This window comes from Cucumis melo, chromosome 8 (genome assembly GCF_025177605.1).
Source record: "Cucumis melo cultivar AY chromosome 8, USDA_Cmelo_AY_1.0, whole genome shotgun sequence".
Classification (NCBI taxonomy): Eukaryota; Viridiplantae; Streptophyta; class Magnoliopsida; order Cucurbitales; family Cucurbitaceae; genus Cucumis; species Cucumis melo.
In genome coordinates this window covers 28147605-28219693 of record NC_066864.1, presented here as the reverse complement: position 1 = coordinate 28219693, position 72089 = coordinate 28147605, and the positions used below count along the sequence as shown (strand labels likewise).

Below are 72089 nucleotides of genomic sequence, written 5' to 3'. Positions count from 1 at the left end.
ATCGCAGTTGGAGTCCTCTTTTGTTGAGATTTTTCAAGGCCAAATTTTCTAACTATATTCTTGGCATATTTCTCCTAAGTGATAAAGATGCCCTCTTTTCTTTGCTTGATCTGAAGACCCAGAAAACATGACAGTTCACCAACCATACCCGTCTCAAATTCTGATTGCATGATATTAATGAAATTTTCAACAAGTTCTTTAGGAAAACCTCCAAATATAATATCATCTACATAAATTTGTGCAACAATTAGATCATTTTCAGATCTGTTTACAAATAATGTTTTGTCAGCATCTCCTTTAAAATATCCCTTATGGCCAAGATAAACAGTTAGTCATTCATAACAAGCTCTCGGTGCTTGCTTTAACCCATATAGAGCTTTCGTGAGCTTATAAACATGTTGCGGATACTCCAAAGCCCTTTGGTTGGACAACATAAACTTCTTCGTTCAAGTACCCATTTAAAAAGGTACTCTTAACATCCATTTGATATAATTTAAACTTACGAATGCATGATATGCTAAGTAAGAGGCGTATAGCTTCGAATATAGCAATAGGTGCAACGGTTTCATCAAAATTAACTTCTTTTACCTATGTGTAACCCTAAGCCACCAATTGTGCCTTGTTTCTTGTTACATGTCCTTTCTCATCAGTTTTATTTTTAAAGACCCACTTGGTACCTATAATATTTGCTCCATCAAGTTTAGGAACTAAGCTCCACACATTGTTTCATTTAAACTGAAGTAATTTTTCCTGTATTGCGTTTATCCAGAATTTATCTTTAAGAGCTCCATTCACATATGTAGGTTCAATAGATGAAGTATAACACAGATCAACAATCATTTTTGTAAAATCCACCTTGTCCTTCTTCCTGGTGGTAACCCCCGCTGAAGGATCTCCAATTATATAACTTGAAGGATGATTCTTTCTGACATGTGAAGATGGAATAAGTTCAGTCTCCTCAATTGTTACTTCCTTCGGAGTTGACTTTGAGCCATCTTCAAAGTTATTTATACTTGTATCGGCTATAGGAATGTCAGCAATAGTAGCTTTGGGAACCATAGTAACTTTAGGTGCTAGTTTATCATCATCATCATCATCAGTTCGTTTATATGTGTGCTCATGATCATTCACAACCACATTAATCGTTTTCATAACCATTTTAGTTCTATAATTGAAGACTCTGTATGCTCTGTTATTTTGTGAATAACCAAGAAATATTCTCTGTTCTGATTTAGCATTCCACTTTCGTGATACTCACTGTCAGCCAGGATGTAGCAAGTACTACCAAAAACATAGAAGTATTTGACATTAGGTTTCCTACCCTTCCATAACTCATATAAAGTGACAGTTGTTTCAGAACGAGTAGTAATTCTGTTGTGAATATGACATGTTGTATTAATGGCTTCTGCCCAAAAATGCAACGGCAAAGATTCGAGATGAATCATGACTTAAGCCATCTCTTGTATGGTTCTATTTTTTCTTTCTACTACTCCATTTTTTTGTGGAGTTACGAAGTTGAGTATTCATCATGTATCCCTTCCATCTCACAGAAATTATTTAGTTCTTCATTTTCAAATTTCTTTCCATGATCACTCCTGATTAGAACAATATTCTTCCCCTTTTTTACGCTGCAAACTCAAGCATAAATTGATGCAGACTTTTGCAGTATCAGATTTTCCTTTGGAAAACCTTACCCAAGTGAACCGATAAAAATCATCTACAGCTAAAAACACATACTTCTTCCCTCCAAGGCTCTCAATTTGCATAGGACCCATAAGATTCATCTGTAACAATTCTAAAACTCTGTTTGTGCAACACTCCTTCATACTTTTGTGAGAAACTTTGATTTGCTTCCTAACTTGACAGTTGCCACAAAAGAATTTGCTTTTTAAGTCAATGTTTGGAATTCCTATAACATACTCATTTTTTACAGTATTATCAATAGTCCTTAAACTGACATGTCCCAGTTTTCTGTGCCATAACCAAGTTTGATCTTCTCTGATTGAGTGACAAACATCAGAATTGTTGGATATCTAATGGTAGCAATTATCAGCCTATCTACAGCCATGCATAAGGGCTCTTTTGTTTTCTTCAGTCACTACACAATTTTCTTTGCTGAAATTTACTTGGTCACATAGTTGACTGACACTGATTAGATTTGCCTTGAGTCCTTCAACATATCTAACATCATTTAGATATGGTAAATTGTTTTTCACAATACTACCTTTTGCTATGATTCTTCCTTTCACACCATCTCCAAAAGTAACATGTCCATATGCACACTCTTTTAATTCAGAAAATAATGATCTATTTCCAGTCATGTGCCTAGAACATCCACTATCAAAGTTCCACGCATCAATTGATGTTTGAATTGTTGTAAAATCAATACTACAATTTTTTGATTGCTTTACTCTCCAAACCTTATAGCTCTTCCTTCCATTTTGATTGGGATAATTAGATTTAAGCCTCGAAGGACGATAACTAATCTTTCGATGATAAAGTCTCTCTATAATGAATAGCAAAAAGGTCTAATATGACCTCTCTTACCATAGTAATGACAAATCCAGCTAGTAACTTTTGATGAAAAGCTAACAGCTTTTGTTGCAACTGGTAGTTCAGCCTTGATGTTTACTGAAGTAGGACCAAGTTTTATTCCAGTTGTTTGATCAGGGTTCTTTACTAAAGAATTAAAACAAAGACCATATCGGTTAGAACTAGACTATCCTGAGCTAAGTATTTGATCTAAATTTTCAAACCCCGAAGTTAACATTTTTACAGATTCATAGTCTGATCATATTCATTCTGGACCTCCCTCAATTTTAGCTTCAGTGAAGACATAATAGACAGTAATCTTTCATTTTCTTCCATAAGATCTTGAATCTTTTCTTTCTGTGTAGCTATGGCTTCGAAATCTTCTTTCCACAAAATTTTCAACTCCTAAAGAGACAACTCATTATCACTATCTTCTTCAAAATTTTCACTTTCATCTTCAAAATTAGTTTCGGTGATATTTACTATAAAAGCATTTGTGCCACTATCATCAGTATCCTTATACGATAAAGTAGAACGAAAATTTTTCTTTTGCTTTCTTAGAAACATGAGACATTCAGCCTGATAATGACCAACTCCCCCACATTCTCTACATCTAAAAATTTTGCCTTCACCATCTCTTTTTCAACCATAGTCAACATCCCTTCTATTTGAGCTTTCATTAAACCTTCTGTTATTATTTTCACCATCTCTTCTTCGATAATTTGTCAAATTTTTAGAGTTGGAGCCTATAGCATTCAAATTTTTTAACTTCTTGACTACCTTACAAAATTGTTTTGTCAGAAGGGCTATAGAGTCGTTCATATTTGTTTCACTTTCAAACTAATTGATTGTTGTCTCTTCTTCATATATTGATTTAGAAGCAATGCCCTTGCCTTTCTTATTCTCTCTATGTGATATAGCCATCTCAAATGTAACCAGAGACCAAACAACTCATTCAGTTTTAATTTAGTTATATCATATGCTTCCTCTATAGTAGTAACCTTCATGTCAAATTTTTCAAGTAACGATCGTAGCACCTTACACACTATCTTGGATTCAGGGATCTTTTCTCCAAGAAGTAACAATTCATTTGCTATTTCCAGAACTCTCTCATTGTAGCATGATACAGACTCATCTTTTGACATTTTTAAGGCTTCAAACTTTGATGTTACCAACTGAATCTAGATATTTTAACTTTTGTAGTGTCTTCATAAGCAACTTCCAATATTTTCCAGGCCTCTTTGGCTAAACTACAAGAACTTATCAGTTTGAACACATTCAAATCAACACCATTAAATATGGCATTGAGAGCTCTAGCATTACCAACTGATGCTTATTCTTCAGCATCAGTCCAATCAACTTTCGATTTTGGAACAGATACACCATCAACAATAACTATCGTGGTGCATATCCAGCCACAAGAGCTCTCCACACTCTCCCATCTAATGTTTTAATAAACTAAATCATACGAGGTTTTCGGTACGAATAATTTTTACCATCAAGGATAAAAGGGTGTGAAACTAAAGGTCCTTCCCTGATTATCTCCATGGATTGTCATCTGTTCTAATACCAATTGAAAAACCATGTGAGATAATCAAATAAATCTCTAGTTAATTCTAAAGTATTTAACAATTGTAATAGCTAAAGAGGTAGCAGAAGAAAATAACACAAGAAACTTTGGTAAACCAGTTCAGCAAATGTAGCCTACGTTTGGGGTCTACGGATAGCCCTAATGAGTAATATTATTACGATTCACATTAGTCAATATACATCAATACAACAAGTGATCTCTATTCAATTATATGACTATTTTAACATGCTTATTAGCTTAAGACTCTAGGCTCCCCCTGAATATATGAGTGAATCTTCTTGACACTGTCTACTCCCCCTGAGTTTAAGGTGACCACTTTGATCACAACTTCGTCTTTCATATTACTCATCATCATAGATCAACATGTTAATACCATAGATAAAAGGTCACACTACCTTCTTTACGCTCGTAGCTTCTGCAACAATATACTCGGCTAAACTTCTACAAGAGCTTATTGTTTCATCGGTCATACCATAACCCACAAGTTCCGTTGTAAATATATATATACTTCAGATATAATCACAAAAACATATTGATACCAAATTCCTAGAATAAAGGAAGATCTTTTATCTTTTTTGAATTTTAAAAAAATTATTAATAAAAGATAATCTCATAAAATCTTTTTGACAAAATCCCAACAGGTTAAATTAATAGGGAACGTGGGTGGTTTTTCCACGTTCCCCATTTTACTCTCTCAACTTTCGAAGATACCGATACGTAAAAGATTTAGTAGAACAGTTCAGGGTTGTGTACTGCAATTCTCTCAAGAAGAAGAAAAACATTTTCACTCTCTTAGAATTCTCCCTAAATCTCAACCTAGATAATAGAAAGGTTTCCGAGTGGTGGTGCCCCAATTAGGCATTTGGTAGATTCAGAGTCGTCAACGTGGATATGTATTCCTCTTCTTTGTAATGTACGTGGGTATGTTTTCTCTATAGTTCTCTGCAATATAATTTTTAGCATGCTTAACCATAATAGAAATTAGTTTCTGTATTTTTTTTTTTTCCAACAAATTGAATAATGGTTAGAGGAAGTTCTAAAACAAGCGTCAATCCAAGTATTGTGAGTGACACCTTGATTTAAAACCTATTGTTTAAAACATGTTCTCAAAAGTATAATAAGTTTACTTTTTTTTAAGGTATTGTAATAAACACACGAGTGCCAAGTATAATAAGGTTCCTTTCTTTAAGGTATTGTAATAAACGTAGGGGTGGGGGAGTTTTAAACCCAAGACCTCTTATCCATGGGTACATACAGGTGCCAGTTAAGCTAAACTCATGTCGGAAATTTTAAGTTTATTTCCAAAGTCTATGTTATGTTGAAAGGTATATCTATGACTACGAGATTTGAAAGCAAAAGTATGTTTAAAAGTTTTCAAATATGTTTTATTCTAGGCCCAAATATTCCATGCTATAAGACCTATTATGCATATGTGATTAACACTGTGCTGATGGAAGGGCTGACGAGCCTATTTAACTATGGTCCATCAAGAAGGGTATACTTTGTTATGCCTTAAAGGAGGAAGATAATAGTAAAAGTTGTATCCTATCAACAGTTCGTCTTATGGCGAAGCAATTTAATACTGTCCGAGGTTACTACTACTACTACAGGGCAAATATAGTCCGAAGTCTTAGTTCGTAGAATATTTAAAACAAACCTAATTACCATATAAAAAAATTTAGAATTATATTTTACTAGGGTGTAATCGATACAAATATCGATAAAATGTGAACGTCGATAGATTCTCAAATAAGTTTAAATTTAGTATCATTATAATATTTGGTTATATTTCATCGATTTTTCTATAGATTAGTAGAATTGAAAAACTGATTACACAAGATGTCTAGAAGTTGAAAAGCTGGAGCAGAAAAAGGAGGCTCATTAACTAAGACCAATTCATTACATGTTTGTGATGATATTTTTACAAACATTACATAACAACAGATTACACTCATTCATACTGAACATACTAAAAAGATAAGCTAATTAAGTACAAAAATTTTAATACACAAGTTGAGGCTCAAATTCTGCAAAATCAACAGATCCCGACTCAATTGGAGGCATCAAATATGCAGCCAAAATCTCAGATACCAATGCTGCAGCAAGTGGAATCCTCTTCAAGTTCTTCACCAATGGAAGATCATTGGTTTCTCCCACAGCAATCAGCTTCTCATTGATCTCAACCATCCTGTCCAGTTTCCTTTTGAACTCGGGATTCTCGACGTCTGGTACGGCTGGGAAGATTCTTGCCGTTGTTCGGTTAGTCTGCATTAATAGAAGTAAAATAAATTGGTTGGATGTTTAGTCATTTAAACAGTTCAGTTGTTTTGTTCTTCTAACTAGGCAGACACCAGACAGATAGGTTTGATGATTAGAATATGGTTTAAAATTGACCTAAATTCGGAGGGACAATTTCATTGAATTTTTTGTTTCAAAATCAGAACATTGTTTGAAACAACCCTAAAATAAAGCAGGTGAGCAATGAATGAAATGCGTCGATAACAAACTTAACAAACTTACCTCAATGATTACATGCATGTCAAATTCTTTAGTGTTAAGTCCAATTCCTTCATAGAATGCTGTTCTTTGGCAGTCATTGAGATACATTGTCACATACACCTGCAAAATATTTCATCGAGAGGCAAATACAAACATTTAGGTCAAGTTCAACACAAAAGATTCATATTTCATTTTGTTTTTGGATTCGTGTTTTACAAAGCTACACTTCTAAGAACTACTTGTGCATGAACTTTCTTTGCCTAGTTTTTGACTTTCTAAGAATAGCTTAAACTTTGGAGACAATAGATTTCTTTTGAAAAAACTTTGACTGTGAGCAGAAAACATTTTCACAAAGAAAAATGTTAGAAAATAAGCATGGTATTAAAAAACAGATTACCAAAATACAGATGTAAACCTCTGCTTGAATTTCAGTAAGAACGAGTATCCGGGAATTACCGATAAGCAGAAGAATCGAGACCACAACTTAGCCTTCCAGTCATTGAGGAACTGAGGCTGTGCCTTGAGCAATGCAGAGAAGAAATCACCGTGCCTGTTCTCATCCTGACACCAATTTTCAAAGTACTTGAAAATGGGATAGCATTGGAACTCAGGGTTGGCTTTGAGATGTCTGTAAATGGTTATGTATCGCCAGTATCCAATTTTTTCAGATAAGTATGTAGCATAGAAGATGAACTTTGGCTTGAAAAATGTGTATTTTCTAGCCTTTGTCAGGAATCCCAAGTCCAATGCCAAGTTGAAATCTGATAGGCCCTTGTTCAAAAACCTGTAGTTAATGGTACATTAGTATAAGAAAATATACGACAGAAACAAATTTAAAGGCATTTTTGTTCCTTGTTCTAAATCTGTGACTAAGCTTCCAAATCATTTCGAATTGTGCATTCACTTAATATATTACTTTGAACTTATTTCAGATGGTAAACTTTCACGTTTGTTAGAATTTGGTGCATTAATCTTAAGCACTTTGTGTCTTGCTAACTCTACATAAGAACAAACCATTTTGTTACTCTACGTTTAACGGGGAGAATGTTCTCCCTGCCTTTATGCTTCCTAACTATTTGACTTTTGGTTTTTCTCAATTAAACTAATAGACTAACAATAATTCTATTTGTAGTCTTGTCATTGTTAAAAATGTTTTTTTAGTAAAGATGAAAATTATAATAAACGAGCAAAAATGTAAAAAACTAGTAATATGATGGTCATAGGACGGACCTACGTATTTGAAATTTTGAATGTCAAGTGTCCGTATTTGAAATTTTGAATGTCAAGTGTTTCTTGAAATATTAGAATTAGAGGCTAAAATAAGTATTTATACAAAGTTGAAAATAAATATGAATGTTCAAGTGTCATATCACATTCAGTAGCATACGTTAATATCAATAAAGGAAGCTTATTTGATGCTTTTGAGGCTATAAAAAAAGTACATACCCAGCATGCCTGGCTTCATCCCTGGACATCAGAGAGAAAATCTCAGCCACCACTGGATTGGTTTTCTGATAGACATCAAACAATCGGCAAAATGAGATAATATATATATACATTATTCTTCGGAGAATAAATCGCATTTTCTCCCTTATATTCTCTTTGAGCAATATGGATGATTCATCCATAATGCTCAAAGAGAATATAAGAGAGAAAATGCGATTTCAAAGTGAACTTCAGAAACCATTCTGCAGTATAATAAGAATAATAGAACAGAGGACAAGCTATGCATTCGAATAGCATACCACTTTTACATGAAAACCAAAAATCAGTTACCATAGAACAAAGTTGGTCTAACTAGAAGTTTGACTTAATTCTGTCTCTAGATTCATAGTAGTTTTATTTTAAATGGGTAAGTGTCCAAGAATTATGCATTCCTCAACTAATCTCACTAGGCAATTTATGATTTAAAAAAAGATTATGAAAGTATTTTAGAAAACCAGAAACAAAATCATTATCCAATTGGAATCAAGGAAATGTTTGAAAACTATTCTAATCAATAGCTCTCTAGTCTTCTCATTTGTTTTCAAAACTATTCCAAAGAAATGTTGACGAATTTTCAATTCAGAATCACAAACGATGTCAAAATAACAGTACAGCTATGAGCAGGATTTACAAACATTCAATTTGAAAATGATAGAAACAATTCATTCTGAAGTTCATAATGAATACCTTAAGCCTCCTTCCCAGCTCTTTATAGAGAAGAAACCCAGAGAACTCAGCAGTACAAGACCTCTCAAGAAACTCAACAAAAATATCTCTAAGAGCTCCTTGCATTTTATCAGCAGCTTCCTTAAACTCCTTATTCCTCACAAAATGAGTCTGATTATAATCAGTTTTGAACTCCTGGAGCAAAGCCTCAAACTCAGCTTGGTTCAAATTCTTGTTGATTTCAGTATTGAAAAGCGTCTCCATCTCATCAAAATCAGTGGTGTAGAACCTAGGAGTGAGAAGCGTCTCCTTAATCGCAGCCTTGTTGGCGTTCTTAGAAGGCTTGGGAGGCGATTGAGAGGAAGTTGCAGACATTTTAATGGCGGTGAATTTGGAGTAAGAGAATGGAATTGCTCTTGTTCTAGGGATTCCGAATTCGAGAGTTCTACAGCAGAACTTTGAAATGGGCTTGACGAGAGCCATCTCGGCGGAGGCAGCCATGGATGGAGAAAGCTTTGTTTGGAGGAGCTGCAATGGCGGATGAGGAAAACACAAATAAAGAGCTTCAAAAGCACTGATTTTATAAATATGAAGATAGTGATGTAATATAATCTATCCAATGAAATTGAAGATTTTTGCTAAATGATATTGAAACGTGGCGTGTATTTATTGGTTTTCCTGATTACTCGATGGGGCTGATAATGCCATGTCATCACATAAATATGCGGTTCCTATTTTTCTTTTTTCTTTTTAGAAAATTAAATTAAAAGGCGTGTGGTTGCCATTTAACAGACGTGGGATTCTTTCCGGTGGTGGTATATTTACCGGGAATTCGTGAAAATGGCAAATATAATAATATAAATTTTAAAAATACCAAACTCTTATTTAAAAATAACTGTCTTAAATAGTTTTCCATTTTTTGGTTCGAAATTGCCTTCGACCGATGAGAACTATCCAATCACAAATACAGTATATTTAACGAGGTCGAAAAATTAAATAAAATATCACGTATTCGATTACAATATATTTGTAAACACACCCACTTATGATAATTATTAACTAAATCAAAAAAAAAATTTATATTCTTTCATAGATCCCTAAACATATTCAATTGGTTTCAATATCCTCTAATTATTTCGATTTTTAACTTCAAATTAATGAACCATAACCCCAATTATTTAATTTTTTTAATGCAATAATTATATATTCGAACTATTATAGATCCAAAACTATATAATGCAATAATAGTTTATTATCATAAAAAATAAGAAATTAATGAAAAAATGATTCAAATCTTCATTGTTGAAATTTTGGAATGTATCATTCAAAAGTGAATACGTCCTAAAATAATGGCAAAAATAATGCAATAATTAACTATTAACAAAAACAATTTAAAAAGTAACCCAAAATATTTAAAGGATTCAAATTTCAAATACCAACCATTCTCTAAAATCATGGCAAATATAATGCAAACAGTTAAGTTTAGATTCAAATCTCAACCCTCCCTAAAATCATGCCTAATATAATGTGGTCTATCTTTAATTTTGCCAATCAACCGTAATTAAGGAAAAATAAAAGAGAAGATTCATCGGAAGACAATCAACCAGAACGTTCATGACCGTAAAAACGTAAACGTAAACTTCAACGAAGAACAGAGCAAAGGATACTCTTTTTGAAATTTTAACATCTTTATTGTCTAAATTACTTTAGAAAAATAACTAATCTTGCCTTCCTAACATTAGATTAATAAGATTATACATTCATTCAATATTATACCTTCTGTTCATTAACTGATATTCATAATGATAAATATCTCACAGCAACCCATTCAATTATATTCATAACGATTGTCTCACAGCAACCCATTCAATGATATTCATAATGACAATTACCCAGAATAACACTGTAATCAACATATACTATGTAATTACCATAATTCATTACAGAAAACAATAGCAACTTGTAGATAACTCAAAAAAACTTTCATATCATCGATTGTCACACACTTCCTAATATGGTGAGTCTACTACTACAGTTAAAGGTACAAATTCAATATAGTTTATATTATAGTCATTAAACTAATAGTCACTTAGTATAATAAACATACACACATCCACAACTATATCGTTCTTCTCATGTGTTCTTTCTTCTTGATCTCGTTATATATAACACTTTCATCGATTGATCGTATCAGCCTGTTTATCTTCTCATTTGTTTCCTCCGTGGCCTATTACAAGTATATAAATATATTAGTCTATAATATGTATTATACACATCTTCAACAGTTTCATTTTTTTCTTTGCCTTATACGGCGAAGAATCTTTATCTCCGGCTGTTGGTGGTGTCTCTGATTTTGCCACTTTAGATTGACCATCATCTTGCCCTCTCGAACTTTCTGCTCGACTTTCATCCGTAAGCCATTTTTCGTCTTTGTCTTCATCGTCATCCCTTTTTCCAAGCACTGTTGGATTGCTTGAATCCAAGTTCAAATCTTCAACATCATCTTCTTCTTGGTCCTCCTCCACCTTCTCAAGGTGCTTTTCAAACGCCATTGCTCCCTACGCAACAAATACAAACCAGATACACTGTATTTGTTAAGATTTAGATTCATGCACACAGACTATTAAAGTCTACACAATATGCTTACCATAAATTTATGGGTGTATTGGCCACCCGAAGAACTACGTTGTTGGCTTCTTATTGCTTCTATTATTCCATTCATCTTCTGTCCTAGTTCTTCAAACCGGTTATTCATTCTCAATTCTACAGATTTAAGAAACTCAAGAATACTTTCCACACTTGTCTCCATCCTTTTTTTGGCTATTCTCAATCTTCTCTACCATTTTCGTCAGGACATCAATCCCACTTGTAGAGGGCATGCCTCTATTCAGTGAAACATGGGCTATGTGGTCAGAATTCTTGGTCTTTCAAAGCTCATCTTCTGCTTCTTTGAGTATATCTTTTTCTGTCTCGATGAATGGTGCAAAGTATGACATTCCCACTTCAGTTGGGATTGCGAGCATGAGGGACACTTCAAACTGTTTCAAAAAGGAACAAAATACTTTATAAACAAAATACTTCTAAACTGTTTCAAGATCGTTTAGAATAAGAATTACGCGAACCATTTTTTCCATCTTTAAAAAGAACTATACAATCATGCATAAATTTTCTACGCGATTGTGTATCATTTCCTACAAAAATCGATTATCATGATCATATTGAAGAAGAATTACACGAACATTTTTTTTTCATTATTAAAAAGAACTACATGATTGCGATCATGATCATTTAAAAGAAGAATTACACGAAACATTTTTCCCATCGTTTAAAGAACTACACGATCGTGTATCATTTCCTACACGATCACGTATCATAATTGTTTAGAAGAAGAATTACACATGCGCGTTTGGCCAATTAATGGCTTGTTGACTAGGTTATTTTTTATATTTTTCATTGTAGACACGTAGCATTTTTCTGTTTTCAAAATTGCTAGTATAAATATTTTATCCGTTTGTTTTATATTTTAAAAAAACCCATTTTAAGTGTAATATTTAATTTTAAAAAAAATCTAAAAACTAAGTTTAAAGAAATTAGAAAAGGAAATGCGACTTACTTGAGCAAAATTCACAATTCATTTACGTGGACCCAATAACGGACAAAGCTTCAATTTTGTTATAGGTACTAAGACATACCTTTCCAATCGTATAGCAATAATAAAGGTAAGAAATAGATTGTCTTATCAAATAAAATTCTTACAACAAATTTTACTTTCTATTTCACTTGTTCAATTGTTTAATCAAAATTTATCGCATTACATATTTTTCTTGATTGTTTTTTTAATATATGTATGTACATATTTTTATACTTGTGATTGCTGTGAGATGTATAATAATTACACTATGTTCATTTTTTTAATCCATATCAAAATATTGTTCTTGTGACTAAATGCACGTAGTTTAGAACATATATTTGTCTAAATTTATATTTAGATAACTATTTTACCTTGATTTCCTTATCTTATTTAAGACAAAATTTATTATTGTTTTTCTATTTTTGACAATTTCCCTATCACCTATTTCTTTGCTTTTTAATCAAATCAAACTATTTCCAAAATTCAAGAAAATTTTTTAAAAAAAAGGAAGGAAAAAAATACCATTCTTAAACTTCATATCTGATTTTTATAAATTATACTTTGATTTCTCATTTTCCATCTTTTCCAAGAGAACACTAGTATTCATATCTAAATTTCAAAGAGTTTTTAAAAAACTATTTGTTTTAGAATAATGAACTTGGGTTGGATTTTAAAAACACCCTAAAAAGTAGACAATGTTACTAAGAAAAACCCAAATTAAATTTCCAAAAACCAAATAGTCATCAATCAAACAAAATCTTATAGTTTCATTTTTGTCTTAAAATTTAACAAATGTTTCTTGAGAAAAATAAAACTAGAGTGAAAAAATGTAAGATGGCAGACATAAATTTCAAAAACTACAAATTAAAAAAAAAAAAAAAAAAAAAAACTAAGACCTTAAACTTTAGCATTTTCTCTCTAATTCTTAGTTGCCTTTTCAACTTTATTAAGTATTGATTTCCTGGCCAAATTTCAAAAGCAAGTTGTTAAAAATTTATTTTAAAAAGAAAAATTGTATAAAATACATCTTAGTCTTAATCACAGCAATATATTCAACAAAAAGGAAAATGGAGAACATAAATACTGACTCAGATTCTTCACAATCTAAACAAATCTATCAACCAAATGGAAAATAAGTTAAGAATAGAAGAGAAAGTGAATGTCATGCAAAAGGTACATGTTACACCACAATCAAAATATTTTCTTCAACATTAAGCTCAATTAACTATTATAAACAAGGTACAAGTTTCTTTTTTCTTCAAATTCTTTTGGCACTGAGTCAATTCATAATAGATTTAGGTGAACATAGATATGAAGAGGCAAATAGACTTTCTACACATTACTTACGATCACTTCCTCATTAAATCCACACCCAAATCCATTTAAGAGTTAATCCCTATTCAAAACAACTCGACATCAATGCTCAATCCGTCGTTTACTATCGCTTCGGAGGAAATATCTCCACGAGACCTGAGAATAACGCATGTGTGCATCAGGCAGCTTGAAATAAATTTGAATGTATAGACTATCCTACTAAATATTTCAATTTGGCACGCCTGGGAGAAATTTAACCGTGCTTCATCGAACCAAACTTTGCAGCAAAAGCAAGAAGCAATACCTTTGTCTCCAAGATTCTTGGAGGTGATGAGATTGAATTTTACGGCACTACTGAGTTCTCTTATCATTCATATCGTTTAACATCGAATTTTGCAAGGCCCGTTCTTGCATAGAAGGAAACGCGTATGCAATATTTCGGTCTACAACATCCTTTTTCTTCAAATCATCATCGATATCCGCATAATCCAAATTTTGCAACATATTAGGAAGTTTCATGTTACCATCCTTGGGAAACATCATGTCCATTTCCAAGTCAAATTTGTCCTTTGAGATGATGAAGCCCCTATTGGTTGAAGAAGCACTGTATTGTAGGCTGGCTTCTTCGTCTTCTGTCACCCATGCTCGAAAATCAATCATTGAAGGAGGGATCTTAGACCAGAAAACATCCTTCAGATTTCCAACAAGCCCTTTGGTAAAGGGGTTGACCTTCTTATCATAGCGATAACGAAAATTTTCATAAGTTGTCTGCAAAAAGATTAACGTTCAAAATGCAACCAAGAATAGTGCGTTATGTATGCAAATACTTTCAGAGTCATATTGAACAAAATAGAAAGCTTTTATCCATGACTAAAACCACATATTTATATTTGGTTTAGACACTTTCATGGATCACATATTCGGTAAGATAAATACAGGTGTTATATCTAAAAACATAAAGCTCTACCTGATTGGTACACATTAGATAGATGTGGAAAACTGTCAGCCCTCCGACAAACCAGACAGATACAAAGCAGTATACAACAAGGATAACTGACAAGATATCATTTGAGATGACACTCCATACGCTCCCAGTTTGTCGAACAATGGTAATCCACGAAAATGTGAAGACGTATATACACAAAATGGTAGATGTTGATATAAACATTATGAAAAATCGATAATTTCTCTGCAACAAAATGAAAATGAGAAATGGTTAATTTGTTGCAAGCAAACATATTTACTAGCACGTTCAAAGCTACTATTTGATGTGCTTTCACAAACAGTTGAAGAACTCCATGTTTAAGTAGCAGAAAGTAGTCAAGAGATATTGAAAAACGATATCAGAATCAAATGGCAAATAACTCAGCTTCAATCAGCAAGCCTTGTACAAAAGTGAACTGCTACCACAATCATTGCAAACAAACATGATATAAAATATTTAAAGAACAAGTCAAGTTCCAAGAAGAGTTCATTCACATAATGCTTGGTTAGTAGACGGTCGTTTATTCTTTTTATCATAAAAGGTTGAATCCCATACTTCAGGATGACTTACCAGCCCAATGCACTGACCTACCCACGGGCAGTGGTGATCAAACTTCTGAACGCAATTGTTGCAGATAGAGCAATGAGAAGCCCGTGGTGGACGATATAAAAGGCAAGTGTCACAAAACTTCACTTTCACCGAGTATCCGTTGATCGTTATATCCTTTATTCGGGGTATTTTCAGATTAGGCGTCTTGTGATTCACCCACTCCATAGAAGGGGTGGTCATGTCTATTTCTTCTGAGTCAGGTGGTATCGAGTTTCTTGGAATGATCCCGGGATCTCTACCAGAAGTCAAGAAGAGAAAAATAAAATCCTGCACAAAACAACTTACTGATCAGGTTTGGTCCATCAGTTGTTGAAGAGCTTAAATTAGACAAGAAAAAGTCAGCCTTTCACAAACCAAAACTGTAAGAACCATTCCTCCAATCAATGCAGGAAAGTGAAAAGGTTGATTAGCACTACGGATTGCCACTAGCATTCGTATGCAGAATGTTATTGCAGGACCACCGATTAAAAATGATGTTAAAAAGAGCGATGCACCGTCTTGACCAAAAACTAACCTCCCACCACACAAGAATTTCTAGCAGACAAAAGAGTATGCATCAGTACCAGAATCAGCACCGCCTTAAACAGCAAAAACTTATAAGATACTGGAATGAAGGATCCTTTCTATTCTCTAACAACCATACATTTACAATAATAACTTCTTCTGTGAACATTGAAAACTACCAAATTTAATAAATATTTAACAGAATCTTCATAAAGGATTTGCACTGAAAAATGGCTGCATTAGATTCTAAAGGAAAAGGAAAAACAGCACAAATTAAATGGGTGAAAAATAGATGCAGAGACAATTACTGCATATATGATATAGTATCTCACACAATTATAGTAAATAGATTATTTAGTATAAAATGGTTCAAACAGCAAAATCCATAGAATTGAGGATATCACATGATTACCAAGGGAGGCCCTTACAACAGACATCTTGGATTCAAAAACTAAAAAGATCAAGTAGCTTTTAAAAGAATTAAGGAACAAATGAAAAGGGTAGAAAGATAATGAATGCCTCTATTACCCTGAGCAAGGTAAATTACAGAGAACAAATTTTATAAATTAAAAAAAAGTTCAAACAATTGAATTCAATGAATTAAGGATAAATCACGATCATCATTCATCAAGAAAAATTTATAATAGATATACATAATAAAACCCAACGGCTTCATTAAATTCAGAAACTTGAAGGGCAACTCCTAACAACAAATTAAGAACAAAAAAATGAAAGAGAGATAATGGATGCAGCGATTACCTCACCATGTAACTAACTAGAGGGAATAAGATGATAACTACATCAAAAGATAAAGAAAAAGAAAAAGTTCGTCAAAGGGGATCCTTATAACAGGTATGCACTAATGATTAAAACCCAATGGCTGCATATGATTCAAAAACTAAAAGGGAAAATAATCTCACCCAGGTAGCTAACTACTAAGAAAAGTGCAAAAGATTTGAACAGTGATTAAGGGAGATCGAAATAACGCCATAGATTAAACCCAATGGGCTGCATTGGATTCAAAAACAAAATAACTAATAACATATTAACAAAGAAAGCAGAGAAGAGAGAAATTTACGTTGTTTCCTTTCCAGACATGGTAGAGCCTCCTTTGAGGTGGTTTATGAGAAGGAATATGAATGGCATTAGAGGGAGAACCATCCCAACCCGGTTCTTCGTTCATAATTTCTAAAAGAAATTTCTTTTGTCTGATGGAAAACACAAAATCTTAGGGTGTTCGTGATAGTGATTCACAGATACCCACATTAAACAAACAAAAAAAAACTCCCCTTTCAATTTCCCTCTTCAAATCTGTGAAAGAACGACATGGGTTTTCAATTTCAAACAATAATAGTTCAAAATCAATCAACCCCAGAAAAATATAATTTCAAACCCTTACAATATAAAAAACAAAAACAAAAACGCCCCCTTCTCGTGTCGTCTCCCTCCCTCCCTAGCTCTGAATTCTTTTTCCTTCCCTTTTCTCTCTCTCTAACCAACTCAGTGGCTGAGACTCTCTAACAATTTCCCTAGTTATTGCGAGGTTTCCGCCGCGAAACCTCTCGTGACAGGGAAAAAAAGAAAGGAAGAGAGAGAGAGAGAAGGGAAGAGAGAGAGAGAGAGAGAAGGGAAGAGAAGGAGAAAGAGAGAGGTGTAGAATGGTTTTGCAAAGGCCAAAGAAGCTTAGGGCAAATTCGTTTTGATGCTTCGCCGTGAAGCGCTTTTCCGTTGGGATGTCGTTGGATCTTGCTGCATTTGCATTACCCGCCAAAACCATTTCTGCTATATTATATATGTTTTTAAGTTACAACTTTATGTATTTCTTTTTTCTTTTTCTTTTTTTTTTTTCTTTTAATATTGCAAAAAATTGGTTATAATTTATAACCTCTCTGAAAAACGAATATGTAAGTTATATTCACCAATTAAATATGGAAACCTTTTAGTGCTATGGTGTGACTAGTCACAAAAGATGAATTTCGGAATTGTGTTAATGAAATGAATATGAATATTGCTTGATGCTAAATTATTTTTCCATGGAATACTTATTCGATGAATTATTTTTTGAATTGTTACATTTGAAAGTTAAGTTATATGTCCTTTTCGAAACAATTGAAGGAAGGAGAATTAGAATCGCACCTCTTTTGTTGAGTTATACCACACATTTTTTTAGTTCAACAATACATGAATTGAAAATTTAAACCTATAACTTTTATTTACTTTGTTGGTTGTATTTGGGTTATAGTCGCATAACTTTTTTAGTTCAATAATATAACGCAAACCTTTACAAATATGTGTGTTTTCTTAGATACTTTTTGTTTGTGTTAAAAGGCGAATTTTTTTTTAATATGTATTTTTAAAAAAATAATGTAAAAAAATGGTAGAAGGCAAACTATTGACAAGAATAAAATAATTTTGTGGAAGTCATGTACACGACTTTGCTTGGAAGTTGGGGTCTACGCTTTCTTCATTTTCAATTTAAAGATATTCAATATATATATATATATATTTATTTATTTATTTAATATTTAATATGTGGGCCCCACAAGTTATTTATTTTTAAATTTAAAGATATTAAATATATTTTAATATTTTATATATATATATATATATATATATAATATTTGTGCAGTGATTGAGGCGAGGAGGAAACCGAAAAGAGATTGGGCGGAGGACGGCGGCGAGCGACGGGGGTAGGAAAATAGAGAACTCTTGAAGTCGACCGTTCTTGAAGAAGATACAAACTTTCTTCTAAGACTTCAACTTCAAGAATATCACGTGCGTAAGCATATAACCGTGAGAGAATCAGAGAATCAAATATTATAGATCGAACTATATCGTACCGTGAGGTCTTCTGCATTTTGAGAAAATTCTCTCTAGACATTTTGGAGTAAAAATTTACAATCCTTATAAAGAAGAAAACTTCTCTATTTATAGACCTCTCCTAATGGGCTTATATGATCTTGGGCCTAGTTGGTCCATGAACCAAACCCATGGACTTAACCATATGGATTTGGGACACATTTAACCTTTGGTTTAAATTAAGTTTATGTCAAAGTAAATAATATTTAATTAAACCAAAATAATTAACTTGACCCAACGGTCCTAATAAAACTAAAACATGTGGCATTGGTTCCAAAAAATTTTATTCAACAAGTACATATTCATTCTTTTTCATTGTAAATATTTGGTTTATTCTTTCTTTCCCATATAAATTTCATTTATTTTCATTTCTTATTGTCATTGTTATATGGCTTTTTTACATGTATTTTTTTTATTTCCTATATTTTTATGTTGCTTGAGTTTTATACAAATGTATATATGTTTTTTTTTTCATTTTTTATTTTTTTATTCTACAAATTCTATAGGTTTTTAAAAATATATCATGATTTATTTTTTGTGTTGATAAAACATATTGAAAAATGAAAATATACATATCATATATTATTCGGTATAGAAAATGATATATTGTAAAACTGTTATATGCTATTAATTACTTATTTGGTTTAGTTATTAATTTTAAATATATACCATGTTTATATCAAATATAATTATAACATTTATAGATTTTTAGTAAGTTACATAATAGCAACATATATATTTTACGTACTTTCTCATAACGCATGTATATTTAATTATTTCGCTTATATATACCTCATATTATATGATAAATAACTATAATAATGTTCTATATAAAACCTGATATATTCTTAAGATCTAATTAATCCAATTATATAATATACTTGGTAATAAAATTAGTTGTTAATGATTATAATATATTCGTTTTATATACTGTATATATCGCATTTTTGTATGCTAACGTATATTGAATGTATAATTTTAGATTGACATTCAAGGAATAATATAAAAATATAATGTGTTAATTTAGAAACAAAACTTTAAATATAAGAATAACATTGTCCCATGAATATAATATATTCAACTGCAATTCTACGAAAATTATGAACAATATAAATGATTGATTTAGAAACTAGTTTTTATAAACTATTGGGCAACTCTTGAAATGCCATCTATTTATGAACTAAAATATTTTGTACACTATAACTAATATAATTATCTGAATCGTTGAAAAAATCATCATCATGTATTGAAACTTTGATCATACCTGATAAGAATATCTCTCTCTATATATAATCTACGTTTATAATATGCCTGGTATATAATAAACAAACATGTAAACCGACCTCAAGTTTATATATAGTGTAAGATTATAAAATGATAAAAAATATATGAATAACAATGAAAATAGGATGTAATATAATCTTTATGAATTGAAATACATCCCTTCCAAAATCAATGAAAATTATCATTTACTAAAATTCATAATAACAATCATTTCAAAAATAGATATTGAAAATTGAGCAAAATATTGAACATGAAAAAAATTATAAACTCATCGAGGAGATGAACAACAAAATAAGTAGGTTCTGACCGAAAGAAGAAAAAATAAGAAAATAAAATGAAAACAAGAAATGGACTCTATAACTGGGTGGGAAGAGATCGTAGATATATTCGTTAATTAAATTCAATTAACACCTTTTCTAATTTTATGGCATATATACCATAATTAGTTAAAGATCAATAATAAATACCAAAACATTTCTAATAAATAAATACATAGGTTCTTTTTAAAAATATAACAAAATGACAAAATATTTACAAGAACAATTTCAAAAACGAAAAAAATCCCAAAACCCCATGATGGAAAATACCAAAAATGTCCCGTCACTATTGTTTAGATTTGGGCTTAAATCTAAACGATCTTTTTTTTTCAAAATTTGATACACAATCGTTTAGATTTAGCTAAATGATTTTTTTAATTCTTTTGATACATGGTCATTTAAATTTGTCCACACGATGATTTATTTTTTTTACACAATTATTTACTTTTTTTTAGACAATTGTTTACATTTGCCTACTTCAAGATTTTTTTCAAGATTCTTTATACACGATCTTATACGATCGTTTATATGTGGTTACTCAAATCTAAAGACAAAAAAAAAAAAAAAAAAAGAGAAGAAAAATTCTTATACACAAGATATTTTATATTTTGCTATTTTCTGTGTATAGTTGTTTAAATTTGATTACCCAAATTTAAACGATGTAAAAAAGAAAAAGAAGAAAAGAAAAAAGACGTAGAAAGAAATCGTAACGAAAAAAATACGCAAAGAAAGACGAAAAAAAATCGCAGCATTGAGAAAAAGAAAGACAAATAAACAAATCTAAAATATTTAAAAAATGACCAACTTCATGCAAATGGTATTTAACTATATTTATAAAAATTACCCTAAATACAATAAATTTTGTATAAATCTTCCATTTTTAATTAATGAAAGTCAAAGTCATCCTAATCGAAAATTTAAGACAGTACTTGGATCAACTCATTCCTCTCAATTTTCAAATACATCAAATACATTTACCCGTGATTTTAAACCTCATTCTTACATGAATGGACCCTACACAATAGACGAAGCATTTTAAGATTTGAGCATTCATTTAATACTCCATCCCATCACACCAAATCAAATTGGTAAGCTAAAATAAATTCAAACCAAAAGATAGGCCAGTCAAATATCACATCAGTATAATTTTAAAATCTACACAATTGAACTGAAATTCTTCATAAGATCCACATATTGCTTTGTAAGGACGATCAGTTCTCATCCTCGTAGTTAGATACAACTTGGAAACTGTATATTCAATCCTTGAATCTTCTAACCTGCACAATTTATCCAACCCAAAACCATTACCAATACAAATATTTTTATCACAACACTTCTAGAGCAGTTTCCTTTCAGCTATTCATCAGGATGGCCAAGATATTCAAGTGGGGATTCTAGCACATTTTGTAAACATTTCAAATCCTCCAGAGATTTAAAATCACATCAAACTCATTTATAGAAGGGCATAGAAACATATCATCCAGTAAGATTGTGATGACCTAAAAGCCTAAAACTCATACCAAGTTGTGAGCCACAGTGATGGGTTAAATAAAAGGACGGAGAATCAGCCGAGCATTAAGGATGAAGAGATTAAAAAAAAAAAAAAAATAGCATCAGTTGCTGATAATGAATAGAAACCCTGTCATTTTCTTCCCACATCCAAGAAGAGCATCCATGGCAAGTGCTAATAAGCATATCATCTAACGCACATGGAGAAGAAGATGCCGCTAGATCATAGACAGAACTAATATCTAGCTAAACCAACAGGCAAAAGACCAGAAGCTACATCATTAAATATGTATTTTACAGCTTACAACAAAAGAGGAAAATTTGGACATTCGTGAGAACTTGGTCAATACTGCTGCGGAGACAACACAACAAACCGAATGCCCAGAGTTGTTACATGTTCTGAAGTGTCCCTGTCATTTCTTGACTTCATCTGGGCATCAAAGATGACAATAAGGCATGGTGATGAAAACAAAACAAACATGATTATCCATTTTATACACTGAATATAGCTGCTATATTCAACTACTTTAAATGTTCACTTCACACCACCACCACCACCTTTTTCTAATAATTCGGGGTCACGAACCCCACTCTTTCCCTACATTTTGCTCATGGCCCCCCAACCTACGAATCCTGGAAAGACTTCACCCAACAAAGACAAACTTAGGACCCAAACCTAGAAGAACCTTGAAGGGTCTAAACATCCAAGCAGTCACTACCAGGGTTGCCCTGAGTTGACCCCACAATTTAAAAATATGAAACTTATTCAATCCAAGCCAGATTAAATCCATAACACCGTATACTGCCAGAATGTGGAATGAGATTGATGCAAGCAAACTATTACACTGAGCTAAGATATCATTCCAGAACCCAAATACTACAAATCCTCTACAACATGCAAGTTTGCCCAAGCTAACTCAAAAACACCAACTAAAATACAGCTTTAGTTCCCTCTATTTAAAATGCCCGAAGAAATCTGTACCACTGTTTTACCTACAATCTAAAAGATCAAGATCAGAGTCATTAACATCAGATAAATATATTCTTAAGAGTGTAAGCTATCAAGCAGCCTCTTTTTTTTTTCTCTCCTCCTTTCTAACATTTGCACTAAGAACAAAGCAACATGAAACAGGCAAGAAATCAGTCTGCACCTCCACACACAAGTAGCAAAAAAGATGTTGAGATCTCTAACCTTATTTCGAAGAGCACAAATCAGGAGATTCATCCCTACTTAAATACACTGTTTCACAAAGCACTAACAAAAATAGCCTCTACATTTTAAAGACCCACATAGGCAATTGATCTTCCTTCCATCAGCGCTTTCAGGTGGGATTATTCCATAATCATACGTCAACTCCATCATGGGAGGTATATGCCTGATTGCATGAAAGGCAATATGGACATCATGCTCGCCTTTATTTTCACGTATAATTGGCTTCCAGTATACATTTGGACAGCAACTATGGTTCATAAAACGAGCAACATTGCCAGCATTTTTTGCACTAATTACTAAGGGAAATGGGAGTCTTGGAGGCCCATCAGAATCACCAGACATAACTTCAAGGTTTGGATAAGAACGTGTGGCATCAAAGATATAACCATCTTCATTGTCCCGCACAGAGTCCTTAGCCTTTGAACTATCAATGACTTCTCCTGCATATTGGCAGATAAAAGCTCCAGCACGAATGGGATCCCAAGACCTTAGCCCCCAGCCTTTACCTTTAGTTCTGAATACCTCCAGCCGAAATTTAAGTCCTCCTTGGGCCACACGATTCCTGCAATTGGGAGGGCATTGACATGAGGCTCCACATTCATATATCGTAGACTGTTGACTTGCAAGAACCCCATTTGAACTATAGGGGAGATATCCACCATTTTTCTGCATGCAAAGGCAATTGATATTGCCTGGAAGGCATCCACCAACACAGTTACAGCCAGCTGAAGGTTCCATCGAGTATACTGGTTTTAAATATTTGAGACCAGCATAGTATGTGAAATATGCAGGGCCCTTCTCGTCATCAACATCATTAACAAGTGAGACAGGTAGACTTTCTGCACCAGAAGCCAGATCTGGTATTATGACCCCAATTCGAGATACATTTCCATCCTTCCATTGTTGGACTAATTTCCAATTCAAAAATGCTTCCCGCTGTCCAGGTAATCGCACCAATTTGTATTTAAATACATTACAGCCAGATTTTCCTTTCTCTACCCAAGACTCTTGGATTTTATAAAGACCATCATAAACATAGATCTTCCCTGTTGGGTTACTAAAATCTCTCACCCCTCGAATAACTCTGACATCATTTCCACGATGCAAGCTCTTCTCTAGAGCAAGATTACCCCTTTCAAGCTTTTGATCTATTGACTCCTTATCCTTCCTGTTCACTCCACCCTGGCCACTGTAGATTAACACATCTGTATCATTTGTATCATCCTCATACCCACCAGACGAGACAATGCTAACCGCAACCGGTTCTTCATCTTGACTGACCTTTAAACCCATGTAGTCAATCCCAGCCATGGATGGAGCATGCAACCCAACCAGGCACAATTCCATCCTGAAAAAGAAGATATCACCAATTTCCACACCAGGAACAGTTCCAATCCTTTTATTGATATTTGTTCGAATCCCTTTGGTCATCAGAAATGCACCTGTTTTAAGATCTGGACGCCTTATACTTCCAGGCATCGGTTCCTTAGACTCTTCAACTTGTGAAATCTTTCGCCTCAACAGGTCAAATACCATGAGCACGCATGAAACTGCTTCAATGGTACCATGTGCTTGTCGGTTTGAATCTAACACTGAAAGGTTGTATGTTGAAACCATTTCATTTAGCATTGCATCAATATCAACATCTGATGTAAAATTAATGTCCTGACCATTCCTTGTCTTCTTCTTTGCCTTGTTCTTCCGACCCACTTTACTTGAATCTTCCCCATCATTTACACCCATGCCATAATACTGAGAATTATCATTTTGACCATCACTGTAGCCATCTTGTAACTGGGCACGACTTCTAGTATTTTTTCTAGAGCCAGTATTTTGTGTTGAAGTACCCTCAGTTGGTGTCCTGAACGAAGATATTGGAACTGCAGTTGATATAGGACTATTGAGGCCAAAAGATGCAGTAGTATTTGTTACTCCACCTGGTGTCTGTTGATTTTGTTCAGCTGGTGAAAAAAAGAAGGGATAGAATGGAGCAACCCCAGGTGGAAAAGGACCAGAAGGACCAGCACACACAAATGGGGCAGCACCTTGGGGAGTTGAAAAAGATGACACGTTTTGTGCTGATGGGAATACTGGAACTAGTTGGCGCAATGGTTTTACATTCAATACCTTAGATTTGTCTAATGACCCAGCAACAGGAATGGAATCCTGATCCAATTGTTGCTCCATAGAATCTCTCTCACGCTACAGAAATAAAATTTTACAAACGGATGCTTGCACAGTAAAACCCTCTGCACATCATTTCCAAAACTACAAACTAAAAGGAACAACTCCGGATAAAACTCTTTCTCGCTATCATTCTCCAAAAATACCCTTCCAGTAGTTGATGTACGAAATTATATAGCTTGAAGTCTGAAGAACACAATAAAACAATTACTATGATGCAAAGAAGACAGGGTGAGGGAGAGCACAGAGCCATTCGAGTAGTTAAAAAAAAAAAAAAAAGGACTAGTCACCAATAGTATAGCCGATTTATTTACCTACCAATGCAAGATAACAAATATAGAAGAAACCAAGTTTGAAGAAATGATCTCAATTCTCCAATGAGTGTAGATCAACTATAATGTGAAAAATCTTCCCCACAACATGCAAGTGAAAATCAGTGTTTTTAGGTTGACTTGATTCTGTCTAATCATTTAAGAAGAGCTTCCAAATCCCTCTTTGCAGCTTTCAACTTAGAAAACAAGGTCAAATCTTTAGATAAAACGAAACTAGAAAATTTCTCTTACCAAAAACTTCTGTAATTAAAATTATTCTTCAACCCCAAATGGTTAGAGTCATTTCGAAACCCCTTTACACCAGGATTTCCTCGTATATTTAATTCAACAACAAACAAGAAGAAAAACAAAGCGAAATTGAGAACCTTTTAGCTACTTAGGACTGACAAACAAAAGAAGAAAAGAAGAAGCATCTCAACTTCCTTCAATTACCTCAATTTATTCCTCAAACAAGCAAGTAGCAACCGAAAAACAGAATCCCAGAAAAGAAAACAATCAAACGATCTAGAAAGCCAGAAATGAAAAATGAAAGAAGAAGAGAGGGAAAACCCTACATTTGAAACAGGGAAAGCATTGAAATGCTGTCAGATCAAAGCCAAAAAAACGGGGAAGAAATCACAGATCAAAGAAAAAGAAGAAGAAATGAAAATCTAAAAGGCATACGTCGAAAGAAATCTGAGAAAATTCTTACCTAATTCTCGGCGAGTTTTACCCTCTGAAATCTCCCAAAACCCTCCGTTTGAACATGCGGGAGTTTCTCTGTTTGTCCTTTGGGGAAGTTTTTGAGCTTTGAGTGTCTTTTTTTTTTTCTTTCTATCAAAAAAGAGGCAATAACACTTTCGCTGATTGTTTTAATTCTTTTGGTGATTGCTCACCAGCCGTTCGATCGTTTAATGTTGAGAGATCATCTATCGGTTGATAGTTGTTACGGAAGCATATTTGGAGTTACTCTAGCGGGGCCCAGCCCCACTTAAACGACAAAAAGAATTAGTGAGATGTATGACGTGTCGTGATCTTGTAAGATCCGAAATGTGAGATTGACCGTACGTGATTGACACCTTGGTTCAGGGATCTAACTTGTAATCGGGCCGACACTGTTCGGCCCATTAAGTCCTACTCACGTGTACCATTGTATTCGTGGTCAAACCAACTCTACCGTGCATAAATTTCTAATCTAGGCGCTTTTAATTGGTATGGCCTAAATAAGAGTACCTTGTTCCAAGATAGACTTAAAAGTAATTAAATTTGGTGAAATGTTCTAATAGGCTTCTATTTTAGAGTCTAATTTGTAACATTCCAAAACTTTTAGGAACTTATTATGGTTGTTACATTAAATGGAATTGGAAGTTATGAAATTTATTTGGTGTTGGATTAATTAAAATTAGAAGTTAATGAATTTATTTGGTTTAATGTGTTAGGATTAATTAAATATATATACATGGGTATGTATATTTAATTAAAAATTTTATAATTTAATAGAAATTGTTATCGATGACACAAAAGTCTAGTATGTCAAGCTGTTCGAGAGCTTGAACTTTTGAGGACGAAAGTTTCTTAAAAGAGAGAAAATTGTAACGCCCAAAAAATTAAGATAATTTCATAATTAATTATCTTCATTTTTTAATTAAATTTAATTTATTGGACGCTGTTTTGAATTCATTTAATGAAAACTATTTTATTTTGTGGAAATTATAATTAAATAAATAATTATAAGTGTTGTTCACACGAGAATTTCAGAGAAATTTGATTCGTGGGTTGAACTTGTGTTGATGTTGTATTTATGTTGATTTGATGCGATGTAGTTCGATTTCTAGAATTTGATCCTCTGATTCTCTCTTGATTCGATGCTTACACTTGATTTGCAAAAACTTATATCTTCAAAAGAGCTTCAATCTTCGAGGACAGTCGATTTTCTCTCTAGGCCTTATATAATAAAAAATTTTCAACCCCCACAAATAAAGAGAACTCTTCTATTTATAGAGTTATCTGACAGACTTTTATGAACTTAAATCTAGTTGGTTTATGAACCAGACCCATGGACTCAATCACATGGATTTAGGTCATATTTAAAAACTAAGTTTATTTTTGGGCTCAATTAAATTTTAGGCCAAGTAAATAATATTTGATTGAGCCAAAATAATTAATTTGATACAATTGTTATAATAAAGACATATGACATTATTAAAATTAACCAATTTGTCTTTGAATTTAATTTGGGACAAATGACAATTTTTAGTTAATCCCAAATGCATTTATTTTAGTAAATGACGCAATTTATGATTTGTTTCAAAATTTCTTATTCAACAAATGTCCCTTTTCGAAATTTATGCACGTGTATGAGTGGATGAAATTTGAAGTCCAAATATGAACTTTTTCTTTTTGCTCAATTTGACATACCAAATTAATCAAAGTATAAATTTAGTACATGAGTTTGATTTAAATTTGAAATAAGGGTTGAAATATGGCTAATCCTTAATTTGAAAAAAGTTTAAGGTTTTATCCTCAGCTTACTTTGATTTGAGAATAAAAATTTAAATATGATGAATTTTTTTTGATAAAATTTGAAACCATATTTTAATTTGAGATAAGGATGAGGTTTCTACCATACCGTAATTTGTCTTGAGGATGCATAAGAATTTGGAATAACCAATTTTAATTTTGGGATAAAATGACCAAATTTAATTTTGAGATAAATACGAGACCTAAATCTTAGGATAAAGTTAGATTTATGACTCCAATTTAAATTTAAGATAAAAATGGAGGTAAAATCTAAATTTTAATTTTAATTTAGAGGTAAAATCTAAATTTTGAAATATTTAAATATGCTTAATTAGTGGAATTCGAGATTTTATTCAAAGATAAAATAACATAAGATAATTGAATTTAATTTTATTTAAAAAATTAAAAATTAAAAAAATGTTTAACTATCTCAAGAGTGAAATACAAGATTTTATTCCAAAATAAAATAACATAAGATAATTGAATTAAAAAAAATTAAAAAAAGTTAAAATATGTTTAAATAACTCAAAATTGAAATTCGAGATTTTATTCCAAAATAAATTAACATAAGATAATTGAATTTTAATTGAATTTTATTATTTAAAAAATTTAAAATCATTCCAAATTCTATTAGGAATTGTACTTGTTAGCCTTATAAATAGACCTATACCTTGATCATTCTTTCTTCATCAAGCAGAACAAATGTACGAGAGAAAAAACTTCTCTTCTCCTTCTTTTTCTTTTTTCTTTTTCCTTTTTTTCTAATTTTTTTAACTTTATGTCTTTTTTTTTTTCTTCTTTTTACATGAACTAAAGTTGTGCTTATATTTGCTTTCAAATGCATCTTCAAAAGGTGAGGATTTTTTTTTGCAATCGTTTGCAGAGGTGACTCCACCGTCAGCGATCCAACTTCTACTAGGGTACAATCGGGCATTTGCTGTCAGATCCATCGTTCTAAAGGAGCGATCAGACATCTTTATCGTACTTCCTTGAAGGTGATCCAACTTCTACTAGGGGACGATCAGACATTTGTTGTCAGATCCATCGCCTTGGTAGGAGCGATCAGACATATTCGTCGTGCTTCACCGTTAGCGATCCAACTTCTATTGGAGGACGATCGAGCATTTGTCGTCAGGTCCACCGTCTTGATAGAGCAATCAGACATCTACGTCGTGCTTCGTCGTCGGCGATTCAACATCTACTGGGGGACGATCAAGCATTTGCTATCAGATCTATCGTCCTATTAGAAGCGATCAGACATCTTAGTCGTGCTTTGCCGTTAACGATACAACTTCTATTGGGAGACGATGAACATTTGCTATCAGATCCACCGTCCTAGTAGGAGCGATCAGACATCTTTGTCGTGCTTTGCCGTCAGAGATCCAACTTCTACTAGAGGACGATCGGGTATTTGCCGTCAGATCCACCGTTCTAATAGGACGATCAGACATCTTCGTCGTGCTTCACCATCAGCGATTCAACTTCTACTTAGGAGACGATCGAACATTTGTCATTGGATCTAACTCCCTAGTAGAAACGATAAGACATCTTCGTCATGCTTCGCCGTCAGCTATCCAACTTCTACTGGGGGACGATTGGGCATTTGTTGTCAGATCCACTCTCTTAGTATGAGCGATCAAACATCTTTGTTGTGCTACGTTGTTAGCAATCCAACTTCTATTGGGGGACGATCAGACATTTGCCGTCAGATCTACCGCCCTAGTAAGAGCGATTAGACATCTTTGTCGAGACAAAGGCGAAGCTACATCGTCATCACCATTTGGAGAGATAGAGGTAAAGCTGTATCGTCGTCATCTTAGAGAGGGATGCAAAGTTTCACTATCGACGTCATCTTGGAAAGGCAAAGACGGAGTTGTGCCATCATTGTCCTCTTAAGGCTACAACATATTGGAGATGAGGTAGAGTTTTTTTTGCATCGACATTTTTTAAAGGAGGTAGAGCCGCATCTACTGCCTAAAGTCTTCAAACTTGCTTGAAGAAGGAACGATGAAGGTTTTTTTTTGGCTTGAAGAAAACAAAACTTTTGAATTTAAATATGAGAAAGCATCGATGAAGCCTTCAGCTTGAATAAGAGAAAGCATCAATGAAGCATATTCAAGCTTGAATATGAGGAAGTGTTGATAAAGCCTTCGAGCTTGAATATGAGGATGCATCGATGAAATCTTCGATCTTGTACATGGAAAAGTAACAATGCAATCCTCAAAGTTGGTGGAGCATAGGTAAAGTCTCCAGTCTTGCATTTGAAGGAGCCTTTAGGAAATTTTTGAACTCGAATTTGAAGAAACATCAACAAAGCCTCAGAATTTGAATTTGAGGAACTTCTAAACTTGTGTGAACTTAAATTTTAAGAAACATTAACAAAGCAACATCTAAACTTGATGATGGAGTGTTGAACTCCAAATGAGTGATGCCACCTTATAAGCATCTAACTTTACAGCATCTTGCTCCTAGTGCAACAACTTTTTTGATTTGTTATATTGCCTCCAATAGGGCATCTTCAACTTTAAGTTGATATTCTTTAATGAGAATGAAAACCATCAATTGCTAGTGTCATGCTTTATGTGATCATGACACTACTCTTGTTTTCCATTCTTCTCAACTGTTTTTTTTTATTGAGCTGAACTTAAAGTTTCCCTTAAGTTGTTTACGTACCCTTTATAATATAGGGATCACGTCATAACGTAGTTCAATTGATTTTATTTTATTGAACTAAACTTAAAGTTTTCCTTAAGTTGCCTACGTACCTTTTATAATATAAGGATCAAGTCATAACGTAGTTCAATTGATTTTTTTTATTAGATAATGTTGTTAAGCATAAAATTTCTTGAGAAGCTTTTCGTTGATTGGGCCAATTTTTATTCCACCTCGATTAACAATCTTGTATGCACCATTTGTGTAAACTTCTTTGTCGATATAAGGTCCATCCCATTTAGGTGTGAACTTATTTTGTGTATGCTTCGTTGTGATGATCGGTCTTCTTATAGCAGATACTAGATCACCAACCTAAAAGGAGTGAGGTTTGACGTGCTTATCAAAAGCTTTAGACATTCTCGCTTGGTAACATTCCAATGCTTGCTGAGCTTTTAATCGCTTTTCATCAAGTGCTTCTAACTCTTGATTGTCTTCAGTATCAAGCCCTCTTACACTGTCATTCTTAGGGATGAAATTTCTCTTTCGAGGGGAAGGACAACCTTTACACCGTAAATGAGCAAATATGGTGTAACCCTTGTAGAAGTGCGATGAGTGGTTCGATAAGCTCTCAATGCTTCACCGATCCTTTATTGCCAATCCCTCTTCGACTTGGAGATAATTTTCTTTAGAAGATTCCACAATGTTTTGTTGAATGTTTCTGCTAGGTCATTCGCAACTATGTTGTACATGGATGACTTGTATTGCTTGAACTTGAATTTTTCACATAATTTGTCTATTATGATATTGGAGCATTGCCTTCCATTATTTTTCATGATTCGGTGAGGAATACCGTATCGATAGATGATGTGGGTACGAATAAAGTTCGCTACGTTCTCTTTCTTGGCCTCTCTCAAGGGAATGACCTTAGCCCACTTTGAGAAATAATTTGTTGCTACAAAGATATAAGAATGTCTTGCTGATGATTTTGGTGTAATAGGGCCAACCAGAACAAGTCCCCAAGCCTCAAACGGCTAAGAAGCCATAGTTGGATGTAGAGGCTCTGGAGTTTGATGTATGAAGTTAGCATGGTATTGACAAGCTTCACACTTCTTTGCATAGTCTATTGAATCTTAAACCATCTTGGGTCAATAATAGCCCCTTCTTCTCAATTGAAATGAAAGCTTTGGTCCCGATTGATGTGCTCTACAGATACCTACATGCGCTTCCTTTAGAGCTTTTATCGACTCTTCCTTTCCAAGACATGGAAGGAAGCGTCCTTCAAGAGAACGACGATATAAGATTCCCTTGTAATAAATGAAGTGTGAAATCCTTCTTCACACCTCAGTTTTATAATGTGAATCCTTTGAAAGCATTCCATGTTTAAGATACTCTATGATAGGTTGACGCCAATCTTCTTCATTAATCAAATGAGATGTCATCACGTTCACTTCTTGACATTCAGACAAAATTGAAGGCATAATCCATCGTTGATAAAGTGGTATATTCATAGTTATATCCTTTGGCATCGTCAAGGCAGTTGCCAAATTTGCTAATGCGTCTGCTCTCTTGTTTTCTGTTTTAAGGAAATGCTCCAACATCACACTGTCGAATCTTTCCATTAATTGTCAAGCATAAGCGAAGTATGACTTCAAGTCTTCATGTTTCACATCATATTGAAGTGAAAGTTGATTGATTACCAACTTTGAATCACCGTAAATTTTTATTAATGATACTCCGATCTCCAATGCCATTTGAAGGCCAATTATCAAGGCCTGATATTCTGCCACATTGTTTGAGCACAGTTCAACAAGCGAAAAGCTATAAGGAAACATATGTTTCTTAGGAGAAATGAGGACGATGCCTGCCCCCACACCACTTCTTCACGCTGCACCATCAAAATACATAGTCCAAGGTTCCACAACTTCTATGAAGAAAACTTCATCGTCTGGCAAGTCTTCACATAACTTCCAATCTAAAGGAATTGGGTGGTCTGCCAGAAAGTCTATCGACGCTTGTCATTTTATCACCTTTTGGGGAATATAGACAATGTCATATTGCTGGAGTAGAACCGCCTATTTGACTAAGCGTCCAGAGATAATCGGCTTGGACAGAACATACTTTATAGGGTCTGCCTTTGCTACTAGATGAACCGTGAAGGCCTGTATATAATGCCTCAACTTATCGATGACAAAGAAAAGTGCAAGACACATTTTCTCAATGGGAGAATAATTAACTTGGCCCCAACTAAGGTTCTGCTTAGATAGTAGAGAGCACATTCCTTTCCCTTCTCATCCTCTTGTGCCAACAATGCGCCTAGAGACCTTTCCTGTGCAGTAATGTACAATATTAATGACTTGCCAAGTACTGGAGCTCCTAATACTAGGGGATTAAGCAAGTATTTCTTTATGCTATCAAAAGCATTTTGACAAGCCTCATCCCACACAAAATTTTCTCATTTTCTCATCAACTTTTGAAAAAGTTGGCACTGACCGGCCATGTTGGAGATGAACCTTCGAATGCCAATCGTCCCTGAAGACTTCTTAAGTCATGCAAACTCTTTGGCCTTGGCATCTTCTGAATGACATCAATCTTGGACTGGTTTATCTCAATCCCTCGATGCCTTACAATGAAGCCAATAAACTTTCTTGAAGTCACACCGAACGTGCACTCGAGAGGGTTTATCCTCAGCTGATACTTTTGCAAGCGGTTGGACACAACTTTTAGATCCTTCAAATGGTATTGTCACCAAGGATAACCATAAGGTCATCAACATAGCACTCGACATACTTATGTGGCATATCGTCAAACACTTTCTGCATAGCACGTTGATAAGTTGCACCAACATTTTTCAATCCAAAGGGTATCACCTTGTAATAATAGATTCCCTTTGGAGTCCTGAAAGCTATAATTTCTTCATTTGAAAAGGCCATTCGTATTTTGTTATATCCATACATAAAGGACAGTGCCTCATGTCCAGTAGTTGCATCAACCATGATTTCTGTGATGGGCAAAGGAAAATCATCTTTAAGGCATGCATTATTCAGGTCACGAAAGTCTACACAAACGTGAAGTTGCCCGTTCTTTTTTCTGACAAGGACAATGTTTGCAATCCATGTTGGATATTTGACCTCGTGAATGAATCCTGCTTCAATCAACTTGTTGACTTCAACCTCGGTCTAGAGAATAAGCTAGGATCGAAAACGTCATTGTGCTTGCTTAATCGACTGATACTCTGGTTTGCTTGCGAGATGATGGACTGCTACTTTTGGATCAAGTCCTAGCATCTCTTTGTACGACCAAGCAAAAATGTCAATGTATTGTGTGAGCAAACTCATGTACTTACCCTCTTCTTCACTAGAGAGAGATGCACTAATGAAAGTTGGGCATGGTTCCTCTATTGTACCAAAGTTTACCTCTTTTAGCTCATCTACGATAGATTGGCCACCATCCTCTAAACTCTGTGGTACCAACGTCTTCTTCAGAAGTTTCAATCTCTGATTCTTCAATAATGGTGATGTGATGACATGAGGTTTCACCTTCTCCTTGTTCTAAGCCTTCCTTTTTAGGATTAGTTAGTATAACATCATGCCTTTTCACCTTGACTTATATTAAGAGTAACAAAAGTTTTTCTTTTCATCCAGGAAGGAACATTGCTACGAATTTCTCCCTTTCCCTTTGCCTCACAAGGAAACTCCTTACCATGAGAGTTCTCAACGTCTGTATGCTTAATTTGACGCCAAACTAACGGGTGAGATGTTGATTCCTTCTTCTTTGTATCTATGCTATAACCAGTCTTGACATATGACCCTCCATCCTTAAGACGATTAAAAATTGGAGCACGAGGTGTTTGTACATTTTTCTTTTTAGCCACATTAGCCTTTCAAAGGCTAATGTTCTTGTAGTTGTCGAGGCCTGACATGTGCTTTTCTCTTTTCTAAAGGTCGTAGTTAGCCTTTGAAAGGCTGATTGTCGGTCAAGGCTAGATGTTGACTGGTGACCTTTTCTTTCTATCTCTATCATGCTTAGTCTTTCAAATACTGGGACGCGTGAAACATGCGGTCTAATTCAGTCAAATGCTTAGGTTCTCTAACTGTCACCTTCTTTTTCTTCTATACTATCAACCTCCTTTATAGTTATATGATTGCTATAAACCACTTTTTCCTTCCCCTTTCTAGTTATACGAATTGGCTTTAGCGACTTATATTTGAGTCCTTTTCTTGACATGGGTATAACATGTCCTTCCCGTAATAGCTTCTTTTGGGTTGAGGAGAGCTCAAGTTGTTTGTGAATTTTCAAGCTCTTAAACTTGGTGTGAGCTGTGAAGTCATTGTTGGAATTTATGTGCTAAAACTCGTACTTTGTTATTTGATTCAATAAGTTTATTATTGAATGCTATAATCTTAAAACCAATAAATTAAAGTCCTGAGGCTATTTTTCTAAGTTTGTCAATACACTTGTGTTGGAATTTGTGTCATAAAACTTATACTTTGTTATTTAATTCAATAAAATTTATTATTGAATGCTATAATCTTAAAACCAATAAATTAAGGTCCTAAGGCTATTTTACTGAGATGATCAAATAAACTTGAACTTTATGTGAGACATAAACATGGATTAAGTTCAAGTCAATAGCCCAAATAGTCTATAGTGAATAAGGTTGGGCGCCTTATTCAGGATAAACACTATGGATGCGGCCCGCTCCGTAGTTAGTAAAAACGATGTAATCCTGAATCGTTCATGTAGAGACATGAGAGTGGGGGCGTCCTATGTTAATGAAGGGATGAAAACCCTTTACAACGGAAGAATTACAGAAACTCAATTTTAATTGGAGCCTTAAAAATACCAATACATTGGCAAAAGTTACAAAAGCAATTTTTTATGGTTAAACATGCTTTGAAGAAAAATACAGAGAAGAAAAAAACTTACGCTCATTGACGACTCTGAATCTACCAATCACCAAATTTTGGGGCACTACCACTTGGAAACCTTCCTATTCTCTGATTGAGATGGTTTGTGGGAACCAAAATTGGAATAAGGGAATTTTTCTGTAGGAGAGAATTTTTCCTGAGAGAATGGAGAGTCTTCTTCTTCGCACAACTCACCCGTTGTGATTGTTACGCAAAGAATTCCCACTTCTTCAGACGGAAGAAGTGGGAAGTTGGAGATAATAAATGGGAACATGGGAAAACCACCCACGTTCCCTATTAACTTAATAATAATTACTAAATTAATATATATATATATATATATATATATATATATATATATATATATATATATATATATAAACTAATTAATTAATTTAATTAAATAAATAAATAAATAATTAATTAATTTAATAATTAATTAAATCATATTTAATTAATATTTTCATTTAAATCATATTTAAATAAATATCATTCGCATAACCTATAGTTTTAATTTAATTAAATCAAATTAAACTAAACTATTAATTAATTCTCCAATTAATTAATTTCTAAATTAAATATCTTATGTTTAATTTAATCCATAATTTGAATCATATTCAAATATAAATTTCTCTCATAACCTATAGTTTTAATATGTATCATTACACATTAAATTTTAACTTATAGTTTTAATATGAATCTAATTCAAATTAAACTAATATTTGAACTTATTCAAATATTTTATTCTCTCGTAATTTAATTTTAAATCATATCCAAAATTAAATTTATATAATAAAGTCTAATAAACTTTATATTATAATATATCAATATACATTATATTAATTCCCAAAGTAAATTTGAACATTTCAAATTACAACCAATATAAATAAATTTCATTACTCTTTATGAGCTAGGACCTAATGGACCTACAGATCAGAAGCTACAACGATATGAGATTAATTAGCTGAACTCATTAACTACATTAATTAATATTCGTTAACTGTGTGTACACTCCACTAAAGACTCATAGCTGAATTCTTCTCACTGTAGATATATTTCTGTGTCCACGGATATAGAACAATACCAGTAAGTTAGTCATTCACAAGTGTTCGTAACACCAGCTGGGTCAAATTACCGTTTAACCCCTGGGTTACCTCTAGTCCTTAAATACCAGTGCTCCTCTAATGAACAACCTGTTTATGGTCCAACCACTAAACAGAAACCCCTCTTATGCCATAGAGAGGGTAGGGTCCTTTGTTCAAGTCCTAGAGACACCATTTAAGGGAACATTTATCTACTTACCCTAAAGGCGGGAAGGAGTGAATTCCATCTTGTGTGATTATGTTCCCAGCTCCCCACTCGGTCTTGTCTCCAAAATGATAAGCATATTGATTCGGCAATTTGGCCACTCTCACCCGTACAAATTAAAGGACAATCCCTCGCAAACAGGAATTCATAATACACTCAGGATTAAGACTAAGTCACCTAGGTCATCCTAATGAAATAGAAATCCAACTAGTTAACGGAGTTACATCTAGTAATTACTATTTCGTGGTCCAGTCGTATGAAAACTCATTGCATAGGATACCCTCACTCGCATGTTGCATACATGAACACATTGGATCAATGTGTTTGTATCAAATACAAAGTGAGTCGTATCCATAGTGTTAACAGGATAAGGTACCTAACCTTAACCCTATACTATAGACCCTTTAAGTTGATCTTGAACATTGATCCCCGTATGTCTCTACATACTGTTCAAGACTCATCAAACAGCTTAGGATGTTAGTTTATTGGATTTAGGTTATTAAGACAAAACTAATAATATAATCAATAACAATTATTGAAATTATAATAATAAAACACTTTATTAATGGCAGTCAATTGATTATATTTACTATCTACGAGTTTTAGGACATAAAAACCAACATTAAATGGTTTACATAAGACTGGAACCATGAAGTAGTCACTTTTAGTTATAACACCGTAAACTATAAACTGACTATTTCAATTATGATGACCTAGGTAAATTGATCTTAATCCTGAGCTAACTATGAACTTCTGTTCATTCGGTAGTATCCTTAGATCTGCATAGGTGAGGATAGCTCAACATCGCTGGCCCAATAAGCCTCCCATTTCAGGGGTAAGATTGAGTGGATAATTAGGGACATAGGGTGCAAGATGGAATTCACTCCTATCCACTTCTTGGATAGTAGATAGGTTGTTTCTTAAGGACTGAATCCAAGTCTTGAACAAGAGGCCCCACCTTCTCATTGGCCCGAGAAGGATTTTGGTTTATAGGTTGGACCTTAAACCAATTGTTCAATAGTGGATCAGTGGGTCTTAAGGAGCAAGATGTAATATCGGGGGTAAAATGGTATTTTGACCTAACCAAGATTACGAACAACCTGTGAAGGATCGACTTACCCATTATGGTTATATGAGGTGGACAGAAATATATCTATAGTGAGAGGACTGCAACTAAGAGTCTTTAGTGGAATGACTCTTTAGTTAACGAATGTTGATTAAGCTTGATCTAAAATAGTTTAGCCAGTTAATCTCGGATCGTTGAAGCCCATGATTTATAGGTCCATTAGGTTCCCCTACTAGCTCATATGGATTCAACTAAGAACAAGTATGTTGAAGTAACTCGAATTGTTCAAATTAAGAAAAGAGAGAGAAACCGACAAATATATAAGATATAAGTCGGTAGAAATAAACTTTAAGCTTTTTGTTTAAATATGATTTAAATAAATATAAATATAGATTCATATTTAAAAGCTTGAAAAGTTTTGAAAAACAGTCAAAGTTGTAAATGTCAACTTGTTGACTTTTAACTTTGAGAAACAAAATTTTGATCGGGTTTATATTCAAATATGATTTGAATTTTAGAAAAATGAATGCAGATTCATACTCGGAAGGTTTGAATTAGTCAAGACAGAAAAATTAGTAAATAGTCAAAGAGTTGACTTTTGACTAAAGAAAAGTGAAAATTTGACTTTGACTTAAATTGGTCAAATGACCAAAATGCCTTTTTGACTAATTACTTAATTACTAAATGTTAGTTGGCGATGTGGCAGCCAATTGTGAATTAAAGGCCACTAATTTCATTAAAGAGTTAATGAAAAGATTAGGTGTTGATTATATGAAATAATTTACATGCAATTTGCATGTAAATTTCATATAAAACTTCTCATTATCGAATGAGAAAAGGATGATGTTTTCTCTGAAAAAAGAACACCTAAACGATACGCTCTCCATCTCTCTCTATATTTCACTTCACAAAACCGAGTCCCACAACTCCGTTCTTGGTCCTGAGCATAGTAGGTCAGCTTGGTGGTTATCCTTGTTCGGGATATTCAAGCAGAGAAGGAAAAGAATTCAAAGAAGAAGCCTAGAACTATAAAAGGTAAGTTCTTCGTTTACCTTTTGGCTTCTCGCTTAGGATCATCGCATAACATGTGCATATTAGCTTCTAAATCGTTTAGATGCATATAGAGACATAAACATGGATTAAGTTCGCATAACATGATCTATATCTTCCGCTGCAGCATGCTTAAAGTGTTTTTCTCCATCAACTTGAACTTTATGTAGAGACATAAACATGGATTAAGTTCGAGTTAATAGCCCAAATAGTCTATAGTGTATGAATAAGGTTGGACGCCTTATTTTGGAAAAACACTATGGATACGACCCGCTTTATAGTTAGTACAAACGATGTAATCCTGAATCGTTCATGTGGAGACATGGGAGTGGGGGCATCCTATGTAAATGGTTTGCATAAGACTAGAACCACGAAATAGTCACTTTTAGTTATAACACCGTAAACTATATAAACTAACTATTTCAATTATAATGACCTAGGTAACTTGATCTTAATCTTGAGCTAACTATGAACTTTTGTTCATTCAGTAGTATCCTTAGGTCTGCATAGATGAGGGCAGCTCATCATCGCTGGCCTAGTAAGCCTCCCATTTCAGGGATAAGACCGAGAGGATAGCTAGGGACACAGGGTGCAAGACACAATTCACTCCTATCAACTTCTGGGATAGTAGATAGGTTGTTTCTTAAGGACTGAATCCAAGTCTTGAACAAGGGGCCCCACCTTCTCATTGGCCCGAGAAAGATTCAGGTTTATAGGTTGGACCTTAAACCAATTGTTCAATAGTGGATCAGTGGGTCTTAAAGAGCAAGATGTAATCTCGGAGGTAAAACGGTATTTTAACCCAACCAAGATTACGAATAACCTGTGAAGGATCAACTTACCCATCATGGTTATATCAGGTGAACAAAAATATATCTATAGTGAGGGGAGTGCAACTACGAGTCTTTAGTGGAATAACTCATTAGTTAATGAATGTTGATTAAGCTTGGTCTAAAAGAGTTTAGCGAATTAATCTTGAATCTTTGGAGCCCATGATCTATAGGTCCATTAGGTTTCCTTACTAGCTCATATGGATTCAACTTAGAACAATATGTTGGAATAACTCGAATCGTTCGAATTAGGTAAAGAGAGAGAAACCGACAAGTATATATGATATAAGTCGGTAAATATAAACTTTAAGCTTTATGTTTAAATATTATTTAAATAATAAAAATATGAATATGGATTCATATTTAGAAGCTTGGAAAGTTTTGAAATGGTCAAAGTTGTAAAAGTCAACATGTTGACTTTTGACTTTGAAAAATAAAACTTTGACTGGATTTGTATTCAAATATGATTTGAATTTTAGAAAAATGAATGCGGACTCATACTCGGGAGGTTGGAATTAGTCCAGATGGATAAAATAGCAAAAAGTCAAAAAAGTTCACTTTTGACTAAGAAAAGTCAAAGTTTGACTTTAACTTAATTGGTCAAATGACCAAATTGTCCTTTGACTAATATATTTATTACTAAATGTTAGTGGGAAATGTGGCAGCTTGTAATGAATTTATAAGCCACTAATTCCATTAATAGTTAATGGATTAATTAGGTGTTGAGATTTCATGAAGTGCATTGCATGCATTTTGCATGTAATTTTCTTTATAAACTTCCATTTAGAGAATGAGAAGATGATGATAAATTTTTTTTATGAAAAATCTCTAAATGATACACCTTCTTCCATCCATCTCTCTAAGATTCCCTTCATAAAAACGAGTCCCACAACTCGGTTCTTAGTCCTGAGATTAGTAGGTCAACATAGTGGTTGTCCTTTGCTCGTTATCTTCAAACAAGAAGAAGTTTTGGAACGAAGAAGAAGTTAAGAACTACAAAGGTAAGCTCATCGTTTACCTTCTCTATTCTTCGTTTAGGTCTCTCGTTTAGTTGCAGCATGTTAATTTCTAAATCGTTTAGATGCATATAGAGTAAAGCACGTTTCTAGTCTTCCGCTGCTGCATGTTTTTCTGATGGTTTTGTTCTATCAGTCATAACCTGCTTTTGGCATCAATTTATAAGCCTTAGGGTCGAATATGTCTTTCGTCCACCTTTGGGGCAAGTTTGCTTCCGTAAGGTCTATCTTTATTTCCTGCTTTGTTATTTTGGTAAGTAGTGTAGTGAAATTTTCTTTTAGAACTTCGATGTCACCAACCTTCAAGCTTTTTGGGGACTTTACGAATGGTGACTCACCTTTCTTTCATCTTGAAACAGAGACATAGCATAAAATCGGTGGATTTGGAGTCTTTTCATCCATCAAGATCATACTTTTTGTGGTGCCTGCGAATGCCTTACCCTTTCTAAAGTTAAAAGTTCCTGTATTTTTATGTGGTTCCCTACTTGTAAGTGATTTTAGCTGTAAATTATCTTTTTTGTTTACAAGAAGAATTTCTACAAGCACGGTTTCTGGGCTATTGTTATTCTTCAAATAAAACTTTGCATATGCAAAGTGAGACTCAACCTCTGAGAACGGATTAAAGTCGACTTCAACTTTCTTTACGCCATCTTCATAAAATTTAAAGCATTGATACAGTGTCGAAGTTATTACTCCATTTCCTTGAATCCAAGGACGACCGAGTAATAACTTATAAGTGGTCCTTGAGTCTATAACATGAAACAATGCACTAATCTTTAGGTCACCAATTGTGAGTTCTAAGCGTATCATACCTACTACTCTTTGGCTGCCTTGGTTGAAACCTCGGATTACCAGCTTGTTATTTGAGAGTTCGTCCATCAAGATGCCTAATTGCCTCATAGTCGATCTATTATTGATGAGAATCCAGTCAACTCTCTATTCTCAAACATATCCAGAAATATACAAGAGTCTATTATGAAGTTTAGATCCCAATAGTAAATCCTCATCTAAGAATTCTATAGACATGCAATAAGGAGTACTCTCATATGTCGCAGTTGGAGCACTCAAACTTGATGCTTCTAAATTTAACAATGCAGGATGGTTTTGGTTTCTTGAGGAAGTGATAACAGATCATCCACATTGAACCTCGATAGGTCTTTAGACACTCCCTCCTCCTCTAGTGATCTTGGTGGGATGCTTTCTTCCTTCGTTGCGTTAATAGCATGACACTCAACGACTTCTGGGTTTTCATCCTGGTGATCACAAAGGAATCTTGTTGGAAAGAAGTCTGCCAAGGTTACTAAGCTTTGAGGTCGAGGAAAATCCTTGTCTTCCTTGTGCACGAGCTTAAGCTTTCGAGTCTTCTTCTTATTCTTATTATTTTGAGCCTTATTCCCTCTTTTATAATTTCTGTAGAAGCAAGAATCGTTTTGGGTTGGAGTTAACTTTCTTTTCTTTCGACGGGTCATACGATCCACCCTTCATCGTTTTCTTCGACCGATCTTTCTTTTCCTTGAGAATCCTCGGGTGTAACTTCCTGATAGAATTGGACAATTATAGGCTCGAATGTCCCAAACTGGACTAAGCTTTCCCTTTGCTAAAAAATCAATCTTGACGAAGGAGCCTCTGACATTATCGTCACTGCAACATGATTTGTTTGAGCTACCTCCTCCAAGTCTAGCTCGATCTTTTTCTCACGAGCTAACCTTAGAATTAGCTCCTTCAACACAAAAAAATTCTCTACTGGGCGACTGTTGACCCAATGATACTTGCAGTAGTTGGGATCATTTATCTTTTCTGCTTGTTTAGGTCGCTTACATTCCGACAGCTGGATCAGCTGCTTCCCTAGTAGTTGCTCTAGCATGTCTGCAATATCTAAATTAGCAAATGGGTAAACTTTCTTTTAAAGTCAGACATCGTCTCTTGCTTCCATTATCATCCTTTTCAGCTCTCACTTCTTTTCTTTTGGAGAACTTCGGTTGGGATTTTACGACCATAGATTCCTTCACGGTGTTCTTCACTATCTTTTTAGCACCTTTTGTCTCTTTCTTATCTTTTCTTACTTCAGGAACAGAAAAATCCTTAGCTCCTCTATTGGCGATGCTCAACTCCATATCATGAGCGCGAGTTGCTAACTCTTCAAATGTGCGTGGCTTTATTCCTTGTAGAATGTAGAGGAGTCCCCAGTGCATGCCTTGGGTGTACATTTCTACAGCCGATAGTTCAGTGAGTTGATCTTTGCAGTCAATACTTAGAGCCATCCATCGATTGATGTAGTCGATGACTGGCTCTCCCTTTCGTTGTTTCGTGTTTGTAAGCTCCATTATGTTTACGGTGCATCTAGTGCTATAGAAACGATTGAGGAACTTCTTTTCTTACTGTTTCTAGCTGTCAATGACTTCCGGTCCCAAATCTGTGTACCATTTGAAAGCATTTCCTTTTAGGCTTCGAACGACATTTTCAAGTTGTCGATTCTCTTGGTGTACGACTTAGAGTACATGAAAGAAGTTTGCGGTGGTCCTTCATACTGAGCTCTAATGGAATTCACGATCATATCCTGTAGCTGCTGAAGTGAGAGAGAAGCAATATAAGCTGATTGTTGTTGTGGTTGATTTTCTTGCACCGCATTCTTTCCTTTATCACTAGCTTTAACAACAGGAGTTTGACTCGACTCAACAGTTTCATAAGTCCGCATCTGCTCTCTCAGAGTTGTGATTTTGTGGTCTCGTTCCTCAACAACCTTCATCTGGAGATTAATTTTCCTTTCCATCTTTGCCACAACAGCCTCTATCGTTACGTCAACCATCATGACATATATCACGTCAAGGTATGCTTCTATCTTTAACTTGCTAGAGGCAGAATCATAATTATCAAACAAAAGATTTTCCTTGATGACAATCCCAGCTTTAGAAGACTCCATCAATTGCTTAAGAATGCTCTGCGCGATGACAAAACCTTGATCCTGCTCTTGGGTAATTCCCTTAGAATGATTGCGGGTGATGGGTCCTATGTAAGCGTCACTTGCAACAGAAGATTTGGATGTAGCCTTCTTTGATGCCATTGATTTTCTTGTAGATTTGGATGACGAGAGAGAGATGAAAGGTAGAGATGTCCTATCGGACGTGCCAATTGATTCACAAGAGATTTTTGGAGAAATTTGATTCCTAGAGTTGAACTTGTGTTATGTTGTATTTATGTTGATTTGATGCGATGTGGTTCGATCTCTAGAATTTGATCCTCTGATTCTCTCTCGACTGGATGCTTATGCTTGATTTGAGGAAGCGAAACACGTAATGTTCTTGAAATTTGAGTTTTGGAAGAAAGCTTGTATCTTCAAAAGAGCTTTAATCTTTGAGGGTAGTCGACTTTAGGAGTTAGGGAGTCTTCTAGCTCTTGAGTGAATTCTCTCTAGGCCTTTTAGAGTAAAATATTTCCAACCCCTACAAATGAAGAGAACTCCTCTATTTATGAAGTTCTCTGGTGGGCTTTTATGGACTTGGGACTAGTTGGTCCTTGGACCAAACCCATGAGCTCAATCACATGGATTTGGGTTATATTTAACCTTAGGCTAAATTAAGCTTATTTTTGAGTTCAATTGAATTTTAGCCTAAGTAAATAATATTTAATTGAACCAAAATAATTACTTTGATCCAATTATCATAATAAAGACATGTGACATCATTAGAATTGACCAATTTATCTTTAATTTAATTTGGGACACATGTCAGTTTTTAGTTAATCCCAAATGCAATTATTATAGTAAATGACGTGACAATTTATTTAATTAGTGAAAATTTTGTTGGAGATTTAATAATTATATGTATATGTGGATATATATATATATATATTATGGAAAGAAAAAGATAATTATATTTGTTGAAATATAATTATTTAAGGAAAAGATAATTTTATTTTGGAGAAGATATTTATTAAGGGAGAAAAAGGAAAATAATTATATTATGGAAAAATATAATTATTGATAAAAGGATAAATATTTGGGGTCTCGTAAAAAATATAACAAAATGGAAAAATACTTACACTTATAGAACAATTACGAAAATGGAAAAAGCCCACAGACGCACAATGAAAAATACCAAAAATGCTCCGTCAACAACGCGCGAATTATTTTTGGTACACGATCGTTTAGATTTGGTCGTTTAGATTTGGATAGCCAAATCTAAACAATTTATTTTTTAATTTTATCGTTTAATTTGGTTATACAACCGTTTAGATTTGGTTACATGATCGTTTAAATTTTTAAGATTCTTTATACACGATTATTTTTTTTCAAATTTGGTACACAATCGTTTAGATTTTATGTTTTTGAAGATTCTTTTTGTACACGACCGTTTAGATTTGTTTACACAATCGTTTATTTTTTTAAGATTCTTTGTACACGATCGTTTATATTTGGCTAAATGATTTTTTTAAAAATTATTTTGGTACACGATCATTTAGATTTATCTACACGATTGTTAATTTTTTTTACACGATCGTTTAGATTGACTACTCCAATCTAAATGATTTTTTTCAAAATTCTTTATACACAATCTTTTAGATTTGACTATTTTTTGTACACGATCATTTAGATTTTACTTTTTTCAAGATTCTTTTAGTACACGATCATTTAGATTTATTTACACGATTGTTTATTTTTTCAAGATTCTTTGTACACGATCGTTAGATTTGGCTAAGTGATTTTTGAAATTTTTTTTGGTACACGATCGTTTAGATTTGTCTACACAATCGTTTATTTTTTTTACACGATCGTTAAGATTGACTACTCTAATCTAAGTGTTTTTTTTTTCAAAATTCTTTATACACGATCCTTTAGATTTGACTATTTTTATACATGATCATTTATATTTGGTAAACGACGTAAAAAAAGAAGAGGAAAAGAAGAAAGACAATGAGGAAAGGAATCACAACGGGAAAAAAAGAAAAGGAAAAGAAGAAAGACGATAGAAAAAAATCGCAGCGAATAGAAGAACAAACATGGAAGGGCAAACCTCGAATATTTAAAAAATGGCTAACTTCATGAGATTTGTTACACGGGTTGTAAATATTTTAGTGATTTGTTATATTTATGAAAATTTTTCTAAATATTTTGGGAAAAGAATAAAGATTAATTATTGTGGAAAATAATTAATTATTTTGAAGAAAGATAAATATTGATTGAGAAGACAGATAGTTGATTTGATTGGACGAGAAAAGATAACATATTTAATTTGGAGAGAGAATGATGATTTAAATAAATATATATGTTGATTATATATTTTGGTGAGAGAATAATAATAATTAATACTTCTTTATTATTAATAGTTATAAATGCCTAAGATTTTGTTAATTTAAGGAATTGATTTAGGAAAAAGAATGAGAATAAAAATACATGTATATATTTATATTATAGGTTAATTTTCATAAATGTAACAACACCAAACTATTTACGACCCTTGTCACAAAGCTTATGAAGTTAGCCATTTTTTAAATATTTCAGGTTTGCCCTTCCTCTTTCTTCTCATACTCACTGCAATTTCTTTCATCGTCTTTCTTCTTTTCCTCTTTTTTTTTCGCTGCGATTTCTTTCCATCGTCTTTTTTGTTTTCCTCTTCTTTTTTTACATCGTTTAAATTTGGGTAACCAAATCTAAACGACCGTGTACAAAAAATAGCAAAATCTAAAAGATCATGTATAAAGAATCTTGAAAAAAATCATTTAAATTGGAGCACTAAATGTTAGCCAAATGTAAGCGATCGTATAAAAAAAGTAGATGATTGTCTGAAAAAAATAAATCATCGTGTAGACAAATCTAAACGATCGTGTACTAAAGAATCTTGAAAAAATAAACGGTCGTGTACCAAAAGAATTAAAAAAATTGTTTAGCCAAATCTAAATGATCGTCTACCAAATTTTGAAAAAAATTTGTTCAGATTTGGGTCCAAATCGAAACGATCATGTAACCAAATTTGTTCGCGTAACAAAATTAAATGATAGAATTAAAAAAATAAATTGTAGCCAATCTAAACGATTGTGCAAATATATTACGTGCGCGTTGTTGACGGTGTGGTTAACAGAGCATTTTGGGTATTTTCTATAGTAGGCCTGTGGGCTTTTTCCGTTTTTGAAATTGTTCTATACAGTGTAAATATTTTGCCGCTTTGTTATATTTTTGAAAAGACCCCTATATTATATATATATATATATATATATATATATATATATATATATATATATATATATATATATATATATATATATATATATATATATATATATTCTAAAAGGAAAGGGAAATAATAATGCTAAATATTATTATTATTATTTGGGTTTATAAATAACATTGGAATGCTTAAATTGAAAAGAAAAGGAAAAAGAAAAAGGTTATTCCTTTTCTTTACTAAGATAACCCCTACCGTCGCCGCCTTACTAGTTTTAGTTATGCTTGATCTCTTTGGCAAAGTTTGAAATTTTAAGTGATGAATTTTTCGATCAAGGTTAAGAGAAATTTTCAACCTCTATTTGGGTAAGTTTGGTAAGTTAAGGTAATTAAATTCGTAATTTGTTGACAAAATTGTTAATTTAATTTTGGAACTAATTGAGGTTTCTTTGAAGGCTTAATTGGCTAATTTTTGGATATTTAATTTTGAAATTTTTTCCAATCAAGCTTAAATTGGTTTCAACCCCAATTTTTTTTTGGGTAATTTAATTTAGGAGAATTTTTGGATGATAGCCAATTGATAATTTTATTAATTAAGATACTGAAATTTCCTTTTATGATTAGAATCAAATTAATTAGAGAATTTTTACTATTAACTAGGGAGTGTTTTGTTTAGCTAATCTCTCAGGTAAGAGATTCTACTACTGTACATTTGAACATGAATTTAAGAGCTTGCATGCATTTATAGTTATCCATTGATGGTAGCTAAAATGCATAATGCAACGCGGTAGATGATGACTGATGTTATGTTGATGATGATGCATGATATATTAATCACATGATTAAAGACTTTATGATTGACATTCATGTCATGTTTATGATATTTATGATATTGCTACATGCTATAGACTGTGGTGTTCTATTAACTTTGGCCATTAGGGTTGTGTACATGGGTGTTACTCGAGATCACCACCTTTAACAGATTCATGACTGAGTTTGTCATGCCATGTTTATGAGTGATTCGATGGGATGACTACAACCCGATATCATAGATGTTCCTTTGGGACCACCATATGTGTTCCTTTATGGTCACTAGATTGTGTGTGTTCCATTGGGCATACGATAGTTTTGATGACCCTATTTCGGCAAATACTTTCAGTAAGTAAGGGTTTATGGTCATATACAAAATTTGATATGGTATATTCAGTATATTGAACATATTTGAATGTTATGTGATTGAAATCAAACTCCTTCCATAACTTGAGTTTGGCTATAAACAAATTAGGGTTTCTTCTGAAGTGGACGACTAAAATTTCAAAATTTCGATTGTGCATTGAAAAATTTGTAGGGTATATTTAAAATGTATAGTATATTATGTAATCCATGCTTCGACTGAAAAAAGTACATCTTGTTATGTACTTCATGCAATACATAATCGTTGGAACTCTAGGAAGAAATTTTATTATGTTAAATGGACATGCATTTTATTTTATCTATGTTATATGGTAGTATATGTTTATATGATAACGACAAATTGGTGGTCCCGTCGAACTCACACAGTCATAAATATGTGAAATGTGATGATCTTGAGGGACACCCATATAGGTACAACCCTAACAGCCAAAGTTAATAGAACACCATACCATAACATGTAACATATCATAAACATCATAACATGGAATGAATATCAATCATAACGTCCTTTTCATGTGATTAATATATCATGCATCATAACATATCAGTTGTCCATAACAGTCATCAACATCAACAAATTATGCATCTTAGCTACATCAATGCGTAATGGAATATACATGCAAGCTCTTAATTTTATTTTTCAGATCTAGTAGTAGAATCTTTTACCTTATAAATTAGCTAACAAATAATTTCTAGCTGACAGTCAAAGTTTCTAATGAACCAAATCTAAAAAAAAGAACCAATCCTAAATAGCAAGGAAAAACAATAACTAAATTAATAAATTTAGCAGTTGGCTACAACCCAAAATTGTCTCAAATCAACTTACCCAAAGTTGAGGTTGAAACCAATGCAACTTTGATTGGGATAACTTCACAACACAAAACCTCAAACTAAAAATTTAGCCAAACCTTCAACAAAAAATAATCCAACTTAAATCCAACACTAATTTATTTCAAGTCAAGAATTACCACTTGATGGAAAAATCAAGACTCAACAAAACTTAATAAAACTTGCTCAAAATAGGTGGGAAGAGGACAAAATACTAGGGGTGAGAATAACCCGAACTCGATAATCCGGACTACTCAAACCATATTATATGGGTTGGGTTGGGTTAGTTTAAAATGTGGGTTGGGTTGGGTTGAAAATTTTGGTTTTTTTCGAGTTGGGTTGGGTCTCGGGTTGGGGGTTGAAAAATTCGGGTCAACCCAACCCAACCCAACCCAACCCGAATTAATAATTTATATATTTATTTATTTATATTTATATTATAGATATTTCATTATTTATTTAATATTTATGGATAATGTTTGGAATGTTGAACTTTTATGGATGTTTGAAACTTTGAATTTATAGATGTTTGAAATTTTGGATATGAGTATTTATCGACATCGTACAACAATTTTAAACTGTACAAATATTAAGAATGAAAAAATAAAATAATACAACTCGACAACCCAACCCAACCCAACCCAACCCATATTTTACGGGTTGGGTTGGGAATATAATATGAGTTATTCGGGTTGTCGATCCAACCAACCTGAAAATATGGGTTGGGTTGAAAATGTCCGTCAACCCAACCCAACCCGTTTACACCCCTACAAAATACTATTGGCAGCAGGGCTAAGCAAGAGGTGACTCACACAACTCAAGGATAGAGAGAGACGACTTGGAATGGGAAACGACTTGTGCAAGAGAGCATGCAACTCGAATGAAGGAATCAACTTGGATGGACAGAGAGACAGAGACGTGTTAGCTTCATGGTGATAGAGAGATGCAATGGTGAACGAATAGAGAAGAACTCAGCCAGACTTCACGCGAAAGATTGAACATGGCCTGGATCTTCACGATGGTCGTGCGTGATAGAGAACGAAATAGACGAAACTTGTGATGCAAAGGCTTGACGGAATGAAGAGCTTCACAAACGAAGATGCAACTGGGTGGCGACGCTACGTGGCTCGGAGCGTGCTAAGGTTAAAGGTGGAGGTTGCAGCATCCATGACGGTGGTTCGCGACAGTGGACAGAGATGCAGTGACAACTAAGGCTTCTCTAACTTGAATGAGGAAGAAGAAAGGGAATAGTTTTGCACGCTTCACGAGACCCTTAATATAATAAAATAATAAAATAATATCATTATTAACTCCTTTTTAGTTTTCCAAATATTTTCTTTTTTCCTTTTTAAATACCAAAGTCAATTTTCTATTCCTTAATTAAGTTCCCATCACATCATTTCTTTCTCTCTTCCCAAAATATAATATATTTTTTTAATTAATTATATTATCACCAATAATATAATTATTCTTAACCTTCCACATAACATAATTAATTATATATACATATATTAATATACATAATTTTCCATAATTTCACCAATTTAATCAACCAATATCAAATCTTTAAGAACACCAAATTTCCAATTTCTAAAATTAAATAAATATTCATCCAAAAATATTTAGTTACTTCTAATTTTCACAAATCAATCAATTCTCAACAAATATCTCAAATAACACAAAAAATTCCAATATAATTTAATTAAACTAAGATAATTAAATTTAAAATTACCTTAATTTTTGGGGCATTAAAATCTTTCCAACTTTGAGAAATTTTTGTCCTAGAAAGTTCTAATTCTCGAACAGCTCGAGATACTGGGCTCTCATGTCATCCTCTAGTTCCCATGTGGCCTCTTCAGTTTTGTGATTTCGCTAAAGGACTTTAACTAGTGCAATACCTCTATTACGGAGCAACTTGACCACTCTTGCAAAAATCTCAACTGGTTGCTCCTCATAGCTCAAATTCTCATTAATTTGCTATGGCTCATAATCAACTATATGCGTTGGGTATGCTAAATATTTCCTCAGCATAGAGATATGGAAGACATCATGAACTGTAGAAAAGGATGGAGACAGTGCCAAATGGTATGCTACAGGGCCAATCCACTCAAGTATCTCAAACGACCATACAAAATGTGGACTCAACTTTCCCTTCTTCTCAAATCTCAGAACATCCTTCCTAGCTGCTACCTTCAGAAAAACCATGTCTCTTATGTCAAACTCAAGATCTTTATGTCGTACATCATCATAGCTCTTCTGTCTACTCTAAGCTGTCAACATACGGGCTCTAATCTTCTGTATGGATTTATTGGTGTATTGAATTAGCTTGGGGCCTAACAACAAACCTCACCCAAACAAATTAGGGGATCTACAACACTTACCATATTGAGCTTCAAACGGTGCCATATCAATGGTAGCCTGATAGTTATTATTATAGATGAACTCCATCAAATGTAATTTGAAGTCCCAACTCCTTGAAAACTCTAGCACACAAGCTCATAACATATGCTTCAAAATTTGGTTCAAACGCTCTATTTGACCATCAGTTTGCAGGTGAAAGGTTGTACTGAAAACTAATCTCATGTCCAAGGAAGTTTGAAGTCCTTTCTAGAACTTAGAAGTGAAACGAGCATCTCTGTTAGAAACAATTGATACGAGCACTCCATGCAGTCTCACTATCTCAGTCATATACAACTGTGCCCACTTACTAGTAGTATAAGTGGATTTTCCTGCAATAAAATGTGTTGACTTCATGAGCCTATCGATAACAGCCTAAATCACTGTATAATCCTTCAGAGTCCTAGGCAGTCCTATAATAAATTCCATTGACACATTCTCTCACTTCCACTCTGGCACACTTAAAGGTTGCAACAAATTTGCTGACTTCTGTCTCGGTGCTTTTACCTGGTGGCACACCAAATATTTACTAACAAAAGTCTACCACTTTTCTCTTCATATTACGCCACCAGTAAACTCGCTTTTGGTTCTGGTACATCTTTGTATTGCTTGGGTGCTTAGAAAATGGAAGACTATGAGCCTCAGTCAGTAACTCTGTCTTAACTGAACTATCTACTGGCACATATAATCATCTTTCAAACATAAGTCTGTCATTAGAGGATATAGAGAACTCCTCAGCTTGCCTTGCTTCTGCTAGGCGGCGCTTCTCAACCAAGTAAGGATCATGAAGCTGAGAAACAAATTATCTATCTCAAAGTTGGCTATACTGACAATTGAGCCAATTGTGAGGTGACTTCCCCCACTGAAATTGCAATCTTAGCTCTCTTAAGGTCTCTATGCAATGGGGTCTGTCTGGTAATAAGTGCTGCTGAATGTGATACCTTCCTACTAAGAGCATCAACTACCACATTTATCTTACCTGAGTAGAACAAAATTTCACAGTCAAAGTCCTTAACTAACTCAAGCCACCTTCGCTGTCTCATATTTAACTCTTTCTGAGTGAAGAAATATTTCAAGCTCTTAGGTCAGTAAAGATTTTTATATTCTCTCCATAGAAATAGTGTCTCCAAATTTTTAGTGCAAAAACTATTGCTGCCAACTTTAAATCATGTGTAGGGTAGTTTTGCTCATGACTTTTCAATTGGCGAGAGGCATAAACAACCATCTTACCTTGCTAAATCAAAACACAACCTAGTCCTTTCTTAGAGGCGTCACTGTAAATCACAAAACTCCCAGATCCATCTGGCACTGTAAGGACTGGTGTAGTAACAAGTTTTTGCTTAAGATTCTGGAAACTGCTTTTACATGCTAAACTCCAAACAAAAGGAGTCCCTTTCCTAGTCAACTAAGTCAAAGGACTTGCTATACGAGAGAAACCTTCCACGAACATTCTGTTATAACCTGCTAAACCTAGAAAAATATGAACTTCACTAAATGTAAAAGGTTGAGGCTAACTGGTAACAACTTCAATCTTTGATGGGTCCATAGAAACTCCCTTACTAAATACTACATGGCTAAGAAAAGACACTTGTTTAAGCCAGAACTCACACTTTGAAAACTTGGCATAAAGTTTATTGGCTCGAAGTATCTCCAAAACTTGATGCAAATGCTCCTCATGTTCATCCTCTATTTTAGAGTAAATCAAGATGTTGTCAATAAAAACTATCACAAAAGTGTCTAAGAAATCCTTAAACACATTGTTCATCAAATCCATGAATATAGCAGGAGCATTTGTCAAGCTAAAAGACATTACAATGAACTCATAATATCCATATCTAGAATTAAAGGTAGTCTTATGAATGTCACTATCTTTAATTCTCAACTAATGGTAGCTTGAACGTAAATCAATCTAAGAGAACACACTGGCTCCCTACAGCTGATCAAAAAAATCATTAATTCTGGACAATGGATATCTGTTCTTGATTGTCATATTCAACTCTCTATAATCAATGCAAAGGTACATCAACCCATCTCTCTTCTTGACAAACAATACTGGTGCTCCCCAAGATGATACACTAAGTCGGATGAACCCTTTATCCAGTAATTCCTGCAACTGGACCTTCAGCTTTTTTAGCTTAACTGGGGTTGTTCTTTATGGAGCTTTCGATATGGGAATAGTGTCTGGCTCTAACTCTCAATCTCTCTATGAGGTGATGCTTGTAGCCAACTCAATAGTGCCAAAAACTTGATCTTGTTGCTGGTTAAGTTAGCTTTGAAGCTTTGGAGAATAGTTCTGTTGCTTATATTGATATTTAAATCTACATGATGAGTCATTGCATACTAGATGATTTCTATGTATCTCTTCATCATGTAATTTCTAAGTCCTCATTGAGTAAAAGTTTTTTCTATTGTTTGTCCAAGTGTAAGAAAAACAATAGGTTTATCTGGGTGATCCAGAGTTGAACATAGGGAATTGATATCAAAGCTTAATTATAAGATTAACTAGGCTTTTAGGCAATATAAAAAAATAAACTATATAGTGTGAAAGAATGTAAGTTTAAACTATATCTACTTATCTACACTATAGATTCTGTAAAGAAAAATTAAAATGGTGAAGTAGAAATTGATTCGAACTCAAGGTTGTTTATATATGTAATTAATTATATGCGATAAGTCATCGGTCATGATCATTGTATGCGAAGTACTCACTATGTATCTCTTTATCGCATAAGAGCTAAGTCCTCATCGAGTGCAAGTTTTTCCTATTGCTTACCCAAGTATAAGCAAAACGAATAGGTTTACCTGGATGATCCAGTGTCGAACACAAGGCATTGATATCAAAGATTAGTTCTAGGATTCACTCATCATTCAGGCGATATAAAAGAATTGTCTATATAGTATGATGAAGTGTAAGTTACTATAACTACTTATCTACACTAGAGAATTAGTAAAAGGGGATAAATATGGAGGTGGGATAAAATTGGAAACTAACTTGTATAATAAAAAATGGAGGAATTCTCCGCGTTACTAAGTGTTTAGACCATGTGAGGGCCTCGATATATCTTGAATAACTAGCTTATGATTAAGATGAGCACCTTTCAGTGTCTTAAACGCCACACTTACTTGCTTCTCGGAATGCAAATGACTAAACTTGGTTAAGTGAGATAAATCTAGAAGGTTTCATTTATACAACTTATAGAACTTCTCTTTTAAGGGTGACAACCTCTCGGCGCCTAATACCCACACTTGTTCTCCTTTCAGGATACAAATGATGGAAGTCTCTCACCAAGGTGGAATTTTTCTCCAAACTCCTCCTTTTTTACGACAGCAACGTGTGCACTGCTCGTCTCTTCCACGTCATTTGGCATCCGCATTGCACCTCTGTCATCAATTGTTGATGCGTCGCTCGACTCACTAGACAATGACCTATATGTCGATGAAGAAACCAAGTCACGTCGTCTTTCACACTAGCCACGAGCTGCTTCTTCGATGCGTTCCCTTCAGCCGCTATGCACAGTAACTCGTTGGAGATCAATTTATAACCTATTCTTAACATGAAACATGGGTGTTGATACACCACGTTGTTAGGGCTATTTTAGACCTAACATTATTAGACTAATTTTTCACAACCTTTATCTATTTACTCACTAAAATGTCATTTTTATACAGAATATGAAACTTCACCCCGATACGAGTCCAACGCCACTGAAATCACTTAAATCGGAGTTATAACGAAGAACGGTAAAAAAACAAGTTCAAGGGCAAAACCGGAAAATTGGACGAACCAGATCGCGCCACGTGGCATCACCAAATCACGCCATGCGTCCGCTGCGAAGTTACGAGTTCGAACCCCAGGTGCGCCTCTACTTTTCCTTTCATTTTTCGCACGACCCGAAATCCGACCTGGCAACCTGATCCGCGAACCGGTTCGCGACCCACACGCTCGCCACGTGTCGCTCCCTCGTCTGCGCGCGCCTCTCCCCCATAGTGAGTTCGAATCTCAGCAGCTGCAATTCTGTTTTTTATTATTTTTCCTCTTCAATTGGGCCAACCCAAGACCCGATCCAAACCCATTTGTGACCCAGTTCATCATTTTCCTTAAAATTAACTGCAAAATGGCAGTTTTTAAAACTAATTCCACTTTTTTCTCCCATTTTCTCTTCTATAAAATCCCTTATATTTTCGGAAGAGAGAGGGAAGAAATTCCAAGTAAAAAAAAACTCTCTTTCTCATTCAATTCTTATAGCAAATTCTTGAAACTCTATCAATAAAGATTACTTTTGTTAAATTAATGGATTCTTTCCTCAACATTTCCTCAAGAATTTCATCAATCTTCATGGGGTAAGGTAATCTTTTGAGACTTTTTCTTGGGTTAAATTACCATGTTTTCTTTAAGAATTAAATTTCTTTCTATATCTTTTCAATTTTTTATCTGATTGTTTGCTTCCCTTTGCAATTTCTTTTGAAATTTCAATAAAACAAATAAGTTTTTCCCATCAATTTTTCATTGAAATTTCTTTACAAATTCTTAAAGTGCTGAACTTAAATTTTGATTTGCAATGGTTTGTTATGTTGAATTAATTGTTGAGATTGTCTTTAATTTTCTACTAATTGATTCTTGCATAACAAGTTTGAAATGGGCATTAATTTTGCTAAGGGTAGTGGCTGTCCCCTCCTTAGCAAATCTTGAATAGGATAAATTTTGCCTCGGTTTGAACATGCTTTAGTCGGTGAGATTAATCATGTTTTAATAGAGATTTGGTTACTTTCTTTTTGTAAAACTTCTATTCTTGTATATTCAAGAAAAGATTAATTAATCTTCTTTCTTTTTCAATGATAAGAAACATGGTAATTGCCCAAGAAAAAGTCCCTCTACTAAACTTGAAAGAAAAACTTTACTTGAATTACTTGTTGTCACTAATCATCCCTTAATGCTTGTTCTTTACTATAGTTCAAAAATTACTTCCACAAACACCCCTTTTTTGTGTTTCTAATTTTCTTTTAGATCTTGAAGCTACTAATCGACCTTGTTTGTGAGTCTTGAAGTTTTGAATCCTAAGTGCTCTCTAGGGTTCGACACCCTTCTTCCCCATACTACTCTCAATTTCCACAAATGTAAGAAGGGTTAAAAAGATAACTTCGAAAGGTGATTGAGGTAATCCCTAACCCTCATATTTCATCTAGTCTTTCTCTATTCTTGTATTCTTTTATTTTAGACTAAGAATAAATTCTTGTTTTGCATACTTACATCCATAACAACCTATCATTTTCATAACGACTTACCTCAAATTACATCCTTTCAAAAATGGCGCCGTTGCCGGGGAGCATGGTGTAGTTTTCAAGACTTTTTTATTTCAAACTTTCTTTTAAAGCTTCTTGATTCTTATATTCATTTTGTAATAAAAAAAAATAATAAAATATATAGGCATAAAGAGATCGTGTAGAATGTTTTGTGTTCTCTCTTCTCCTTTCTTGCATGACCCGTTCTTCAAAATTAGAATTTTCTTACTTTGAAGATTTAAATAGGGAGGTTCGAAGAATTAGAAGAGAAAGAAGGAGAATAGCATCCCCAATCTCTCTAACCAAGAACCTTTAAGAGTTTTAGAACCTAGCCTAGATGCTCCTTTAGATCCAAACCTTGGTAGAAGGAATATGGGTGAAGTTAGAGAAAAGACCCTTAGAGAGCTTGCCGAGCCCGATGAAGACCAAAGACCTCTTTGTATAGTCATATCCCCAACCACTCAACCTTTTAAATTAAAACCAGGACTTATCCATCTTTTTCCCATCTTTAAAGGAAGTTTCAGAGAGGACCCACACAAACATCTTAAGGATTTTCATATGGTTTGTGATTCCATGAGGCCTCACGGCATCTCGGAAGAACAACTAAATTTATGAGCCTTTCCTTTTTCCCTTACGAATGTAGCAAAGAGATGACTCTACTACTTAAAACTGGGTTCCATAACCACTTGGGGTAGTCTAAAAAAGAAATTCTTAGAGAAATTTTTCCTCGCCTCTAGAGTAAACAATATTAGGAAAGAAATTTATGGGATAAGACAAGCCTTTGAAGAATCCCTCTCGGAATACTGGGAAAGATTCAAAGAGCTTTGTGCTAGCTTTCCTCACCATCATATTTCCGACCCTTCTATATTCAATATTTTTACTCCGGTCTTTTGTCTTCCGACATAAATACAGTAGATGCGGCGGCGGAGGAGCTCTAGCCGACAAGACCCCCATCGAAGCACGGGAGCTCATTTTAACAATGGCAGAAAATTCTCAAAGCTTTGAGAATAGAGCATCGGAGCTTGACAATTCTCTAACAAAAGAGGTAAGTGAATTAAAATCACAAATGTTAAATATGACTACTCTTCTTACTTCTTTTGTACAAGGTACTCCTCTTAAAGTAACCAAGTGTGGAGTTTGTGGCTTGGTTGGTCATCCAAATGACAAATATCCCGAGGTGATCGAGGATGTAAACATTGTTCGAAGATATGACCCCCACGGTAATACATACAATTCGGGATGGAGAGACAACCCAAAATTAAGATGGGGGAATGACAACCAAAAGCATATACAAGCACCATCCACCTCTTCAAACCAAGGTACGAATCTTGAAGATATTATCAAAGCTTTGGCAATTAACACTCTTTCTTTTCAACAAAAGATGAAACAACAAATGACTCAACTTACTACCGCCATAAGCAAGATGGATGGGAAAGGCAAACTTCCAGCTCAACCGAACCATGCTAATGTAAGTGCCATTTCACTAAGGAGTGGTAAGATTCTTGACACTCCCACCACCAAAGAGAAAAAGGTAACTTCCAAACTCTTACCTCTTAATAGTAAGAATGAGTCCAAGGAAGAAAATGTTGAAACAAACCCCTCACCATCTAATATTAAAAATGATAAATCTCCTCTTAATGATTTTACTCCTTACATACCTAAACCTCCTTTTCGCCCTCTAGGTTGACTCCAAAAAAGAAGGAAACACCCAAGGAGAAAGAACTCTTGGAGATGTTTAGAAAGGTGCAAATCAATTTGCCCCTTCTCGATGCAATCCAACAAGTCTCGAGGTATGCAAAGTTTCTAAAGGAGTTGTGTACCAACAAGAGGAAAACCAAAGAAAGACCAATGGTAAGTCAAAATGTTTCGGCTCTTCTAAAGAGTAATATTCCGAAAAAATGCAATGATCCCGGTATGTTTTCTCTACCTTGTGTGATAGGAAATAGGCTAATTTCTCATGCAATGACTTGACTTAGGAGCATCCATAAATGTCATGCCATACAACGTCTTTAAAGATCTAGAAATCAATAATTTACAAAAAACTAGTGTATGCATACAACTAGCGGATAGATCTTTTATTTCATCATTAGGAATAGTTGAACATGTCCTTGTGAAAATTGACAAACTAATTTTTTCGGTGGATTTTTACATATTAGAAATGAATGAAGCATGCCTAAAACCGTCTCACTTTATTTTATTAGCAAGACCTTTTCTTAAAACTGCAAAAGCCATTATAAATGTTGATAAAGGTTCCTTGAGTGTAGAGTTTGATGGAGACATTGTCACATTCAATATTTTTGAATCCATGAGATATCCAGATGAATGCTTATCTTTATGTTCATTAGAATTGCATGATGAAGTTGATGAATTGTCTATACATGATGAATTTTTTGAACAAGAAATTGTTGAAAATAGAGAATTGTTAGAACCCAATGTTGACTATGCTTTAGAAAAAAATAATTGTGATAATCTTTTCTTTTCTCCACAGAAGCTAGGGATTGAGCTCAAAACTCTCCCACCACAATTGAAATACATATTCTTAAGACAAAAAGAATACGTTTCCCGTAATCATCTCAAGGGAACTAAACCAAAAACAAGAAGAAAGACTTATCGAAGTCTTGAAGAAGAAAAAGCAAGCCATTGGTTGGACTCTTGACGACATCAAGGGCATATCTCCCACTTTTTGCATGCACCGTATTATCTTGGAGGAGGGAGCAAAATAAAAAATCCAACCTCAAAGAAGGCTTAAACCAACATTGAAGGAAGTTATCATGAAAGAGGTACTAAAGCTAAAAGATGCCAAAATTATCTACCCCGTCCCAGATAGTACATGGGTAAGTCCAATTCATGTGGTCCCAAAGAAGACTGGGATGACTGTTGTGAAGAACGAAAAAGGTGAGATGGTTCCGATGCGAATGCAAAATGGTTGGAGAATGTGCATAGATTACCAAAAACTCAATGAGGTAGCAAAAAAGGATCATTTCCCCTTACCTTTTCTTGATCAAATGATAGAACGTTTAGCAGGTAAATCATATTTTTGTTTCTTAGATGGATTTTCGGTTTTTACCAAATTCCTATAACATGTGAAGACCAAAAGAAAACAACTTTTACTTGTGATTATGAAACTTATGCATTTAGGTGTATGCCATTTGGTCTTTGTAATGCACCGAGCACATTCCAACGTTGCATGATGAGCATATTTTCCAACTTTATTAAAAAATGCATTATTGAAGTTTTCATGGATGATTTCACAGTTTATGGTGATAGTTTTGATGCATGTTTAGCCAGTATAGAATTAATTCTAAATAGATGCATAGATGCATAGAAACTAACCTTGTCTTGAATTATGAAAAGTGTCATTTCATAGTGTCTCATGGTATAGTTTTAGGACACTTAGTGTCTTCCAAAGGAATAAAGGTAGATAAAGCAAAAATTGACGTATACAAAAATTTCCATATCCAACATGTTTAAAAGATGTTAGATCCTTCCTTGGTAGTGCCAACTTTTATAGACGATTTATAAAAGATTTTTCTAAAATTGCTTTGCCTCTAACTAATCTCTTGCAAAAAGATGTACCATTTCTGATTGATGACAATTGTAAGAAGGCATTTGATGATCTCAAACAAAGGTTAGTCTCTACCCCTATCCTTCAATCTCCTAATTGGAATTTACCTTTCGAAATAATGTGTGATGCAAGCAACTTAGCATTAGGAGCTGTTTTAGGACAAAGGATAGATAAAAAATTGCATGCTATATACTATGCATCTAGGAAACCAAGCACAATCTAACTACACCACAACTGAAAAAGAATTTCTTTCTATCATTTTTGCTTTAGATAAGTTTAGAAGCTACATTATTGGCTCCCCAGTAATTGTTTACACTAATCATGCAGCGGTTAGGTATCTTGTATCAAAAAAAGAATCAAAACCAAGGCTTGTTCGATGGGTTTTACTTTTGCAAGAATTCAACCTAACCATCAAGGATAGAAAAGAAGCCAACAATTCTGTAGCCGACCATCTTAGTCGAATTGTACAAAAGCAAGAAAGTATGCCAATTCGAGAAGACTTCCCCGATGAACATCTCTTTCAAAAAAATCTTCAAGCACCATGGTATGCCGATATTGTAAACTACTTAGTCACGGGTAACTTTCCTCCAGACTTTTCTTTTTCACAAAAAGTCAAATTATGTAGTGATGCTAAAAAATATTTTTGGGAACCACCATGTCTTTGGAAATATTGTTCTGACCAAATCATTAGGAAATGTGTTCCCAAGCATGAATATGAATCAATTTTATCATTTTGTCATGATCATGCATGCGGAGGTCACTTTAGTCCTAAAAGAACGGCTAGAAAAATTTTAGATAGTGGATTCTTTTGGAAAACATTATTTGCAAATTCTTTTTCATTTTGTAAATCATGTGCAAACTGTCAAAGAACCGGATCTCTATCTAGGAGAAATGAAATGCCCCTTCACCCCGTTATTACTTGTGAAGTTTTTGATATTTGGGGCATGGATTTTATGGGTCCCTTTCCTTCTTCTTTTGGATATCTTTACATTTTATTAGCCGTTGATTATGTATCAAAGTGGGTTGAAGCAATCCCCACGAAGACTAATGATTCTTCTGTTGTCTCAAGATTTCTAGTTTCTAACATATTTTCTAGATTTGGTATCCCAAGGGAAATCATTAGAGATCAAGGAACACACTTTTGCAATCGGACTGTTGAAGCCTTGATGAGAAAATATGGTGTTCAACACCGCATTTCTACACCATACCATCCTTAAACGAACGGACAAGCCAAAACTTCTAATTGAGAAATAAAAAATATCCTAGAGAAAACCGTCAACACAAAAAGAAAGGATTGGAGCCTCCGCCTATAAAACTCTAATTGGCACATCTCCGTTCAAGCTTGTGTATGGTAAGCCTTGTCATCTCCCTGTAGAAATAGAACATAAAGCATATTGGACTATTAGGCAATGCAATTTATCTCTCTTAGAAGCCGGTGAGAAAAGGTTCCTAGATTTGCTAGAATTAGAAGAATTAAGATTAGAAGCATATGAAAATTCTAGGATTTACAAAGAAAAGACTAAACTTTTGCATGATAAAAAAATCTTAAGAAAGGAATTTGAAATAGGGCAAAAAGTTCTTTTATATAATTCTTCTATTAAACTCATGCCCGGAAAGTTAAATCTAAATGGCTTGGTCTTTTTGTTGTGATTGATTTCTCTACTTTTGGTGTAGTTTCCATAAAAAGTCTTGACACAGGAAAAAATTTCAAAGTAAATGGGCATAGACTGAAAATATTCCATGAAGGGAAATTCGTACAACAATGTTCTATAGAAACACTTTCTCTCCCTCTCTACACATAAAGCTGAAGCAGCCAGGCGTCAAAAATTTTATCGCTTTCCGTCTTTACTTTTCTTTAATTTCCGTCTTTTTAGTTTTTCCTAGATTACTTTTGCATTGAATAAAATTGAGAGAATTTTTTTTTAATATATAGGGCTATTTCACTTGAAGAAATCAAAGAATCATAAAAGGAAGCAACCACTTCACTTTAAAGCAAGCTTTAAAATCAAAGTCCTCAAATCCAGGGGAGTTTTCTGTTCCTCGGTATTTTCATACATTTTTTACATAAATATGCTTTGAGGACAAAGCAAAGTTTTTAAGTTGGGGGTGGGTAACTAGTAGTTAAACTAGGTTGCTAATTGTTTTCTTCTTTTAAGCATTTGCATGACTTGGGTAGATTAAAATTGACCCAATTTTTTTTTTTGAGTATTATTCTGAATGCATGAATGAAATGAATGTTGTTTGCTTGAATGAATGCTTGCAAAAGAAAATGTATGGATGTTAACTTTTTTTTGCAAGGTTTCTTATGATGATTGCCTATGATACACCTCTCTTAGCAATTTTTGTTTTGATTTTAAATAGGATAAAGAGCAATTTATGAAATTGAGGTTAATTTTTAAACTTTTCATCCCTTTGACTCATGAATTAGAAAAAACCCCTTTGTCGAGCCATGACGAACCTAGAACTCTTTAGAAAAGGATAGAATGCTTAAATTCGCTTGTTGTCACCTTGAAAGAACGGTCAATCATAGAACCTAATAGATTAAATCCAAGATTAGAGTTAGCCAAGCCGGAGCTAAGCAAAAAGCTTGCTACCAAAAATAGAATCCAAAAAATAAAAAAGTAGCAAAATGCATACTTTTAGCAAAATACTTCTCTAAAAAAAAAGTACGATTAAGTCGAACGTTTTAGGATTTTTTCCGTGATCAGTTAGGATTACCCGATGTTAGTGAGGTACGAATCCCTACGGAAAAAGCCTATCCTTTGCCTTAGTAAAACCCGTACAATTCTATCTTAGAATTTTTCTAGCTAGTTTCAATGTTTTGACTAAGCGCCAAGTTTAAAGAGGGATCCTTCCCGCTTCAGAGTAGAGGGAAAACAAGCCTAGGACATTTTTAATTCTTTCGAAGCATGTCTAGTGAGTCGAAATAGCAAAACTTAGATGTTTTATCTAAACATGATTTCAATAAATGAACTTTATTAAAAAATTAACCTCAAATTGACTACTTGCTTCTCTTGAATATTTAGTTGATAATAAAAAATTACTTTGTTGAATTGTTAAGGCATGAGTAACATCGTTTGCATATTTGTTTGAAAACATCGTAAAAATTTTTGCATGATTGTTTGAGTTCAATTCTTGCAAAATAATATGTGAATCCCTTGCATGATGAATGACTGAATGTTAGCACATTTTTAATTTTCTTGCTCGGGACGAACAAGTCTTAAGTTGGGGGTATTTTGTTAGGGCTATTTTAGACATTATTAGACTCATTTTTTCCAACCTTTGTCCATTTACTCACTAAAATGTCCATTTACTCACTAAAATATGAAACTTCACCCTGATACGAGTCCAATTCCACTGAAATCACTTAAATCGGAGTTATAACGAAGAAGAACGGTAAAAAACAAGTTCAAGGGCAAAACTGGAAAATTGGACGAACCCGATCGCGCCATGTGGCATCACCAGATCACGCCACGCGTCCGCCGCGAAGTTACGAGTTCGAACCCCAGGCGCGCCTCTATTTTTCCTTTCATTTTCCGCCCGACCCGAAATTCGACACGAAATTCGACCCGGCAACCTGATCCCCGACCGGGTCGCGACCCACATGCCCGCCACGTGTCGCTCCCTCGTCCGCGCGCGCCTCTCCCCCGTCGTGAGTTCAAATCTCAGCAGCTGCAATTCTTTTTTTTATTATTATTTTTTCTCTTCAATTGGGTCAACTCAAGACCCAATCCAAACCCGTTCATCATTTTCCCCAAAATTAACTGCAAAATGAGAGTTTTTAAAACTAATTCCACTTTTTTCTCCCATTTTACCTTCTATAAAATCCCTCATATTTTTTGGGAGAGAGAGAGAAGAAATTCTAGGTAAAAAAAAACACTCTCTTTCTCATTCAATTCTTGTAGCAAATTCTTGAAACTCTATCAATAAAGATTACTTTTGTTAAATAAATGGATTCTTTCCTCAACATTTCTTCAAGAATTTCATTAATCTTCATGGGGTAAGGTAATCTTTTGAGACTTTTTCTTGGGTTAAATTACCATGTTTTCTTTGAGAATTAAATTCCTTTCTATATCTTTTCAATTTTTTATTTGATTGTTTGTTTCACTTTGCAATTTCTTTTGAAATTTCTATAAAACATATAAGTTTTTCCCATCAATTTTTCATTGAAATTTCTTTACAAATTCTTAAAGTGCTGAACTTAAATTTTGATTTGCAATGGTTTGTTATGTTGAATTAATTGTTGAGATTGTCTTTAATTTTCTACTAATTGATTCTTGCATAACAAGTTTGAAATGGGCATTAATTTTGCTAAGGGTAGTGGCTATCCCCTCCTTAGCAAATCTTGAATAGGATAAATTTTGCCTCGGTTTGAACATGCTTTGGTCAGTGAGATTAATCATGTTTTAATAGAGATTTGATTACTTTCTTTTTGTAAAAATTCCATTCTTGTATATTCAAGAATTAATTAATCTTCTTTCTTTTTCAATGATAAGAAACATGGTAATTTCCCAAGAAAAAGTCCCTCTACTAAACTTGAAAGAAAAACTTTGCTTGAATTACTTGTTGTCACTAATCATCCCTTCATGCTTGTTTTTTACTATAGTTCAAAAATTACTTCCACAAACCCCCTTTTTTTGTGTTTCTAATTTTCTTTTAGATCTTGAAGCTACTAATCGACCTTGTTTGTGAGTCTTGAAGTTTTGAATCCTAAGTGCTCTCTAGGGTTCGACACCCTTCTTCCCCATACTACTCTCAATTTCCATAAAGGTAAGAAGGGTTAAAAAGATAACTTCGAAAAGTGATTGAGGTAATCCCTAACCCTCATATTTCATATAGTATTTCTCTATTCTTGTATTCTTTTATTTTAGACTAGAAATAATATCTTGTTTTGCATACTTACATCCATAACAACCTATCATTGTCGTTAAAGAATTACACCTTCATTGATACAAGGAACATAAGCTCGTCAACCTTCATATCATTAATGAAAAACCACTATGTGCACATAAGGTCATAGAGAGTAACATAGAACATACTGGCATAGATTCATGAAAATATGTTTGAAAGCATAGCTTGAAACACATGCTTGAAATAGTTTATAAATCATTCTTTAAACATATAGTTTTGAACTCAAGCTTAAACTCATGCTTTACTAAACATTTACAAAATATATAAGGTAATATCATTTTGTCACTTACAAACACATGGATCAACTCTTGAACTTAAAAATTCTTCAAACTCTTCTTGTCTTGAAATATCTATATTTAAGCCTTAATTAACCAAACTTTAAGAGAAAATATCCAAACTTTACTCAAAATTGACAAATATATCACAAAATAAATAAAAAATGCTCATTTGGCATGGCTGGTGCAAACCATGGGTGGCAGGGGGTTGGCGTGGGCACAGGGCTTTGGGAAGCCTTGCCTTGTGCTAGCCTCATACCTGGCACGCCGCACGCCTTGTGTATTACGTGTGTCCTTACGTGCAAGGCATGACGTTTGGCTTAGGCGGGCGCTTTATATTGCCTAGTTGTGCAGTGGACCTATCACTTGGATGCTTAAATGCCCAACTAACCTCTTTTTTCCTGACTTGCACGCACAACTCACCTTGCTCTACTTGTCTCTTACCCAAGCCTCAATTTTGCGCTAAATTTCCTTTCTTACCTAGAACCTAAGTCCATATTTGAAGGTCAATAAATCAAAATTCATAACTCAAATGAGAAAACTTCCTTCTACAAAGTTGTTTAGAATTGTATTACGTATCTTATCTTTAAATTTCAGCTTACAATTCAAAGGGATACGTTCTATAGTCCTCTAAAACTTAACATTGCTCCAATTCACCAGAAAAATAATCTTCAAGTATTTTCTTTAATGATTGAAGATCTTCCTTGCATTCCCTTGGTCGAATAACCTAACCTCTCAAATTGGACTCATATAGAGAGTGTTTTCAATTAGAATTATGTCAAACTTCAATATGAATTGTGAGGACTTCCCTTTCAAAGTTCCCTTAAATATTGGCTCTTGCATGGAAGTCTTAAGCGACCTCTTCCTTGCCATTTTCCTAAACTCCTGGATACCTAGATACCTGGAATCCACCTTAAAGAGTAATACCAAAATGCCTAACACTCACTTGGTCGCATGACATCCAACCTTAAAACGTATAGTTTTCGACATAGCTCACTTGGCCTATTAGAATCATGTCACCTAGCCTTGCACACATGCTACCTTGCCTTGGTTGCTTGGGGGTAGCTCGCCTAGCGTATCCTTCTCACCTAACCACACTTACCTAAGTGCCTTGCCAAACCTTGTCCTTAGAGGTTCCTTTTACAATTTGCCGCCTAGCAACTTCAAGCACCTAGCAATACTTGACCATCCATCCTTGCATCTTGCCTAGCAATTACAATAGACACTTGACCTTGTCCTTTCAGAGGTTATCCTTAAGCTACACAATGCTTAACCTTTGGTTACCCAATTTCTTATCCTTAGAGGTTTACATGACCCTCTTGGATGCGTAGGAGTATGCCAAACACCTAACAAACACTTAGCTGCATTTTGAATTTTGTTAACAACCTTGGCTACAATGACAATTAAATCATGTCGCTTGGCTACCAACCAACTTTCAATATAATATCCTTTCATGTTTTCTACTAATCCCAATTTCATTTTCCTGTACTAAGTTCTTGCAAGTCTTAGGGGTACTTAGGTCAATAGTTTACAATTTCTTACCCTCTTAAGAAATTTTATCCTTGAAATTTAAACAATCCTTCCTTACACAAAACTTCACACCTTATTTCAAACCTATGCAATAAAGAACACACCACTTTAAACTTATATTACTTAGAACAAAAGATTACATACTTATAAATTTTGTGAGACACATATTTGAATAGAAGGATCATTTTAGAAACAAGAGTGAGTAAAAGATTTTGGAGTTAGGCGTCTTGAGTTGTGCATTGAAGTAAGGCGACGAGAGGAAGGCAAGCTACAAGTAAGATACAGTAGGCATTTTGATGTTCAACGTGACATGAGCTAGGCGTTGAAGAGTTAGGAAAATGCTAGGAAATTTTCTAATTGAGCTTAATTAATGGGCCATATTCAAGAACTTATGCTAAGCATGGTCATGAGAAATATTAAGCTTACACGTGTGTTACTTTAAGAAGAAGCTAACGAGTTTATGAGAACTTAAGGACGACTAATCCAAATTAGGATTAGTATAAATAGGAGAAGAGGTTAGTAGAAAAGGAGGTTATGCTAAGTTCTTAGAGATATTCTGCTAAAAAGAAGACTCACTATGTGAGAATAAGAGATCTAACCCTAGACGTTTTGAAGAAGAGAGTTTAGTCTATAAGCGATTTTCTAATATGATTTTCTAATATTTTTGAAGACTTTAGAGCTTTCTTCTAAGTTTTTTGTTGATTTGTAATGTTGCTCATACATTAATATTATGAAAAAAATAATTTCTAAAGAAAGCTTGTGTTATGCTTTAAGTAAAGTTTATGTTTGATGAATGTATGTTATGCTTGCAAGTAAACCATTAATCTTAATCTTATCATGAAGCTAACTATTATGTGCACATAAGGAGTGAAGACAACCATGTAGAAATGACTGCATGGTAGAGTGAAGTTGGCCAATGCATAAAAGGAGCGTATTGAACTTAGCAGCCTAAACAACAGAAAATGAACTAGGAAATTCTCCAAGAGATGTTGTTGATGAAAAGGACATCACAATATTCTATGCATAGGAATGGTTCATGTTCTTGGAGGAAAGGAATATGAAGGGCTAATGTGTATTTCTATTTTCATGAAATGAGGCAATGAAAGCCATGCTTATGAAAATGATTTTATATATTTTGACTATAAAGGTTTTAAAAAAACTATCAAACACTAAGCTTTGACTTACGTTTTAAGTTTTTTCCTCTACTAGGACACTAAGAGTTAAGGCCAAGTTGGGCTAAGTAAGGTGAGCCACCAAGCGTGGAAACTGAACTAGACGTTTAAAGCTTTGTGTTATAATTCATGTACGTAAGGGAGCATGTGAGTTGTATTGTAGAATGCATTATGTTAAGTTAATAAAAGAGAAGTTGTTTGTTATTATTTCTTTGTATTGTATCATTTTTATCGCTTAGTAGTTAAAGAAGTTAAGTTAAACTAGGCGATAAAGCCAAGTTTCAAGGACTTAAGTTAGGCGTTCTAGAGTTTCACTTTGAGGCGTTAGGGCTGCTTAAGTCGCGTTGCGTGTCGCATTGAGAGGCAAGGAAGCATGCGGGGCAGGGCATGACAACTTTAGAACTTAAAATTTAAATTTATGTAACAAAGAAACTTAAACAACACTTAGTCACTTCCTTACTCCTTTTTGCTTGATATCACAGGGACCTCCTCCACTTGTCGAAGCAACCTTAGGTTGATTAACTGACCGAAACATCACTCTTTGCTCTTCTTGCTGTCTTGAACTTAAACGTGGATAATCCTTCACAAAATATCCTAGCTTTTTACACCGAAAAAATGTTTATTATTTTAAGACATTGCCGTTGATGAAACTTTTGACACTCATTATAGAACTACCTTTCCACATCATTGGATATGGATTCTTGAAAATCACTTTTTGGATTTTTTGCTCGAAATGAATTTCCTTTAGACTTTTCCTTACAATTCTTTCCTTTGGACACACCTGGAGTGAAACTACTACTATCACGCTTTGTCCCAACTGTCACTCCATGTGACCAGAGTAAAAATATTTTTAAATGATCCTCATTAATTGAATGCTTATTTTTTAGAATGTTTGATTGATTTCAAGCTTAAGTATAAGAGGAATTGTTAAGACTTGGGTTTTAATCCTAGCAGCTTCTTAGAAAATCACAATTTTATGCATGAATGATTGACTTTAATTTTCATTAAGGATGCATGACTCACTTGTACGATGCACAAATGATTGTTAGTATATTTTCTTTTCCTTACTCGAGAAGATCAAGAGTAAAGTTAAGGGTGTTTGTTAGAACTATTGATAACTTGTAGAAATACAAGTTATTATAATCTTTTAAGTAAAATAATAAAGTCTTATCACATGAAAATAGAAGAAAGTGGAGGAAAAAGTAGGCGATTTGATTAATCTACGAAATGCATGATACAAAAGAATCGTATCCCTTTTACTATGTTTTAGTGCTCTAATCACAGGATTTTAAGCAAAAAGGAGTGAAGCAACTCGACAATATCATGTTTACGTGAGAAGACACGTTCAACATTTACGGCGAAAAGAAGTACAAGCTAGGTATTTAAGGCACTAGCATACAAAATTGGTTAGCGAAAAATTCAAAGAAAGGACAAAAGAACGTCTGCACAGTGCTGTTGCAGCATTTCAGAGGCCTTAATGGCACATGGCGTCTTGTCAACATAAACCCTCGCCTTTAAATAGAGCCTCTCACTTCAGAACATGGTATGCACATTTGATCGGAGAGCAAGTTCTTACATCCTTTGTCTTCTCCCTTTCCTTGAGTTTTAGGTTGGAGCTTAGAACAAAAGAGAGAGAGAATCATCACTTCCATCGTACCCCTCATCAATAGGCAAAAATCAGAGCCAAAGAGTACAAAAAATCAGACTGTGCGGCGTAACATCTTCTCTTGTATTGTAGTTTGTATTTTTGTTGTGTTGTTTTGTAAGATGAACACCATGGCCGAGAGGCCTAAAGTTTTTTTTTATTAAAGCAATGCATTTCTTCTTTCATTCTCCCATATTTCTTATTCTTTCCATGTTCAATCTGTTTTGTAAGCTAACTAGTAATTAAATGTGTTTTTAATACTTAGAGAATTCGAATGGTTGTACTATGAGTTTTGCTAAGTTAAACGCGAATATCTTAACATTGTACATTTGAGAGTAGAACGATGATATAGATTGTAATCGCTTGACAAGTGAGAACTGCATTTAGCTAAGCAAGTGGCGAGAAGTTTATAGCGATATAATTTTATCGCCAAACTCATGCTTTCCATACATTACCGAGAGGATACTGTGTGTGGCAATAGCACCAAGAGGTTACCTACCTTAATTAAGGATAAGTTACTAATAGCACATTCAAGACGATTAGATACAAATCATAGTTTAACTTTATGTATTTGCATCTCGAAAGGTGAACAAGTATGACAAAAGTGCTGAGAGATTGCTCGTCCTAATTCCTAGTTAATACATGCTTTGTATTGCCTTCAAGTATTCAAGCAAAAATCATTGCGTTTAGACTATGAAACCTTTCCCTCCCGCCATGCCTATAATGAGTTCATATCCCATTGCTCCATCTCACCATGCTCACCTTGCACCGCCAAACATAGTAGTGTAAATAGTTAAGACAATTAGTATATTGTTCATAATTATACTATATAGCATATACCGAATAATTTAATGCTCGGTAGGATAGATTTGAAACTTAGTTTCCCTATGTTTGATCCTAGACTTACCAGGAAACCTCTCTTTGCTTATACTTGGGCTATAAAGAGGAAAACTTGCGCAATAACTTTTATTTTTAGCAATTTAGCAACGCATGAATAAGAGTGCACCTTCTAATGCATAACCCTATTTAGTCACCTAATAGTCGCTCAATTAGAGCTCTTCATGATAAATCTACGAGCATAATACTTGTAAAAATATAGCACATAAGAAAACAAGCAACTATATTTGACCTACCTTTTATAGCTTAACACTTTCGATATTTCACTACTTATTCATTAGATCTCCCATTTTCTAGGAAATAATGAATTAAACATGTTAATGAGCCCAATGCAACAATAATCGCTTAATTCAAAGCTACAATGGGGAAAAACGACCCAAAACAAGATAAAAGACAATTTCATAAACAATCAGAAGCCTAGCACCAAAAGGTAGTAGCTGTCAAATTAAAATAGCATCGTTGCGCCCAACTCAATGTTGTGGCTTTCATGTCAGCGAGGCCCAGCTTTGTGGTACTATAAAGTTGATAGAAAACTTGCATGCGTGTACGCCTGGCCCTTGCCCAAGCGACTTGATAGTATATTTAAGCCTATTTTCACTTGTATTTTCATAATTAGCACTTCATTTTTGGATTTACACATTCTTAAAGCAAAAATTCTCTTGTAAAATCCTCTCTACCAAATAAATAAAATTATGTCAATCTTTTTTCAAGAAATGGCAGCCTTTTATTGTAAATTTCTTTGACCTAATGTGAAGAACATGAGCAACTAAGGTACCTTCTTGGAAATGATGCTCTAGTTAATTTTCTTGAGAATGCATCTTTTTGTTGCTGTATTATTTGATCTTTGGTTGAATTTTCTTTCTTGATTTTGGTAAATAATTATTTTCTTATTTGCTTGATCACCCAAGATTTCTTGAATTAATGTTCAAATTCTAGAGGCACTAAGCACAAAGCATATTCTTGTATATGAATTGATAATTCTTTCACAAAGTCTCTTGGGTTCGACATCTCTCTTACTCTATATTACATTTTTTTACATCAATATTTTTTGTAGTGAGATTGGGTAAAAACTTCTTTCATGAACCCAATCAATTGCATGTATTTTCTTTATATATCTTTTTCATCATAGCATATAACGAGATAGGGCACCATTAATGCCTAGATTTTTGTCGCATAAGTATCGTATCACGGGATAGGGTTTCCAGGCCTAGTTTATCGTTTTCGTCCTGGTGATTCTTTGTGGTATAGCAACTGAAAGAGAAAGTTTGAGATAAATTTTTTGAGTTTGATAAATTATTTATGTTAAGTGTTAACTTTTAAAGATTAGCTATTTCAAAAGCATGTTTATAAAACTGTCACTCACAGGACTATTTAGCTTACCTTTTGTAGATGTTTT

General features: G+C 34.0%; 3 protein-coding genes and 1 pseudogene across 6 annotated transcripts; 1 reads left to right on the top strand and 3 right to left on the bottom strand.

The window, feature by feature from the left end:
• Positions 1-6004: 6004 nt before the first annotated feature.
• LOC103502893 (magnesium-protoporphyrin IX monomethyl ester [oxidative] cyclase, chloroplastic) lies at positions 6005-9366 on the bottom strand. Its single transcript, XM_008467014.3, has 5 exons — positions 8795-9366; positions 8069-8133; positions 7079-7406; positions 6644-6742; positions 6005-6388 (listed from the first exon to the last, which is right to left on the bottom strand). Exons 1-5 carry the CDS (start codon positions 9272-9274, stop codon positions 6125-6127), a joined length of 1236 nt encoding a protein of 411 aa, XP_008465236.1. The 5' UTR covers positions 9275-9366; the 3' UTR covers positions 6005-6124.
• A 4200-nt stretch (positions 9367-13566) lies between these two features.
• Positions 13567-17643, bottom strand: LOC103502894 (probable protein S-acyltransferase 1). Of its 2 annotated transcripts, XM_008467015.3 has the most exons (6): positions 16895-17639; positions 15667-15846; positions 15274-15579; positions 14686-14907; positions 14023-14486; positions 13567-13874 (listed from the first exon to the last, which is right to left on the bottom strand). In XM_008467015.3, the coding sequence occupies exons 1-5, from the start codon at positions 16997-16999 to the stop codon at positions 14070-14072; spliced, it is 1230 nt and encodes a 409-aa protein (XP_008465237.2). In that variant the 5' UTR covers positions 17000-17639; the 3' UTR covers positions 13567-13874; positions 14023-14069. The 2 variants fall into 2 exon arrangements, with proteins under 2 accessions (XP_008465237.2, XP_050944171.1); XM_051088214.1 differs by lacking the exon at positions 15667-15846 and having other exon boundaries at positions 16895-17643.
• Positions 17644-21346: 3703 nt separating this feature from the next.
• LOC103502895 (histone-lysine N-methyltransferase, H3 lysine-9 specific SUVH1-like) lies at positions 21347-26394 on the bottom strand. Of its 3 annotated transcripts, none has more exons than XR_540675.3 (3): positions 26206-26368; positions 22978-25368; positions 21347-21553 (listed from the first exon to the last, which is right to left on the bottom strand). XR_540675.3 is itself a non-coding variant. In XM_008467016.3 (2 exons), the coding sequence occupies exon 2, from the start codon at positions 25183-25185 to the stop codon at positions 23041-23043; it is 2145 nt and encodes a 714-aa protein (XP_008465238.2). In that variant the 5' UTR covers positions 25186-25368; positions 26206-26368; the 3' UTR covers positions 21876-23040. The 3 variants fall into 3 exon arrangements, 1 of the variants encoding a protein (XP_008465238.2); XR_540674.3 differs by lacking the exon at positions 21347-21553 and adding an exon at positions 21876-22215 and having other exon boundaries at positions 26206-26394; XM_008467016.3 differs by lacking the exon at positions 21347-21553 and having other exon boundaries at positions 21876-25368.
• A 31283-nt stretch (positions 26395-57677) lies between these two features.
• On the top strand, positions 57678-62065 carry LOC127150722 (uncharacterized; annotated as a pseudogene).
• Positions 62066-72089: the final 10024 nt, after the last annotated feature.

Excerpts from the sequence above, each read along its gene's own strand:
- LOC103502895 (XM_008467016.3), bottom strand. The coding sequence starts at position 25,185 with ATGGAGCAACAATTGGATCAGGATTCCATTCCTGTTGCTGGGTCATTA.
- LOC103502893 (XM_008467014.3), bottom strand. The coding sequence starts at position 9,274 with ATGGCTGCCTCCGCCGAGATGGCTCTCGTCAAGCCCATTTCAAAGTTC. Across the intron at positions 7,407-8,068 it reads GATGAAGCCAGGCATGCTGG|GTTTTTGAACAAGGGCCTAT; the intron begins GTATGTACTTTT and ends CATTAACTACAG. Across the intron at positions 6,743-7,078 it reads CTCGATTCTTCTGCTTATCG|GTGTATGTGACAATGTATCT; the intron begins GTAATTCCCGGA and ends AATATTTTGCAG.
- LOC103502894 (XM_008467015.3), bottom strand. The coding sequence starts at position 16,999 with ATGAACGAAGAACCGGGTTGGGATGGTTCTCCCTCTAATGCCATTCAT. Across the intron at positions 15,847-16,894 it reads ATGTCTGGAAAGGAAACAAC|AAATTCTTGTGTGGTGGGAG; the intron begins GTAAATTTCTCT and ends TTTGTCTGCTAG. Across the intron at positions 15,580-15,666 it reads GAATGGTTCTTACAGTTTTG|GATTTTATTTTTCTCTTCTT; the intron begins GTTTGTGAAAGG and ends TGTTTTGTGCAG.